Here is a 72,089-nt window from a genome sequence, read left to right as displayed (position 1 = left end):
CCGACTGCACCACTTCGAGCAAATCTTGTTGGTTAGATTTTTGTATGGCTGCCTGACAACGTTCAGCTTCTTTTATCTTGTCCTCGAGTGCCTTTATCTCTTGTTTCCAGGAGTTGATGTTCTTCTCATAATCATCAAAGGCCTTCTGATTTTCTGAATGTTTAAGCTTGAGGGCCTCACCTTGTTTCGTTGCGTCCACAGCAGAGTTCCATGAAGAGTCATGAGAGGCCATTGTCTCAGATAGCTCTTTTTCGACATTTTGCTTTCGAAGAATGTTGGCCTGGAGTTGCTCGAGTAGAGAGCCTAACAGAACAATTACCTCTGAAACTTCTGTGGAAACTTGAAGCAAATCTACCTTCTTTAGAAGTTGATTTAAGTTGTGACTCTTAATAGATTCCCGGTTGAGGACGTCTACAAGATTGACCGCAAAGAATCTCTCTTTTATTTGTCGGAGGAGGCTAGGAATATCTTCTTTATCACTAGATTCTACAGTTGCAGCTGGAGAGACATTAAGTTCCGAAGGCGAAGAAGTATTCGCATCCATGATAGCCTTTAAGAAACTAAGAGGATCAGTTTGCTTAAGTTGTTCCAGCTCCGAAGGAGTAGGCTTCACGGGGGCAAGCGTCGGAGTTATCTCAGGAATGGTTTTCGTATCAAGAGTCGAAGTCCCTTGAGGATCTTGTTTTTCTGGTTGAGAAATTTCTTCCATAGCATCTTGCTCCGACGCAGTATCTTCACTGTCATGTGTTTGGGGGTTCACATTGTCGCTGCCTGAGAATGGATGATCTTCTTCCAAATTTTTGTCTTGATGAGTAGGTGGGGATTCGTCAGTGGAGTGACTTTCTTCGACTGGTTCATTAGGCAATATGGTAGCAATTGGCCTAACGTCTTCAAAGACTGGCGAGAGAACATGAGTTTGATTTTGAGAGGTACATATGTTAAACAGAGCAAAGTTAGTCATAAAGATAAGCCTTTGAGGGGTTTAGTTGACGAAAGTTAAAGTTTGACAATTACCGTAAAGTTTGTCAACATTAATGGTAAAGCCATGGTCCTTGAAACCTGAAGTGGCAGTGCCAGCGTCTTCCTGCAATAACAAGGTAAATGTCAGTTTAATTATTTGGTTAAGATCACAAGATAATATGTGGGGTGGAACCCAAATACCTTGGTTGGGATATTGTCTGGACTTGAATTATGACTTTCCACAACGAAAGCATTACTAGCAGTTTTCAAAGGAGACTCTTCAGAGGACGCCTTATCACCAGGAGAAACAGTTTTAGAGGGACTTATCCTTTTCCCTTTTCTTGAAGGGGTAACAGCTTTTTGTCTCTTCTTGTGTCCTTGTCTAGTTTGGGGAGGGGATTTATCTTCGCCATCTGAGGCAGCTGTCGAGGAAGCTTTCCGCTTCGAACCTGTTGGGGGTTTCGAGCTCTGGCAAATAGACGATAAGTAAGATGGATACTACTCACAGATTGTACAAAATCAAGAATATGAGATGAGTATGTACCGTGGGCTTCTTGCCAGTAACGATGGAATCACTTTCACTTGGTTTGTTGCTCTTAGATGTCCCAGAATCTTTTTGGGCAGAAGCTTCCTTGATCTTCCTCCTTCGTGCAACAGCTGTAGTTGAAACTGAAATCAGTATATCAGCAAAGAAAAGAAAAGTCAGTCGAAAAGATTGTCTTAATCCAAACCTTCAGGTATTGGGGTCAGGACACGAACATGTTTAAGATCTATATGAAGATGTCCTTTGAAAGTATCCAAGGTATGCTTAGTCGGAACCACTCGTTCAGCGCGTTTTTTGGTACTCTCTCGAAGAATTTTGAGAGCATTCCCACACACGAACCAGTCTGGGAAAGGAGGACTTAGAGCCACACCAAAATCAGCACTTGGTAGTGGAGGGAATTTTGGAGGATTAAGTTTGAAAGCCACTTCATAACGTAGTTCTGGTCGAACATACGAGGGCAACTTCAACTTATCCAGTTTGGCGGAAAACTTTTCGCGCAAAATGACTGCAGCCTCACGAACGGTCCGACTAAGATCATCAGGCCTGTAGATAGTTTCAAAGAATTTTTGAAAAGCTTGGATTTCTTTAATATGAGTTGAAGTACCTTTTTGAAAATTCTCCTGCACATCAGTAAAAGCTGCAGTTAGTTCTTGAGCAAGGCTATCAGCATCAAAGATTTGGGAGCTATAATAATCCGTCCACCATTGATGAAAGTCTGGTGTAGAATAAAAAGCAGGTTCGAAAGAGACAGGAGGAAGATTGGTGGTGCCAACGTATTTGTTGATTTTTGTTTTACATTCTTCTTCAGTCAAGTACAAGGTATGGAAACACATATGGTTTCTTTTCTCATATAAACACTTGGGTTTTATTTGAACCAACCCAAACTGTCTCGAGACCAAATTTGGTTGGTAGCACATGAGAATACATTGACCTTTTGATGGTCGAAGGCTTCCCAAATTTCCATAGACTCAGTTTGTTGATCCTGAGATGTTGATGGGAATTTTCGAGTAAACCATTCAGGACCTATTGTTCTGTGTACAAAGGGGGCCATAGAAGGATCGAACTGGTTACGCCGGGCAAACATCATTGAATACGCCAAGAAGTGTTCACGAAGCTTTCCAATTTCTTCTTTTGGAGTTAGGTAAGCTAACCTGGTCCCTTCTATAGTTCGATTCTTGATTTTGCTATCCTCTTCATTGACGTTTCCTCGAAAGGGAAGATGAGTTTCGAATGTAGCATTAAGCCACAGTTGTAATAGCCAGAAAGGGCCAGCATAAAGTAAACTACCGGATTTGAAATTCTTGGTGAGGGTTGCAGCTTCGCTGAGGTTTTCATAAAGAGACCCTAAAAGCAGTTGGATGAGGTTGAGCTTTTTTCCAGCATGCAACTGATTAGCCATGCAAAGGTATCTCTTTGCAACTTGAATAGATCTTGAGCAGAAGGCACATCGTGAAAGCCAGAGCGCTAGGAAAGCAATATGTTCTTCATCGGATACTGCCGTTTCGGTGGTAATATGATGCTTCTGGATGAATGCAGTATAAGTGACTTGTGAGTCATTAAAACCAATAGTATCATTATCCATTTCGTTAGGATCGAAGGTTTCGCCAGTTGGTCGAAGTCCTGTAATCGCAGCCACATCAAAAAGAGTAGGGGTAACCATTCCACAGGGGAGATGGAAAGTGTTATGAGAAGCATCCCAAAAGTGAACCGCTGCTACTAACATGGGTTGATTGTATTCTAAACCTGTCTTTGACAGTTGAATCAAATCGTATATTCCTAACGATTTCCAGAAGGATTCTTTCTGTTTCTCTACTTTTTCTAACCAGGCATAGTACAAATCAGGATCTTTGGCTAAAGGAATTGACCTAAACACTTTTACAGAGTTGGTCATATAGTTTAACCTAATTTTCGCTAAAGCTAAAGGAGTTACAGTTGGAGTTTCTTCCATGTTAGCAGATTTTCCTGAGGGAGAACAGTCATCTTCATCTATCCTAATTTTGCTAACTAATGGTCTAGTATTGTAATAAGCAGGGAAGAATTTATTCAGAGATGGGATATTTTCACCTGGTAATGGACCCATAAAAGCGAGAGATTTTCCAGAAAGTTCAAAGGGAATGATTACCTGGGAAGCGTAAATAGCGCGTATTTCTTCGGTGTTAGGGTTTTGAACGTGCTCTTGTTCCCCAGACCGTGTTGTTGATTGGAGCTTCAGAGCAGGTTGAAGAACATTTGAAGATGAAGCCATAGAGAAATTTCTGATTAAGAGAGCGAGATTTTGAAGAGATTGAAGATGTTTGGTTTTTTGAAGAAGATGAAGAAATAGGAATGAAAGGTTGTGTAGAAGTGCAAGACCAAGTATTTAAAGGTTTAACGAAAACCCTTTTTAAATCTTTTGGGTAAAATCCAAAGAACACGTGGCGGCTGGTGATTTAATCCAACGGCGGTCGAATAAAGTTAGCTTCACTCCTAGTATGTAGGAGTAATGATCAAGAAGTAAGGTTAAAACGTGGGAATGTAAGTTATGAGAAGACATCTTTGAAAATGACAAGACGTTTCGGAAACAGGGTCATCAATGATTATGACGTTAGTCAGCAGTCTTGGAACTCTCAAAGATCAATAAAGAACGAAATCTTATAATGACAAGAAACGCCTATTTCTGTTGACTCTCGAAACAGGCATTTATTGGGGGCAATTTGTTAGCTGAAGATTTCGTTTTGTAGTATTTGTCCTTCGAAGAAGTAGAAAATCGAAGGAAAGATGGTTACTGATGGCCATCCCTTAAAAATAAAAGAATGGCTACTGATGGTCATGCTTCGAGAGTAAAGATTTCTAAGTTCGCTATGAAGATAATGAATACTGAAAGCTATTGAAAAGTATGTGTCTTCGGGGACTTAGACAAATTTATAAATATATTCAAGTATTACTACTTAGCGTGTTTTTTTCGTAGTGTTTGTTTAATACACTGCCACGCGTCGAAGACAGACTCAGGCGGGAAGATTTGAAATTCGAAGACGGTTTCGTAACTGTCCAAGTAACAGATGGCATCGCTAGAAGTTCTTATGAGAAACGTGGCAGCAGATTAGTGTAGGACCGTTAAGGTCGAAACTAGTATAAATAGGAGTCTTAATGTTAGGATTGTGTGTGTTCATTTTGTACAAATCACTCACATATTTACTCAAGTATCAAGCGTTAAGAGAAAGAGTTCGCTGAGAAAATGTACGTATGACACCACCACTTTAATACATGTGTATTATCTTTTGTTTTTAAATATCTTCCAGAATTACTGCATTTCGCTTACTTCTTGCCATTTACATTTTTGTATCTTTACTTTAATGTCATTTACTTTCGAATTACTTTCATGTTATTTACTTTCAAAGTCTTTAACATTTCTGCAGTTTAAGATTCTTTACGTTTCAATAGTCCTTTTAATTTTCTATGTTATGTTACTTATCTTTTCGCTGAAGTCACATTTATATATAACAAAGTGATTGTCAAGACTATTTGTTCTTTAATCGAACAACGCTTATTGAAGAAGACAAATAATGAATATGGTTCGAATGAACGTTGATGACAATCTTCTTGACTATGTGTCCTAGGATCAATCTAGTCGATCCTGCGAGTAACCAAATCATATTTATTATAGTTTGGAAGACTAGCGGTTGTTTACCGGAAATCACCGTAAACAAATAGAAATACTTATTTTTTTCAAAATCAAATTACATTATAAATAATACAATAAAACAATTTCAAAAAATTTTATACATACATTGTGAGTACGGGTTTTGTTGTCATGCCTAATGTTCACTTCAAAGAAACTCTCTTGTAAGGAAGATGTTCCTTTAAGTTTTGAAGAAGTTCAATCAAACTTGCCCTCTAAGGATTTGAACGAATGAAAAGAGCATAAGTCATCGTCTGTTGGTGAAGGTTTGTCCGTTAAGGGGAGATTCTTGAAGAAAGATGAGAGGCTTGAGAAGAAGAAGGGTAAAAGTTAAGAGGAATCTTATGGTAGTGATACTCTTGCAATTAGGTGTTATCACTATAAGAAGGAGGTTCATACAAGGAAGGTGTTCCCTGATCCACATAACAATCATGGTGTGAAGGACAATGGTAAAGCAACCATTGTGCAAGATGATTTTGAATCATTTGATGTTTTTGTAGTTTCTGGAAACAATTTTTGCTAGGAATGGATCATGATTCAAGTTGCACTTGGCACATGACTCCAAACAAAAATATAATTCTCACATTCTCATTTGGTATGTTTTCATATATATATATATATATATATATATATATATATATATATATATTGGTTGATAATGGTTTACTTCAGTTCTAGTTCTAAATTAAAAGCTGCTTCACCAATCCATTAATTTGGTTCAATATGGTTTTATAAAAACTATAATTGTTCGGTTAGGTTGTTTTGAATCGAGAATTTCTTTACCCACCTCCCTATCTTCTTGTTCACCTCTGGTGAAAAACCCAAAATACCCTCACTTCGGAAATGCATTTCCGAAACGTTTTTTTTTTTTAAATTTGTCTTATTTCGGAAATGCACTTTCGAAAACACGAAAAAAAGGTGTTTTGGGAGATGCATTTCCGAAAACACCCCTTTTTTGACTTTTCGGAGATGCATTTCCGAAAACACCTTTTTTTTTTGGAGGGGGTGACTTCGGAGATGCATATCCGAAATATTCCAAGACTAAATTGGTCTTGAAATGTTTCGGATACACACTTCCGAAAGAATTCAATAATTATTAAAAAATTAAAATCAAGGTGAATCAATACAATTAATAGGTATAAAATCAAGGTGAATCAATAAAATCAAGGTGAATCAAAATTTCCTAAACAATTTTAAAGTTAAAAATTATTTTACTAACTTATATAAATCAAAAACATTTTAATTCCATAAGTAAATTTTGAATTATATAGAATTAAATATAAAATTTATTCATTAAATAAAATTAAGACAAAATATTTTTTTAATTTTTTTAAACTAAATAAAAAATTATAACTCATTTTTAATTATGAATCAGAATAAAAATATATAAATATATAATAATTATTATTAATTTTGTAAGTGAAATATATAAATATATAATATATAATTAATATATAAATATATAAATATATAAATCTATAATAATTATTATAAATTAAAACACTCATTTTTTAATTTTTATAATTATTATATAAATATATAAATATATTTATAATTAATATATAATAATTATTATATAAATATATAAATATATAATAATTTTTATAAATATATAATAATTATTATAATTATTATATAAATATATTAATATATAAATTAAAACACTCATTTTTTTAATTTTTTTTGTAAATACATAATAATTATTATAAATATATAAATATATAAATAAAAAATTATAACTCATTTTGTAAAGTAAAATTATTTTAGTTTTTTTGATTAAAATTATTTTAAATTTTAAAATATAAATCAGAATAGAAATATATAATTATTATTATTCATAACTCATAAATTATATCAAAGTATATAATTATTATTATTCATTACTCATAAATTATATCAAATTTATGATATATGAATTAATTAATATCCTAAAATTAATTTTTGAAATTTTTTTGGAAATGCACTTCCGAAGTCTGGAAAAATTTAAAAAAAAATATATTTCGAAAATGCATTTCCGAAGCAGGGGTAAAGTGGAGTTTTTGCTGGGGGGTGACCCCATAGGGAGGTGGGTAAAAGAAATTTTCTCCTTATTATGATATAATTTGCTTCTATTCAATTTTGTTATGGAATTGAACCATAAATAATCTTAATTTTAGTCATAACTCGATACTCAATCTTAGAAGATGGTTTGACACAATGATTTGTTTCTAAGAATACGCAGTAATCAATGATGGACTTCCTTATATCGGGAGCTATCGGGAGCAAGTGAATCAGAGTTACAAAGTGCCTTGATTTGAAGATGTAAGGACTATGAAGCACCGACACCTCTAAAATCAGGTGTGTTTGTGACCGTGTCAATGACGACACCTGCACTGACAATTGCAATTATATTTTATTTTTATTTTTTTAAAATTATTAATGGTGTTGTCGTGTCAGTGTCGGGGTCGTTTTAGGGGTGTTTGTGCTTCATAGTGTAAAGATGACGGATAAAAGAACCCATGTTTTTGGCATGAATTGATGTACTTGGAAATTCTCACAATTGCTTTTAAATGAGTAGTGGTTTGGTTGACTCATGAATTGACTGAGATGTTTGATTGCATATGAGAGATTGTGACTCGTGTTAGTGAAGTAAATGAGTTATTCCACCAACTTTTTATAATTGGATTGTTGGTAGGGTTAGGTTTTTCATTTTTCAAGCATCCTGGATATGTTTTGGATGGTGTTGTGGCAATTGTTGCATTGATTATGGAAGTTTTTATGGAGAGGAGAGGTGGTGGTTTATTGGTTGTGGTTAGTTGATGGCGTGTGATTAGAGTTGTGGAGAGTGTGTTTGAGTTAAGTGATGAAGCTATTGAAGCTCAAATTGAAAGGATAATTTGTCAATTTGAGGTACTTAAAGATGAGAATATTAGGCTCTTGGAGATTATAAGTGAAAAAGATAAGATCATTGAAAAGCTTAAGGAAGAATTAGATAAATATGAGGTAGATAAGGAGATAGTTTAAGTTTGTTAAATTCTATATTAATAAACTATTTGTAAATTTCAGTCACAGAAGTTCCTATATTTGAATGATTAACTTAGACATTATTGTTAGGGTTCGAATTGTACTTATGATTCTGTGTGTAAATTTTTATTGATTATTATTGTTTTGTCTACATAAAAAAATTTATACATCAAATTATTTTTTAGAAATTAATATTTTATATATTTATTACTAAACTCTCAATTATAAAAAAGCTCAAGCTATGATTGATAAACACAAATTTGAGCATGTCATATGTTTTTTTTATGATATTCTAAGTAGGGGACAAAACGGGCCGAAGCCCGTAAAAAAAGCGGGGCGGACAAAGCTGTCAAGTTAAAATCGGACGGCGGGCGTGTCTATCTATTTATTTTATTTTTTTATTATTTTAATAGACTAATATACTTTTTTTATCTATCAACTAGATTTTTCTCTTATTTTTAGAATAATTTTTGTAAAGCATCATTTTAAGAAATTTTACTTTAAAAAATATTGCATATATACACAAATAAATGTATAAAATAAAACCATCAAAAATTAGAATTATTACAATTAACTAAGGGAGGGTTTAAGGAGGGACAGACAGAACGAATAGGCGATGCGGGCTTTGACAGACGGCGGACTTTGGCAGGCGGCGGATTTTTACGGGGCGAGCTTTGGAAAACAGTAGGTCTAAAATCGCAACCCAACCCCTAATTCTACGTGTATATTTACTTATGTAAATTAGTGTAAATAAAATAAAACTGATTAACTCCTTTGGACAAAAATGTAGGAAGAGATTGAAGACCTCTCATAAATTAAAAAAAAAATTAATTACATTTTTATTTTATATATTTATATTTATATGAGAATGAAAGGAATAAATAATAGCCCTTGAATTAGATTATACGGTTAAAATTAATCAAATAATAATTGATGCACTTCATGTCTAGACAATTTTTTCCAAAATTATTTCTAGAAATAATTTTAATTTTAGTGGTTCATTGTATACGGGATTCATTTAATTGAATTGCATAAGTGATTCGGGATTCATTCAAAATAGTGCCTAAAGTAAAATAATGGTTCAGTTTGTGAGCTATTATAATTGATTCAATTATTTTTTATTTGACGGTTTGGTTTGACGCTATTTTGAACTCCTCTAGCCAAAACTATATGTGAGTTCAATGGTTGACCTTCCTTCTTCATGACTTCAAACATTATTTTATTTTTTTTCATGCTTATCTGACAATGTGAATTTTCCTGCAATGTGAATTTTCAAGGTCAGTCTGTTTTTCTTCTTGTTTTAGTCTGCGGCTTCCTTTAAATTTTGAGTTGAACGACTCGATCTATAGCTGTTTGGATGATCCAGACTTGGTAAGTGGTCAGTTAAAGTGCACACTATTGTGGCAACTTTGGAAAACCAGGAAGCTTTTGTTGTACAAAAAAAAAGTCCGTGGACCCTAGGATTGTGGCGGAAGTGGCCATGGTTTCTGTTAGGGAGTTCAACAAAACAAATCCTTGCGTCAAAGCCAAGACTCCTTCCAATAATTTGCTTGAGACCCCTTTAGGCCATGAGGTTTGTATCATGCAAGTTGGTGTTGGTTGCTTCGAGGAGGGTTTCGTTTCCTTTGGTTGCTTGCTTAGGAATCAGGATGGGAGTGTTCTCTTAGCAGCCTGCAATAGAGAAGAAGTATCGGTTTGCCCTCTGACAGCCGAAACTTTGGCCATTCGATGGAGTTTACAAGTTACGAAGGAGCTGAAGGTGGAGAGGATCCTTGTCCAATCTGATGCACTGTCAGTTGTGGATTGTATTAATGCCGTTTCTATGCGGGCTAATATCGACCATGTGATTTTTGATTGTCAATCTCTCCTTTCGAGTTTCAAGTTTACCTCTGTTGTTTTTATTAGTAGGTCTTTTAATTGTGATGCTCATAACCTTGTTGGTTTGGGCAAACGTTTCGGTTCGAGAACCTGGCTTGAAATGCCCCCTTATTGTATTTCTGTTTCTGTTTGCCCTGTGGTAGCCTCTTAATGAAATAGTTTTTACTGTAAAAAATATATGTGACCCTTACGAAGACTAAAAATGCCTTTCGCGCACCAGGAGATTAGAATCCTGACGCACCTATTTAATAATAAAATGACTTCTTAAGAGAGGCACGACCATTCCCCCCCGAATTAATCCGGATAATAATCTCCAGATAAACCCAGGGGTGAGTTCGAAGATCAATCTCCGGATCTAGACTCAGTACAGTAAGTTATTATGCATAAGTTTCTTATTTGACAATATAAACATTGTATATAAAGTATCAGTATTAAGTCAAATTTTACATTTTTTTAATAAACATTAAATCATGGTACCATATATAATTTGTTATCAAATAAGCAAACATCATTGTTAATAAAATAACCAAATAACCAAACATCATTGTTCATAAATTACAAACCATAATACAACTTATTAAATTGTAATGATCAAAATGCAAAGAAAAATAACTACGGGTATATCTGACCTCCAAAGTTCCTCTTATGGCTCCTATACTACAAAGCATGTCATGCCTCAGCTATCATCGCATGTATAGTGGCTAGCAACATGGTCGGGATATAGAGGAAGAAATGTTAGGTATGAAGGGTTTCGTGGAAAAACATTGTATTGTTATATTTTTGTCGTGCCCTCGTAAGGGGTAGCTTAGGTAAAAGTAAGGAAGGCCAACAAGGGGCGAGGCACCCCAGCGAAGCCACTGACCGCCTGAATGGGGCCAGGAAGTCGATTGAAAGGGGCCGTGAGGTCGTTCGAGGCGGGTTCCCACTGTCCACTCGTCCAGTAAACGTTGGTGATGACGTGGACCCACAATAACTAATTAATGAATGGCCTGTCAAAGGGAAGAACCATTCTTCTCACAATACAAGGAGATTAAATCCTCCCATGACTATATTCCTTGGTCATAAGTTAGGGTAAAACACTAACAAAATCTCTAGCCCAAGCCAAAGAGGCCTCTATAAACACCTCTCCTGTAACACCCTTCTAAACCCCCACGGCAATTATAATAATTATTCAGAGTAAACATGAAAACAAGGGTGCCACAATTAAATACAAGCCAAATATTAAAAAATTCAGTTGTCATGCTTCACTTAAGAACAGTTCACCAAATATATAAATTCATGTTTAACACAGCAGAAATTTATTCAAACGAAAAAACATACCATCACCAATTCATAATCCAACAAAATTTAATCCAAAAACAATAAAATAGAGTATAATGATAAACTCTAAACTAGCATTCCCCAGTGTTATGAATCAGAGCATGACACCGACGCGAACTAATGGACTAGCCTATAAGCTATCCTCACCAAAATCAAGTCGCTACTCTTCAATCTGAAAATGACCTTCTCGCTATTATTTTCCACACAGCCGTAACCGGTTACAGGCAATAGCGTAACCGGTTACAGACAACCTGTAACAACAAAATCAGTATTTTGACAGCATTCCACCATTTCAATTCCATACAAATTCGAGCCAACACATACACAATCACAAAATAGCTCAAGAATACACATCATAACACAAATCAAACATGTTTTATGGGTCATCTAATCATCATACAACTTATCAATTATGCAATTGTATCAATTCAACCCCAAAACCCAAATTTCTCAAAACCTAACATATAATTCAATTGACCCAAACAACCTACTTATTTCAATACTATAATCTATAACCCAATAATAGATGGTAATTGGAAGAGTCCTCCCTTACCTTAGCCAAAAACTTGATTCTTCCCTCTTCCTCTTCTGCTCCTCTTTCACGTGTCTGCTTCTCTTCTCCTTTTTTTCTTCTTCTCTTCTATTTTCCAATTCTCTTGTTTTAGGAAAAATAAAACATAACTTAGTAAAAAGGCCTAACAAATTAGCACCCCTCTTTCACTAAGCACGACACATGGCCCAATAGCTTATATTCCACAATTTTCCAGTTAAATCCAATTAAAATACCAATAATTCGAATAATTAATTTAAATTCCAATTAAATTAATAAATAGGAAATATAGGGTGTTACATCTCCCCTAGAGGGAGAGCGAGAGACTCTCAATTCATACATGTTAAATACCACCTAATACTACTCAAAGAGCACTTCGCTCCTAGTAGCGCTAACATTGTCAATCTAACCCCCAGCTTGCAACTTAGCATCACCGACCATCAACATGGCCATTCACCTCATGTGAGCTGGTCCCTTAAACAGTCTCAAATGTCCATTAAATAGCCTCAAAAATCACTGCACAGGGCTACTCGTCGTCGTGAACTAGACCTCATCCCCAAACGTGTAATCTACTTACTAGTGTATGTGAGTCTCCATGCCCTTGCAGGGGGAACACAGAAACATCTGTAAGTTTTTGGATAATACAGAGGCGCCCACCGTTGGGCTCCGGTAAAACTAATATCAGCCACACCTTCTATTGTCACTTTCATTTTCACTAAAATGGCCAAGAAAGCTCATTCACCAAATTATTCCCATGAATTTGTTATGAATCTTGATAATATATTGATGATTAGTCACACAGAAGGAGAATTTGTGTGACGCTTGGGTGACATCGCAATGACTCCTGAATGGTGTGCTCTAAAAAAGACTACTTATTCATCATCCGTGACTCCAAGACGGGAGGTGAGTAAAAGGTAAAGCAACTTAGAGACTATCCTCTTGCCAACTTAGTAAATTCATTCTCACTAATTTTCCCATCATTCACAACTTAGTGAAAACCTATCTGATTTTGGTTACTGATTCATGGGTCTGTCTCGAATTTTTTGCCAAAAAATAAGAGCGACTAATGTTTTCTTATATCCACTTTATTAGATGCTAGTTTTTACATTAATTATGTGGTAATCCGGCTAGTATAACCTTCAATTTAGTAACCAATAAATGTTTGAGGGTTCCTTATGTTTTTAAGAGCACTGAGATGAGAGTAAGAATCCTTAGAGAATTGTATGACTCAATAAATTATTCACTCTAGGAAGATATCGGTGACTAATGATGAATGCGAAGATATAAATACAACATCAAATATAGTTTACAAATAAGTATTTGATAACATTCTTTAGTCAATTAATATTCTTTTCTTTAAATTATTCATTTTTAATTTTCATAGTAAATTTTTTCTATTTTATTTTCTTTTGCATTAAAAAATTGATAGTAGAATTTCCAACATATAATCTAAATGATCTATAATATAATTTTATATGTAAATAAAAAATTAAATATCAACTATTATAAAAAAAAGTATTTTTATTTTTAATATACTCGTGTGAAGCACGGCCGGCGATCTAATAGTTACAAACTGTGTGATCTGCCTTTTGAATGCAGATACAACAAAGCTGACATCTATTAGTCTAGAAAGGTTAAACAACATTAAACCCTATCTTACTCTAATATGAAGAAATAATATTCTCTCTTATCACGTTTTTAAACTTTAATTGTATAATTTCTTGTCATAACATGTAACTTTTATTCTTTATTTTTATTATTATTATTATTATTATTATTATTATTATTATTATTATTATTATTATTATTATTATTATTATATTGTAATTTTTGTTAATTGATTATATCGGTAAAAGTTTATATTTTCAATTTTTTATTTTGATTGTTCCTTTTGCAAGTGTCAATGCACCATAAAATAAGACTTTAGTTTACTTGCCATCATGTGCATTTATTGGGGGAATATTTATAGGCTATTAGTGACTTTTGTTGACACAAATTAAAGCATATGATTTCACTCAAATATTTACATTATTCTTGTATTACTTGAGCAAGTAGTTAATACACAATATCTTGTGTAATAAGTTCTTGTTTGTTCATGGGTGCATCACTACTATGTGATTCTTGACTTCTTCGAGTTTTACTTTCTTTCCATTGGTTATTTTGAAAATAAAATTCTCTTCCTGGAAATACCCTAATTCGAACAACAAACATTTTTACTTTGTTTAGATTCAGGAACATGTTAGGGTCATCAAAATGACACGATCAAAATTTATGATATGGTTTGGATTGGTTATGACCCAACCATGAATAAGGTATAATTTTGCGACATGAAAAGTGAAATAGGACAGCTGTGGAATTTGAACCCACGCCCTTTCAGACCAGAGACTAAATCTTGCACCTTAGACCACTCGTCCATACTGTTTTGTTGTTTGATTTCATCAACTTTAGCTACTTATATGGTACTCAACATTTAATATCTCACTTTGTACTGTATTTCTCTAATTAGCGCTAGTGTATTTTAAAATGCACCATAAAATCATAAATGAATCTAATTCATTTATATAATCTCTTTTTTATTTATCCTTGTGTGTTTGATATTTTATATTTTTGATATTATAAATAGAAAGAGGTGTCTAGCAACACATCATTGTTGCCTAATTAACGAGAACTTCATGCGACCTGACATAACCTTTTTTGTAATAATGATCATATGTATAGTTATTGTTTTGACATTATATATTTATATTTAATACAAAACATAATTTTTGTTGTCTGAGTATACTTAATAACAATAAATAAGCTCAATATTTTTATTGACTTTTTTTTTTGATCACCACAAACTCAATGTAATTCATTAATCAAAATGTGTTCAATACAATGAGGAATCGAAATTAACATACTACGTCGAGCCCAAGAATTGGCCGCCCTCGCAAGATAGTGAGCAACCGAATTCGCTTGACGTTTGACAAACTTCACCTCAAAGTTTGGAAAGGAAAGCAATAAACTACGAATGGACTCAATAATAAGATAAAACTCGGAATTACCCTTCCTATTGGAATGGATAGCTTGTGTCACTATTTGGGAATCACTCTCGAAAGTCACAAACTCCAAATGCGAGGAAATAGCTCCAAGAATAGCTTCTTTAAGAGCCAAAGCTTCGGCTTCAAAAACGGGAAAAATTTCGGGATCCCATGAAGTACCTGCGTAGATAAAGTTTCCAAGGTGGTTATGCACACACCACCTCCTGTTAGTAGTGTCGTTATTGTTATTAAAAGCCGCATCCACATTACATTTAAATATTTTTATTGACTTATTTCAGCATGATCATGTATTTTAAAGTCACACTCGATCAAGGAGCCTGTAGATATTACTCATTAATATATAGGACATGAAAATTCCATCTATGTTGCTCATGTCCGTCCACATGACTCATTGAATATGCAAGTACTGACTTTATAATCGTCTCGTTACAAACAATATTTGACAATTCTTAAATGATCAACTCCTTAATATCCTCTTGTTGGAACTTAGTGGTTTCCAGTAAACCTGAGACATACACCACTATCACTATAAGAAAAATTATGACACTTGCATAAAATTATATAGTATCGTGAACAAAATCTAATTTTGTCTAAAATTAATCAGATCTTAACAAACCCATAAATATCGACTTTGTTCGGGTTTAGGCACAGGTTAGGGTCATCTAATTCTAAATGAGCCGAATCAAAATTTATGACATAGTTTAGGTTGGTTATAACCCAACCTTACATAATGGTATAATTTTGCGACATGAAAAGGGAAGAAAAAAAACTCAGCTTTGTTCGGGTTTAGGCACAGGTTAGAGTCATCTAAATAACCCGATCAAAATTTATGACATGGTTTGGGTTGCATAACAAAATAATTTTGCGACAAAAAAAATTAATTAAAGAAACTGACAGCTGTGGGATTTGAACCCACGCCCTTTCGGACCAAAGCCTAAATCTGGCGCCTTAGACCACTCGGCCAAACTATCTTGTTGTTTAATTTCATCAACTTCATCTACTTATATGGTACTCACCATATGATATCTCACTTTATACTGTATTTCACTAATTAGCGCTAGTGTATTTTAAGAATGCACCATAAAATCATAAATGAATCTTATTCATTTATTTAATCTCTTTTTTATTTATCCTTGTGTGTTTCATCTTTTAGATTTTAAATAGAAAGAGGTGTCTAGCAACACATCATTGTTGCCTAATTAACAAGAACTTCATGTGACCTGACATAAACTTTTTGTAATAAAGATCACATGTATAGTTATTGTTTTTCCATTATATATTTATATTTAATACAAAACATAATTTTTGTTGCCTGAGTGTACTTAATAACAATAAATAAGCTCAATATTATTATTGACTTATTTCAGCATGATCGTGTATTTTAAAGTCATACTCGATTAAGGAGCCTGTAGATATTACTCATTAATATGTAGGACATGAAAATTCCATCTATGTTGCTCATGTCCATCCACATGACTCATTAAATATGCTAGCACTTTATAATCGTCTCGTTACAAACAATATTTGACAATTCTTAAATGATCAACTCCTTAATATCCTCTTATAGGAACTTAGTGGTTTCCAGCCAACCTGTGACATCAGTGGCGGAGCCAGAAAAATTATGAAGCCTGGGCAAGTTTTCACTAGCTCCGCCACTGGCTTCATAATTTTCGACCAAAATAGTATTTGACATAATAAATTTTTGTCGATTCGTAGTAGATAAAAGATCTTCAAATAAATAAAACAAATGAGCAAAGGGGACTTTACCCGTGGAACCTCTTTGCCACTTTCTTTTATCCTGCTCAGCTCTTGTTGGCCTGACTTCAATTCATTCAAGTGCGGTGCTAAATTGAGTTTCATTAAAGAAAATAAACTGAGTTAAATGTTTGAGAGTTTCAAACTTTGATTTCATTAGAATTATTTAAGTGAATCGACTAAAATTAGGAAAAACGTATGGCTTAAAATAGAAGTATGAAAAAAGGCTCCCCTAAATATCTACATGCAGTGCATCAAAGATATTTTGAAGTTTTGATAAAAACATGAAAAATGAGGTAGCTTTCTTTATTTAGCATATTGACAGATATCATAAAGAATTTTGATATTTTGATAAGTAATAAAAAAAATTGATAGCTATACACTAGCATGTCATGAGAAATATCTACAATCAAACCCTTTTTTTTGGTACTAATTTCAAATCCCATCTACCAACCCACTTGTAGTTCTAGAAGGAAATGCTAGCTGCATTTCTGGTGATCAAGCTTAGGGATAAACTCTGAATCTTAAGGTAATTAGTTTAATTGTTGTGTTTCTTTTTCTTCAAACTCTTGCACTTGGTCAAAATTGGAGGTGAATGTTTCTTCTTTCCCTAAGTTTAGGAATAAACAAAATTCTTTATCTCTCAACAATATAAGAACATTAATACACTTTGAGTTAACCGTATCCATTAGCTCACATCGTATTACTTGTAAAATTTAAAACCATCATAAGAACTAATTGTTACATCAAAAAACAAAAAGAATAGACAAGAAAATGAAAGATACACTGTATCCACAAATTGAGACAGAAAAAGTGAAAAAATTTGGTTGAAACTTTTCATCAAACACCTTGTGTGCAAGATGAAAAACTCTTCAATCTGAAATCATTTGGTAGGAAGAACTAAGCATCAATCTTTAACAATAGCACAACTACCATTCAACAACCAGAATCAAACAGAAGAGAAGAAGAGAAATAAAAAATGTCCAATACTTGACTCACCGGATTCGGCGGAAATGCAATTACCACCTTGAAGTGTGACGGCGGAGCCTGGGCAGCTGCCCTACCTCGCCGGGCGCTGGCTCCGCCACTGTGTGACATACACCCTTATCACTATAAGAAAAATTATGATACTTGCATAAAATTATATAGTATCGTGAACAAAATCTAATTTTGTCTAAAATTAACCAGATCTTAACAAACCCATAAATATCGACTTTGTTCGGATTTAGGCATAGGTTAGGGTCATCTAATTCTAAATAAGCCCATCAAAATTTATGACATAGTTTAGGTTGGTTATAACCCACCCTTGCATAATGGTATAATTTTGCGACATGAAAAATGAAGAAAAAAAAAACTAAACTTTGTTCGGGTTTAGGCACAGGTTAGGGTCATCTAAATAACATGATCCAAATTTATGACATGGTTTGGGTTTCATAACAAAATAATTTTGCGACAAAAAATTGAATGAAAAAAACATGATCCAAATTTATGACATGGTTTGGGTTTCATAACAAAATAATTTTGCGACAAAAAAAATGAATGAAAAAAATTGACAGATGTGGGATTTAAACCCACGCCCTTTCGGACCAGAGCCTAAATCTAGCGCATTAGACCACTCGGCCAAACTGTCTTGTTGTTTAATTTCATCAACTTCAGCTACTTATATGGTACTCACCATATGATATCTCACTTTATACTGTATTTCACTAATTAACGCTAGTGTATTTTAAGAATGCACCATAAAATCATAAATGAATCTTATTCATTTATTTAATCTCTTTTTTATTTATCCTTGTGTGTTTCATCTTTTAGATTTTAAATAGAAAGAGGTGTCTAGCAACACATCATTGTTGCCTAATTAACGAGAACTTCATGTGACCTGACATAAACTTTTTGTAATAAAGATCATATGTATATTTATTGTTTTTCCATTATATATTTATATTTAATACAAAACATAATTTTTGTTGTCTGAGTATACTTAATAACAATAAATAAGCTCAATATTTTTATTGACTTATTTCAGCATGATCATGTATTTTAAAGTCACACTCGATCAAGGAGCCTGTAGATATTACTCATTAATATATAGGACATGAAAATTCTATCTATGTTGCTCATGTCCATCCACATGACTCATTGAATATGCAAGTACTGACTTTATAATCGTCTCGTTACAAACACTATTTGACAATTCTTAAATGATCAACTCCTTAATATCCTCTTGTAGGAACTTAGTAGTTTCCAGTAAACTTGTGACATACACCATTATCACTATAAGAAAAATTATGACACTTGCATAAAATTATATAGTATCGTGAACAAAATCTAATTTTGTCTAAAATTAACCAGATCTTAACAAACCCATAGATATCGACTTTGTTCGGGTTTAGGCACAGGTTAGGGTCATCTAATTCTAAATGAGCCGAATCAAAATTTATGACATGGTTTAGGTTTGTTATAACCCAACCTTGCATAATGGTATAATTTTGCGACATGAAAAATGAAGAAAAAACACTCAACTTTGTTCGGGTTTAGGCACAGGTTAGGAAAAAATTGCCAGATGTGGGATTTGAACCCACACCCTCTCGGACCATAGCCTAAATCTAGCGCCTTAGACCGCTCGGCCAAACTGTCTTGTTGTTTAATTTCATCAACTTTAGCTACTTATATGGTACTCACCATATGATATCTCACTTTATACTATATTTCTCTAATTAACGCTAGAGTATTTTAAGAATGCACCATAAAATCATAAATGAATCTTATTCATTTATTTAATCTTTTTTTAATTTATCCTAGTGTGTTTCATCTTTTAAATTTTAAATAGAGAGAGGTGTCTAGCAACACATCATTGTTGCCTAATTAACGAGAACTTCATGTGACCCGACATAACCTTTTTGTAATAAAGATCATATTTATAGTTATTGTTTTGCCATTATATATTTATATTTAATACAAAACATAATTTTTTTTGCCTGAGTATACTTAATAACACTAAATAAGCTCAATATTTTTATTGACTTATTTCAGCATGATCGTGTATTTTAATGTCACACTCGATAAAGGAGCATGTAGCTATTACTCATTAATATGTAGGACATCAAAATTCCATCTATGTTGGTCATGTCCATCCACATGACTCATTGAATATGCAAGTACTGACTTTATAATCGTCTCGTTACAAACAATATTTGACAATTCTTAAATGATCAGCTCCTTAATATCCTTTTGTAGGAACTTAGTGGTTTCCAGTCAACCTGTGACATGTATCACTATAAGAAAAATTATGACACTTGCATAAAATTATATAGTATCGTGAACAAAATCTAATTTTGTCTAAAATTAACCAGATCTTAATAAAACCATAAATATAGAATTTGTTCGGATTTAGGCACAGGTTACGGTCATCTAATTCTAAATGAGCCGATCAAAATTTATGACATGGTTTAGGTTGGTTATAACCCAACCTTGCATAATGGTATAATTTTGCGACATGAAAAAGGAAGAAAAAAAACTCAGCTTTGTTCGGGTTTAGGCACAGGTTAGGGTCATCTAAATAACCCGATCAAAATTTATGACATGGTTTGGGTTGCATAACAAAATAATTTTGCGACAAAAAAAAATGAATTAAAGAAATTGACAGCTGTGGGATTTGAACCCACGCCCTTTCGGACCAGAGCCTAAATCTGGCGCCTTAGACCACTCGGCCAAACTGTCTTGTTGTTTAGTTTCATCAACTTCAGCTACTTATATGGTACTCACCATATGATATCTCACTTTATACTGTATTTCACTAATTAGCGCTAGTGTATTTTAAGAATGCACCATAAAATCATAAATGAATCTTATTCATTTATTTAATCTCTTTTTTATTTATCCTTGTGTGTTTCATCTTTTAGATTTTAAATAGAAAGAGGTGTCTAGCAACACATCATTGTTGCCTAATTAACGAGAACTTCATGTGACCTGACATAAACTTTTTGTAATAAAGATCATATGTATATTTATTGTTTTTCCATTATATATTTATATTTAATACAAAACATAATTTTTTTTGCCTGAGTATACTTAATAACAATAAATAAGCTCAATATTTTTATTGACTTATTTCAGCATGATCATGTATTTTAAAGTCACACTCGATCAAGGAGCCTGTAGATATTACTCATTAATATATAGGACATGAAAATTCTATCTATGTTTCTCATGTCCATCCACATGACTCATTGAATATGCAAGTACTGACTTTATAATCGTCTCGTTACAAACACTATTTGACAATTCTTAAATGATCAACTCCTTAATATCCTCTTGTAGGAACTTAGTGGTTTCCAGTAAACTTGTGACATACACCACTATCACTATAAGATAAATTATGACACTTGCATAAAATTATATAGTATCGTGAACAAAATCTAATTTTGTCTAAAATTAACCAGATCTTAACAAACCCATAAATATCGACTTTGTTCGGGTTTAGGCACAGGTTAGGGTCATCTAATTCTAAATGAGCCGAATTAAAATTTATGACATGGTTTAGGTTTGTTATAACCCAACCTTGCATAATGGTATAATTTTGCGACATGAAAAATGAAGAAAAAACACTCAACTTTGTTCGGGTTTAGGCACAGGTTAGGAAAAAATTGCCAGATGTGGGATTTGAACCCACACCCTCTCGGACCATAGCCTAAATCTAGCACCTTAGACCGCTCGGCCAAACTGTCTTGTTGTTTAATTTCATCAACTTTAGCTACTTATATGGTACTCACCATATGATATCTCACTTTATACTGTATTTCTCTAATTAACGCTAGAGTATTTTAAGAATGCACCATAAAATCATAAATGAATCTTATTCATTTATTTAATCTTTTTTTAATTTATCCTAGTGTGTTTCATCTTTTAAATTTTAAATAGAGAGAGGTGTCTAGCAACACATCATTGTTGCCTAATTAACGAGAACTTCATGTGACCCGACATAACCTTTTTGTAATAAAGATCATATTTATAGTTATTGTTTTGCCATTATATATTTATATTTAATACAAAACATAATTTTTTTTGCCTGAGTATACTTAATAACACTAAATAAGCTCAATATTTTTATTGACTTATTTCAGCATGATCATGTATTTTAAAGTCACACTCGATCAAGGAGCCTGTAGATATTACTCATTAATATATAGGACATGAAAATTCTATCTATGTTGCTCATGTCCATCCACATGACTCATTGAATATGCAAGTACTGACTTTATAATCGTCTCGTTACAAACACTATTTGACAATTCTTAAATGATCAACTCCTTAATATCCTCTTGTAGGAACTTAGTGGTTTCCAGTAAACTTGTGACATACACCACTATCACTATAAGAAAAATTATGACACTTGCATAAAATTATATAGTATCGTGAACAAAATCTAATTTTGTCTAAAATTAACCAGATCTTAACAAACCCATAAATATCGACTTTGTTCGGGTTTAGGCACAGGTTAGGGTCATCTAATTCTAAATGAGCCGAATCAAAATTTATGACATGGTTTAGGTTTGTTATAACCCAACCTTGCATAATGGTATAATTTTGCGACATGAAAAATGAAGAAAAAACACTCAACTTTGTTCGGGTTTAGGCACAGGTTAGGAAATAATTGCCAGATGTGGGATTTGAACCCACACCCTCTCGGACCATAGCCTAAATCTAGCGCCTTAGACCGCTCGGCCAAACTGTCTTGTTGTTTAATTTCATCAACTTTAGCTACTTATATGGTACTCACCATATGATATCTCACTTTATACTGTATTTCTCTAATTAACGCTAGAGTATTTTAAGAATGCACCATAAAATCATAAATGAATCTTATTCATTTATTTAATCTTTTTTTAATTTATCCTAGTGTGTTTCATCTTTTAAATTTTAAATAGAGAGGGGTGTCTAGCAACACATCATTGTTGCCTAATTAACGAGAACTTCATGTGACCCGACATAACCTTTTTGTAATAAAGATCATATTTATAGTTATTGTTTTGCCATTATATATTTATATTTAATACAAAACATAATTTTTTTGCCTGAGTATACTTAATAACACTAAATAAGCTCAATATTTTTATTGACTTATTTCAGCATGATCGTGTATTTTAATGTCACACTCGATAAAGGAGCATGTAGCTATTACTCATTAATATGTAGGACATCAAAATTCCATCTATGTTGGTCATGTCCATCCACATGACTCATTGAATATGCAAGTACTGACTTTATAATCGTCTCGTTACAAACAATATTTGACAATTCTTAAATGATCAGCTCCTTAATATCCTTTTGTAGGAACTTAGTGGTTTCCAGTCAACCTGTGACATACACCCTTATCACTATAAGAAAAATTATGACACTTGCATAAAATTATATAGTATCGTGAACAAAATCTAATTTTGTCTAAAATTAACCAGATCTTAATAAAACCATAAATATAGAATTTGTTCGGATTTAGGCACAGGTTACGGTCATCTAATTCTAAATGAGCCGATCAAAATTTATGACATGGTTTAGGTTGGTTATAACCCAACCTTGCATAATGGTATAATTTTGCGACATGAAAAAGGAAGAAAAAAAACTCAGCTTTGTTCGGGTTTAGGCACAGGTTAGGGTCATCTAAATAACCCGATTAAAATTTATGACATGGTTTGGGTTGCATAACAAAATAATTTTGCGACAAAAAAAAAATGAATTAAAGAAATTGACAGCTGTGGGATTTGAACCCACGCCCTTTCGGACCAGAGCCTAAATCTGGCGCCTTAGACCACTCGGCCAAACTGTCTTGTTGTTTAATTTCATCAACTTCAGCTACTTATATGGTACTCACCATATGATATCTCACTTTATACTGTATTTCACTAATTAGCGCTAGTGTATTTTAAGAATGCACCATAAAATCATAAATGAATCTTATTCATTTATTTAATCTCTTTTTTATTTATCCTTGTGTGTTTCATCTTTTAGATTTTAAATAGAAAGAGGTGTCTAGCAACACATCATTGTTGCCTAATTAACGAGAACTTCATGTGACCTGACATAAACTTTTTGTAATAAAGATCATATGTATATTTATTGTTTTTCCATTATATATTTATATTTAATACAAAACATAATTTTTGTTGCCTGAGTATACTTAATAACAATAAATAAGCTCAAAATTTTTATTGACTTATTTCAGCATGATCATGTATTTTAAAGTCACTCTCGATCAAGGAGCCTGTAGATATTACTCATTAATATATAGGACATGAAAATTCTATCTATGTTGCTCATGTCCATCCACATGACTCATTGAATATGCAAGTACTGACTTTATAATCGTCTCGTTACAAACACTATTTGACAATTCTTAAATGATCAACTCCTTAATATCCTCTTGTAGGAACTTAGTGGTTTCCAGTAAACTTGTGACATACACGACTATCACTATAAGAAAAATTATGACACTTGCATAAAATTATATAGTATCGTGAACAAAATCTAATTTTGTCTAAAATTAACTAGATCTTAACAAACCCATAAATATCGACTTTGTTCGGGTTTAGGCACAGGTTAGGGTCATCTAATTCTAAATGAGCCGAATCAAAATTTATGACATGGTTTAGGTTTGTTATAACCCAACCTTGCATAATGGTATAATTTTGCGACATGAAAAATGAAGAAAAAACACTCAACTTTGTTCGGGTTTAGGCACAGGTTAGGAAACAATTGCCAGATGTGGGATTTGAACCCACACCCTCTCGGACCATAGCCTAAATCTAGCGCCTTAGACCGCTCGGCCAAACTGTCTTGTTGTTTAATTTCATCAACTTTAGCTACTTATATGGTACTCACCATATGATATCTCACTTTATACTGTATTTCTCTAATTAACGCTAGAGTATTTTAAGAACGCACCATAAAATCATAAATGAATCTTATTCATTTATTTAATCTTTTTTTAATTTATCCTAGTGTGTTTCATCTTTTAAATTTTAAATAGAGAGAGGTGTCTAGCAACACATCATTGTTGCCTAATTAACGAGAACTTCATGTGACCCGACATAACCTTTTTGTAATAAAGATCATATTTATAGTTATTGTTTTGCCATTATATATTTATATTTAATACAAAACATAATTTTTTTTGCCTGAGTATACTTAATAACACTAAATAAGCTCAATATTTTTATTGACTTATTTCAGCATGATCGTGTATTTTAATGTCACACTCGATAAAGGAGCATGTAGCTATTACTCATTAATATGTAGGACATCAAAATTCCATCTATGTTGGTCATGTCCATCCACATGACTCATTGAATATGCAAGTACTGACTTTATAATCGTCTCGTTACAAACAATATTTGACAATTCTTAAATGATCAGCTCCTTAATATCCTTTTGTAGGAACTTAGTGGTTTCCAGTCAACCTGTGACATGTATCACTATAAGAAAAATTATGACACTTGCATAAAATTATATAGTATCGTGAACAAAATCTAATTTTGTCTAAAATTATCCAGATCTTAATAAAACCATAAATATAGAATTTGTTCGGATTTAGGCACAGGTTACGGTCATCTAATTCTAAATGAGCCGATCAAAATTTATGACATGGTTTAGGTTGGTTATAACCCAACCTTGCATAATGGTATAATTTTGCGACATGAAAAAGGAAGAAAAAAAACTCAGCTTTGTTCGGGTTTAGGCACAGGTTAGGGTCATCTAAATAACCCGATCAAAATTTATGACATGGTTTGGGTTGCATAACAAAATAATTTTGCGACAAAAAAAAATGAATTAAAGAAATTGACAGCTGTGGGATTTGAACCCACGCCCTTTCGGACCAGAGCCTAAATCTGGCGCCTTAGACCACTCGGCCAAACTGTCTTGTTGTTTAATTTCATCAACTTCAGCTACTTATATGGTACTCACCATATGATATCTCACTTTATACTGTATTTCACTAATTAGCGCTAGTGTATTTTAAGAATGCACCATAAAATCATAAATGAATCTTATTTATTTATTTAATCTCTTTTTTATTTATCCTTGTGTGTTTCATCTTTTAGATTTTAAATAGAAAGAGGTGTCTAGCAACACATCATTGTTGCCTAATTAACGAGAACTTCATGTGACCTGACATAAACTTTTTGTAATAAAGATCATATGTATATTTATTGTTTTTCCATTATATATTTATATTTAATACAAAACATAATTTTTGTTGCCTGAGTATACTTAATAACAATAAATAAGCTCAATATTTTTATTGACTTATTTCAGCATGATCATGTATTTTAAAGTCACACTCGATCAAGGAGCCTGTAGATATTACTCATTAATATATAGGACATGAAAATTCTATCTATGTTGCTCATGTCCATCCACATGACTCATTGAATATGCAAGTACTGACTTTATAATCGTCTCGTTACAAACACTATTTGACAATTCTTAAATGATCAACTCCTTAATATCCTCTTGTAGGAACTTAGTGGTTTCCAGTAAACTTGTGACATACACCACTATCACTATAAGAAAAATTATGACACTTGCATAAAATTATATAGTATCGTGAACAAAATCTAATTTTGTCTAAAATTAACCAGATCTTAACAAACCCATAAATATCGACTTTGTTCGGGTTTAGGCACAGGTTAGGGTCATCTAATTCTAAATGAGCCGAATCAAAATTTATGACATGGTTTAGGTTTGTTATAACCCAACCTTGCATAATGGTATAATTTTGCGACATGAAAAATGAAGAAAAAACACTCAACTTTGTTCGGGTTTAGGCACAGGTTAGGAAAAAATTGCCAGATGTGGGATTTGAACCCACACCCTCTCGGACCATAGCCTAAATCTAGCGCCTTAGACCGCTCGGCCAAACTGTCTTGTTGTTTAATTTCATCAACTTTAGCTACTTATATGGTACTCACCATATGATATCTCACTTTATATTGTATTTCTCTAATTAACGCTAGAGTATTTTAAGAATGCACCATAAAATCATAAATGAATCTTATTCATTTATTTAATCTTTTTTTAATTTATCCTAGTGTGTTTCATCTTTTAAATTTTAAATAGAGAGAGGTGTCTAGCAACACATCATTGTTGCCTAATTAACGAGAACTTCATGTGACCCGACATAACCTTTTTGTAATAAAGATCATATTTATAGTTATTGTTTTGCCATTATATATTTATATTTAATACAAAACATAATTTTTTTTTGCCTGAGTATACTTAATAACACTAAATAAGCTCAATATTTTTATTGACTTATTTCAGCATGATCGTGTATTTTAATGTCACACTCGATAAAGGAGCATGTAGCTATTACTCATTAATATGTAGGACATCAAAATTCCATCTATGTTGGTCATGTCCATCCACATGACTCATTGAATATGCAAGTACTGACTTTATAATCGTCTCGTTACAAACAATATTTGACAATTCTTAAATGATCAGCTCCTTAATATCCTTTTGTAGGAACTTAGTGGTTTCCAGTCAACCTGTGACATACACCCTTATCACTATAAGAAAAATTATGACACTTGCATAAAATTATATAGTATCGTGAACAAAATTTAATTTTGTCTAAAATTAACCAGATCTTAATAAAACCATAAATATAGAATCTGTTCGGATTTAGGCACAGGTTACGGTCATCTAATTCTAAATGAGCCGATCAAAATTTATGACATGGTTTAGGTTGGTTATAACCCAACCTTGCATAATGGTATAATTTTGCGACATGAAAAAGGAAGAAAAAAAACTCAGCTTTGTTCGGGTTTAGGCACAGGTTAGGGTCATCTAAATAACCCGATCAAAATTTATGACATGGTTTGGGTTGCATAACAAAATAATTTTGCGACAAAAAAAATGAATTAAAGAAATTGACAGCTGTGGGATTTGAACCCACGCCCTTTCGGACCAGAGCCTAAATCTGGCGCCTTAGACCACTCGGCCAAACTGTCTTGTTGTTTAATTTCATCAACTTCAGCTACTTATATGGTACTCACCATATGATATCTCACTTTATACTGTATTTCACTAATTAGCGCTAGTGTATTTTAAGAATGCACCATAAAATCATAAATGAATCTTATTCATTTATTTAATCTCTTTTTTATTTATCCTTGTGTGTTTCATCTTTTAGATTTTAAATAGAAAGAGGTGTCTAGCAACACATCATTGTTGCCTAATTAACGAGAACTTCATGTGACCTGACATAAACTTTTTGTAATAAAGATCATATGTATATTTATTGTTTTTCCATTATATATTTATATTTAATACAAAACATAATTTTTGTTGCCTGAGTATACTTAATAACAATAAATAAGCTCAATATTTTTATTGACTTATTTCAGCATGATCATGTATTTTAAAGTCACACTCGATCAAGGAGCCTGTAGATATTACTCATTAATATATAGGACATGAAAATTCTATCTATGTTGCTCATGTCCATCCACATGACTCATTGAATATGCAAGTACTGACTTTATAATCGTCTCGTTACAAACACTATTTGACAATTCTTAAATGATCAACTCCTTAATATCCTCTTGTAGGAACTTAGTGGTTTCCAGTAAACTTGTGACATACACCACTATCACTATAAGAAAAATTATGACACTTGCATAAAATTATATAGTATCGTGAACAAAATCTAATTTTGTCTAAAATTAACCAGATCTTAACAAACCCATAAATATCGACTTTGTTCGGGTTTAGGCACAGGTTAGGGTCATCTAATTCTAAATGAGCCGAATCAAAATTTATGACATGGTTTAGGTTGGTTATAACCCAACCTTGCATAATGGTATAATTTTGCGACATGAAAAATGAAGAAAAAACACTCAACTTTGTTCGGGTTTAGGCACAGGTTAGGAAAAAATTGCCAGATGTGGGATTTGAACCCACACCCTCTCGGACCATAGCCTAAATCTAGCGCCTTAGACCGCTCGGCCAAACTGTCTTGTTGTTTAATTTCATCAACTTTAGCTACTTATATGGTACTCACCATATGATATCTCACTTTATACTGTATTTCTCTAATTAACGCTAGAGTATTTTAAGAATGCACCATAAAATCATAAATGAATCTTATTCATTTATTTAATCTTTTTTTAATTTATCCTAGTGTGTTTCATCTTTTAAATTTTAAATAGAAAGAGGTGTCTAGCAACACATCATTGTTGCCTAATTAACGAGAACTTCATGTGACCCGACATAACCTTTTTGTAATAAAGATCATATTTATAGTTATTGTTTTGCCATTATATATTTATATTTAATACAAAACATAATTTTTGTTGCCTGAGTATACTTAATAACACTAAATAAGCTCAATATTTTTATTGACTTATTTCAGCATGATCGTGTATTTTAATGTCACACTCGATAAAGGAGCATGTAGCTATTACTCATTAATATGTAGGACATCAAAATTCCATCTATGTTGGTCATGTCCATCCACATGACTCATTGAATATGCAAGTACTGACTTTATAATCGTCTCGTTACAAACAATATTTGACAATTCTTAAATGATCAGCTCCTTAATATCCTTTTGTAGGAACTTAGTGGTTTCCAGTCAACCTGTGACATACACCCTTATCACTATAAGAAAAATTATGACACTTGCATAAAATTATATAGTATCGTGAACAAAATCTAATTTTGTCTAAAATTAACCAGATCTTAATAAAACCATAAATATAGAATTTGTTCGGATTTAGGCACAGGTTACGGTCATCTAATTCTAAATGAGCCGATCAAAATTTATGACATGGTTTAGGTATGTTATAACCCAAAACTTGCATAATGGTATAATTTTGCGACATGAAAAAGGAAGAAAAAAAACTCAGCTTTGTTCGGGTTTAGGCACAGGTTAGGGTCATCTAAATAACCCGATCAAAATTTATGACATGGTTTGGGTTGCATAACAAAATAATTTTGCGACAAAAAAAAATGAATTAAAGAAATTGACAGTTGTGGGATTTGAACCCACACCCTTTCGGACCAGAGCCTAAATCTGGCGCCTTAGACCACTCGGCCAAATTGTTTTGTTGTTTAATTTCATCAACTTCAGTAGAGGTGGACAGCGGTCGGATTGGACTGGATTTGGGCCCAAAAATCCAATCCGGCCCAAACCACGGGTGCTGAATTAAAATCCAATTTCGACCACTTATGTATTCGGTTTTGTCGGTTTTTCGGTTTCCGGGTTTGACGGATTTCGGATCGGTTCAGTCGGCAATCCATTGAAAAATCACATCTGAGATTAAAATCTAAAAAAGTATCTACTTGTTTTAAAAGAGAAGAAATAATTGTTCTTTTTCTTGAAAAAGACAAAACAATATCTTCTTCCTAAGCTTTTTGTGTTGTTGATGTTTATTAAGATCCCAACTCTTTTTTTACAAAATTGAAGAGCGTTGTTGTTGGAAAATTGCAAAGGGATTTGGAAAAGATCTGAAAATCTTTAGAGAAGAAGAAGAATGTCTACCAAGAAATAGAGAAGAAAAATTATAAGGGAATTCTTTAAAGATCTGGAAAAGGAAAAGAAGTGTTGGTATCATCAAACTTTATAACAGAGAAAAAACTTTATAAAATAGAGAAGAAGAAGAAAGGGTGGGGAAGATGAAATGAAGTAACCGATGCAAAGACAAAGGGAGAAACGTGAATATGACGGCTAGGGTTTCTAAATTGATAGTATATTAGTATTTTGGTAAGATGGGTAGGTTTATTGGGCCATAAAAACTCAGTTCAGCCCACTATGATAATATAGTATATAATAATGCGGTCGGGTTCAGTTTTTTCTGGGTTGGTTTAGTTCAACCGAACCGAACCGGTTCAAACCATTAAAAACCGGTTTACTTCATTCTTTTGAACCGACACCCAACTTAAATCCGACCGCACGTCAGCGGATTATATGGGTCGGACGGATAATGGCGGTTTTGAGAAAACCTGTCCACCCCTAAACTTCAGCTACTTATATGGTACTCACCATATGATATCTCACTTTATACTGTATTTCACTAATTAGCGCTAGTGTATTTTAAGAATGCACCATAAAATCCTAAATGAATCTTATTCATTTATTTAATCTCTTTTTTATTTATCCTTGTGTGTTTCATCTTTTAGATTTTAAATAGAAAGAGGTGTCTAGCAACACATCATTGTTGCCTAATTAACGAGAACTTCATGTGACCTGACATAACCTTTTTGTAATAAAGATCATATTTATAGTTATTGTTTTGCCATTATATATTTATATTTAATACAAAACATAATTTTTGTTGCCTGAGTATACTTAATAACAATAAATAAGCTCAATATTTTTATTGACTTATTTCAGCATGATCATGTATTTTAAAGTCACACTCGATCAATGAGCCTGTAGATATTACTCATTAATATATAGGACATGAAAATTCTATCTATGTTGCTCATGTCCATCCACATGACTCATTGAATATGCAAGTACTGACTTTCTAATCGTCTCGTTACAAACACTATTTGACAATTCTTAAATGATCAACTCCTTAATATCCTCTTGTAGGAACTTAGTGGTTTCCAGTAAACTTGTGACATACACCACTATCACTATAAGAAACATTATGACACTTGCATAAAATTATATAGTATCGTGAACAAAATCTAATTTTGTCTAAAATTAACCAGATCTTAACAAACCCATAAATATCGACTTTGTTCGGGTTTAGGCACAGGTTAGGGTCATCTAATTCTAAATGAGCCGAATCAAAATTTATGACATGGTTTAGGTTGGTTATAACCCAACCTTGCATAATGGTATAATTTTGCAACATGAAAAATGAAGAAAAAACACTCAACTTTGTTCGGGTTTAGGCACAGGTTAGGAAAAAATTGCCATTGTTGTTCTAAGATTAATAGATGATAAGATGTGATAGTTTTCTCGACTAAAATTTTGTGACTTTATAAGAAAAGTTAAAGTCTTGGAATTAAGAATAATAATAATGTCTTTCTTTTCTTATATATTTTTTTCTTTCACTATAATTTTCTAAACTAAAAAAAAAAAAGATATTCACCGACATTATTCAAATGCATTATTGTACCAATCACAAAATATATTATTCCATATAAATATTTTTTTGTCTCGTTCTTAAACAACATTTTAATCCCCGCACATTGCATGAGTCACATTCTAGTTTAAAGAAAAGAATATTAATTAACTAAAGAATGTTATTAAATACTTCTCTGTAAATTATATTTTATATTCTATCTATATCTTCACATTCATCAATAGTCGCCGATATTTTCAACCGTTTCATCAAAGTAACCCTTGATATGTCAATAAATAGTTATCCATGTTTGAGTGATTGTCTTTGACTTTTATCGATAGTCATTGCAAATGAAACAACCAGAAGAAATTGACATGGTTAAAATTTGAAAGGGATCCTTTTATCATAAGTGTCGCACCCCAATTTTTGACCCGCATATTTCATTCATTTTTTGTCATGTCGCGCTCACATTTTACGTGCATTCATCGTTCAATCGTCGCATTTTCACATATCTTGGATAATTTGACTTTTCATTAAAGTCAACAAAAAATAGCCTTCATTTTGCATTTTTTCATGTTTTGTTTCATAATTTAGTTTAATTTTAGTTTATTTTATTTTTCATTAGAATTAGTATTATTTTTATCTCTTTAATTGAGATTTATTTTAATTTTAGTGAGTAAAAAAAATATATCAAACAAAAAATAGAAGCTTAAATTCTTTTTGTATATAGTTTAGGCCCAATCTACAAAAGCCCCATTTCATTTTTTATTTTATTAACTTTAGTATAAGTCAAACAAAAAATAGTACAAAAAATTTTGTCTTCACTACTTACTCTATCCCACGCTTCCTGCTTTTACCAACTTTTGTATCTTGCAGCCTGCATAATCGTCCAAACCTTACACTAAAATGTTCATACAACCTGCAACAACAAAAAGCAACAAAATCAGTATCCACAAATGTTCAAAATTTGATTCCAATTTTCCCCCCAATTTCCATCTATCTTTTGCTATATATCAGAGAGCTTCACAACACAAAGGAAAAAAAGAACCCAACGGAAAAAAAACCTAAGAGAATCCCTCTCACAAACTCTTCTGAACCTACACCCACGTTACATCCTTAACTACTCAAACCCAGAAATTTCTATCACCTTAACCTTCAACTTCAAACCTACTTCAAAACTCGAAACCCATCCTCACCATCTTCACTAAACCCTCAAATACACGCACAAACTTTCAGCTCCATATCTCAACCTTTAACATCCAACCATTCATACACCATAAACTTCCCTCACTGCAAACTCCCAACAACCTACCCACAACAACTCAACAACGCTTAAACCCACCAAACTCGGTAAGCCACAACTCCCTCAGACTCAAAACACATCAACAGCAATGCCCTCAACATCAACTCAACACAACAAATACAACAAATCACGCACCGAAATCAGACTCAGAAACTCAGAAGAAAGAGATTCGAGCAGAGTAAATAGTACTTACTTTTATTTGTTTTTTTCGTTTTATGCTTGCAACACCATGTAATCTTCATGTAATTTCCTCTGAAATCTTAATGAAATTGGGATCACGAAGGGATTGGGGCTTTTATGTTTGTTCGAATTGCTGGTAGTGAGAGATCGATAGGCTCGGGTGAGGTTTGTTTTTATGCTTGAATCTTGAGTATTTCTGCTTGATATGCGTGTTTTTCTGTTAGTATTTTACGGCTTCCATGGCTTCTTGTTCGTTTCGGTGAGGGAGAGTTAGCGTGAAAGAGAGGAGTGAGAGGCAGGGAACGAGTTTAGAGAAAGATGAGAGAGCATCGTTGCTATGTCCATCGCGAGAGAGAAGCGTTTAGATGCTTCTGTTGGGTTGTGTGTTTTAGGGTTTCCATGGGTCAAACTGGACCCGGTTCGGTCCTTTCCCGACCCAACTCCATTTCATTACCATTATTACTTTTCTACCACCATTTTACTGCACGTAGTAGTTAATGGGCCATATTGCTCTAGCCCATCTATGCTTTTTTTAGTTTTTTTTGCATAAATAGTTTTCTTTATAAAAAAGATAATAACAATGAGTGTTTTTAGTTTTATTTTATATATACCAAAATCACAAAAATGTTTTGTTTATTTATTTATTTTTATTTACTAGATTTATTAAAAGGCTAAAAATATCTTCTTTAAATGTATGTTAGAATTTTATTCAATATATTCCAAAAGGATACAAAAGCAGCTTCTTAATCAAATCGAGTTTTGAGTTTTAATTGGAGAAGAAGGGTTTGTACGTACTTGTACAAGTTGTTCTTTAAACGTTTAGGCGATGACCGTTAAGCCATTGTTTGGATGTTTAGACTCCACTAAACCCTCCATAAAACTCGATTTAATTCATCCTCTTTTACAAAAATGCTTTCCTTTAACAATTGAATCGATTTTGAGTCTTAATGGATGAATCAAGGAGGGTTCGTACGTACTTGTACGAGTTGTCCTAAAAAAGTATTTGGGTGATGGCCGTTAAACTTTTATTCGAATACTTGGATTCCATTAAACGCTCCATAAAATTCGATTTAATTCACCCTCTTTTACAAAAACGTTTTCTTTTAACATTCAAATTATTTTAGTCAATAACGGATAATGAAGAAGGGTTTGTACGTACTTGTACAAGTTGTTCTTAAAGTGTTTAGGCGATGGCCGTTAAGCCATTGTTTGAGCGCGTTGACTCCGTTAAAAAGACTTCATAAAACTTGTTTTAGCAAACACTCTTTCAAGTATTTTAAGCGATGGCCGTTAAGCTTTTATTTAAATACTTGGATCCAATTAAATATCTTTAAACTCTTCAAATCAATCTTTTTCATCACCTACGAGGGGGTTGTACGTACTTGTGCAATTTTCTCTTACAAGCATTTAGGCGATGGCCGTTAAGCCTTTGTTTAAATGTTTGATTTCTCTTAACAAACAATTCCAAATTTATTCACACCTTTTAATTTTAAAACCTTTTTTATAACACGAGACACTTAGTCAAAATTCAAATGCAATTATACTTCCACATGTGAAGATCGAATGTTTTCCACTCGAATGCGATGATGGCCAAAATCTTGTTTTCACCTCGATTTAGTCATCCATTCTTGTAGTGACGCAAACAATCTCTTATCCATGTGCGCATAGTATTGTTTGAATGCGATCAAGTACCTCTCGCTAAAATCAACCAACAAATTTTCGCGGTTTTACCCCAAACTACGATTGCTCTGACTTTCCCATTGCACTAGGGAATACGTAGGCACAAGATACAAATGTCTTGGCGAGCACAATAATAAAAAATCTTATTTTGTTTCTTCCTTCTTTCCAACCTAATAAATAACGCAAATAGATAATAAGCTAACAATTGATCACAAGATTAACTAAATGGGTCCCATCGAGTACAATGGAAGTGAGAGGTGCTAACCCCTTCCCCTTGCTTAACCGACTCCCGAACCTAAATTTGGTTGCGATGACCATCTTATCCATTTCTTTTTATTTGTGGGTTTTATCGATATTTTCCCTTTCCTTTTGGAATAACTAAAGTTCGGTGGCGACTCTGTTGTACTTCGAATGCGTGGAAACGCGTCGAGTCACATTCTTACCGCTACAGAAAGTGGCGACTCTGCTGGGGACTACCTAAGAGAGTCAACCCTAGTTTAGTTTTTATTGTGATATTGTTAGCATTATTTATTTGTCTATTTATTGCTGTTATACCCCAAAATTTGCCCGCATCTTTTTTCAAAGAGAAGGCAACAGACTTCTGTCTAAAAATTGGGAGTTTTATATAATCTTGGATTTTGTTTCATAAATATCCTGATTTTATGAATACTCAGTTTTTTTTTTAGAATATTTTTTATACGGTATTTTGGTTCGCTGTTGAATTTATTCTTGCACAGACACCAAATACTGTTTATCACTTCACACGCTGTTTATTTGAGATTTATTTTCAGATAAATAATACTGACGCAATTGGTACAAAATTAAATTTTGCAGGTGCAGAGACCGGGGATTCAAACTATACTGGTAACAATTAAATTATTATTGGTTTTGTTTCCCACTAATTTTTGTACTATATTATTGTTTTCAAATCTCTTTCTTTCTTTTCAAATCTCTTTCTTTCAAATCAAATCCTAACTTTATTCTATACATCTTTCTTTTCAAACCCTACCATGTATTTTTTCAAAACCTACTATCATTCAAACTTTCCTTTTTGTACGGTACCACTTCATTCCCCAACGTCTCCATCCCTCTTTTCACTCTATAGATACCCCTCATTTTTTCCATAAAATCTCGCATCAAATTTCACTCATCTCCCAAATTTCTATCATACTATCTCATAATTATTTTCTCTTCTTCCCCGGCAAAAAATGGCAAAGTGGGTGGATACATTTCTTCTTGTGGTCATCACTATTTTTGTGGTGATCATGTCCTTTTTCTGTCTGCATAGTCCTGAAAAATGCAGACCTGGGATGTTTACACTCCCGTACATCTATATACTGTTGTTTATAGCATGCATTTTTAATCGTCATACTTAAAGTTTGTCGTATCTTTCGCTTTCAAATAATGTACCGTTCATTATATTTTTCGTATTGTTCGCTATATTTTTATGTAATATTTGTACTGTCAGTATTAAATATTGTACTATCTGTTGTACCGTCGTTTAATTATCGAGATAATATTATGTGTGTTTATTGCTAGTTAAATATTTATTTTTGTGCATTAAATCCTTTTCAAATTTATTATCGGTATTTTCGTTCGCGTACAGTATATTTTATTTATTTATTATGTTTATGTTTTTCTAACAACTCATGTAAATAATTTTTCACCATTAACACAATAAAAACAAAAAAAAAATTTAACCGTTAAGTTTTCCCTTTAACTGCTATGATAATACCCGGACAGCCAGTTAACAGTCAAACCCGCTGACAGCACGATTCTCCGTGTTTGTACCATCAGTCAAATCAATCTTTTGAATTTCAAATTTCCAAGATTTTTGTTCTAGAAGTCTTCTGATAATCACATGATCAGCAGAGACTCAACACTGCACAAAAATCAGGTACGCCTAACTGTCTCCTACACAAACAGTCCCTAACTAGGGTTTTTGCTTTTTTTTTTTCAGGAGAACAAGTTTTTGAGACCTCAAAATGGATTTCATGGATCTCCATATGTCTCAAAGTACCACCAGACAAATTTTCAAACTTCGATTCGCTCCGACGCACAGTCAACAGCTCAAACAGTCAACAGACGACCAGTTTGACCGAAAAGTCAACAGACAGTCAAAAATGCAATTTTTTGTCAACATCCACATTTTGTCAAAAGATTCATCATTTGATAAATGGTTGATCATAATTCATCAAGAAAAGTTCAGAAATCGACAAAACTCTAAGTTTCAAAATTAGGGTTTTCTCCTAAAAAGTCAACTGAACGTTGACCGGCCATAACTCTCTCCTCGTTCATCCGAAAAATTCCAACCAAAGCTCATTTTGAAGGAAATTCAATTATCTTTCAAATGAAATTGGTCCCATGGTCATTGGATTTACCATTTGGAAAATATGATCCAAGACATTACAGGTCATTTTCAAAGTCAACAAAAAGCAGTTTTTTGTCAAAGCCCATAACATCAAGATAACTTCTCCAAATGCAAAAAAGCTTCCAAAGTAGCTTGTAGAGGACATCTTTAGGTTTCTAAAAAGTACAAGAACTCCTTCATATGATCAAAATTGAGGGAGTTATGCCTTGTTGAAGTTGTCCATTTTTTTGGGAAAATGCATGAAACCAACATTGATCAAATTTGTTTTTTTTTCAAAAGGGCCCAAGCATTTGTGATCCAAACATGTTCCTAAGTATGTTTAAGGCCATCCACGACCAACCTTAGGCCCATGACATTTTTATTTCTTTTTTTGATTTAATTTTACTTCATTTAAAGTTAAATTAAAAAAGAAATGATCCAAGACAATTATCCAAGGTTTTGTCTCTAGCATGAGTCACCAAGATTGATTCAAATTATGGGGCAGAGATGTACAGAAGACCTATGGCAAGAGGGGTGAAGAAAATTGAAGCCATGGCCATGATTTTCAAAGTTTTTATTCATAAAAAATTCAAAGATTCAAAAGCACTCAAGTATGGAAGAAAGGCATGGTTGCTTAAGTTCTCAGCATTCAATATTGCCTATAAGTAGCTTGAGTCCGTCAGCATCAAACACACACGAATTCAGAGCCAATATTATACTTGTATCACACTTGAAATTTTCAAAGAAATTTAAATTTCGAAATCTGAGTTTAAGCTAATTTCAAGTACAAATAAACATCCAAACACGTTCCTCAAGTAATTCTGAAACTATCCCAATCCTTTCCAATAATCAAAACGCCCTGAATCATCCATTAAAGCCTACGGTTTGTTCAAACAAAAACTTACAAAAATACGATTGCACATGCATATTTAACACGATGTAATCATATATTTAAGTTTGTTTTGATGTTCTGATCGTTTTTGGAAACTTAATTGGTGTTTGGACACCTGTACGAGCAATTACCATTTTAGGGTTCTTGAGCTCAAAATTAAGGATTTACGATTTAGGCAAAACTGCAGGTTCTAAGTGGTACTATTAAACTCGTATGAACCAGAAGAATCGAACCATGGCCTCGCGCCAAATTTCTTTTGTGTCTAACCCCTATTCGTGTTGCACAGGTGTAAAAGATTGAAGCTTTTTACAGCTCCCTGTAAATGAGCGGTGTAAAAAGCTTTTCTGAGGAAGAAGATGAGACGTGGCTCCCTCCCATTGGCCAGAGGGCGCGCGCGTTTTATTTTTTTTTAAAATCTCTGATCCGGTGCTTTGCAGGTTATGTTTGTGCCATACGCCTTCGCTCCAGTCACCATCAGATTCATCTGGTCACTCAATCCAACGCACATGACATGCCAGTCCATACCATGGACTCCCCCTTCAACCACACATGACCATTGATTTTATATTTTCCATTTTATTTAATTTTCTTTGCAAAATTATTTAAAAATAGTTTAAAAAATAAAAAAAAATATAGAAAAAATATTTTTAGGTTGATAAAATATTGTATTATTTTTTGACACAAAAATTTTTCTTCATAATTAAAATATTATGTTTAATTAATTAGATAATACTTATATATTTATCTTTTAATTATTTCTAACCTATCAAAAAATCAGAAAAAAATATTTTCTTTTATTAAATTAAGTTTACATATCATGAACTAATTTTGTACATAATTAAAATATTTTTATCTTTAAGTTTAATTTATGTGTATAATTATTTGTATAATTATATGTTAATTAACTTAAGAATCTCCAAAACAATTTCAAAAATCACAAAAAAAATAATTTTATTTTAAAATTAATTAACAAACAATTTGAACATATTTTAGACTTAAATTTTTTTAGGTTTAAATTTTATTTCTAATTCTTAACCTTTTAATTAAATTAAATATGCCTTAATTATAATTAAATTAACCAATCCAAAAAATCCAAAAATATTTTCCCTTTATCTTATTGCAATTTAAATTCATAGATAAGTGTATAGGTTGTCAAATTCATGTAAATAGCGTAGTTTACATTTCTCGCACAATCGATGTAATAGCGTAGATTTACTTTCCGCATTTTACATTCCCGCACTTTAAATTTCAGTACATATAAAACTGCGTGTATGTCAAGAATAATAACTGAAGCACTAGATCACTAATCTCAAGACAAAACATATCTGAAAACAAAACACAATCACACTTGCACCTCTTAGGGTAATCCCTCTGTTACTCTTTTCAAAACCAATCATATTATTTCAAATGCAAAAGTTCAAAGTTTTCTTCTGTATCCAGTCAAAGAAAACTTTCTAAAGAAATGGGAAAAAACCTTATAAACTTAGGGTATACCTCCTAATTGCTTGCTCAATCAAAAACAACAAAAGTTCTCACATATCACTATTTTTCCAAAACAAACTTTCAAAAGACTACACTTTGTATAGATCCAAACAAGGATCATTACGAAGTTAAAAATCTTTTTCAAACCATCAAAACATCTTTCGCAAGATAAATACTTTGTATACATCCGCACAAGGATCATTACAAAGTTAACTCTTTACAAAATATTTAAAACCACATACAAGCATTTCAAGCATAACAAACAATTCAAACAAGTGAGCTAAGCAATTAAGAGCCCATGGATAACCATGGATACAAAGGGTGCTAACACCTTCCCTTTGTATAACCTACCCCCGAACCCAAAATCTCTTTAAGGTCTTTTTCTGTTTCTTTTATAAACCTTTCCTTAATTGGATAAAATAAAAGTCGGTGGCGACTCTCTGATTTTCACAACTCAAAAATAAAAGAAGAGTCAGTTCGCATCCCACAAAAAAACCGAGGCGACAATTGCCTTTATTATTTGATTTCTTATTTTATTGTTGGAATATCTTGATTTTTGGCACTTTGTGGACAAAGCTCTACACCCGAGCTCAAGAAACACATAAGATAAGATGGTAGTTTAGTATTAAACTTGCTTGACGTAGTGTCAAGTGGGAGATACTAATACCCCGCCTAGAGTAGGTCCTTTGAGAAGATGTCTTTGGTTAAGCAAGTTATTTACTTGAGCGATGATGTTTTCAATTTGGATCGTTAACTGTAGGGACCTTTAGAAAAACCCTAAACCATGACTTTTTAGGAAATGGTGGTTTCGCACCCAACTTGCGTAACGTAACTATTATTGTGGGTAAGTGCGAAAACCACACTCAGAATAGGCTTCATTTGAAAATGTGGTTGGATGGGAAGTTATTTTCTAGATGATCAAGTTTTCAAAAGGAGCTCGTAACTCTGAGAACCGTGTCTAGAACCTTGTAAAAAAAACCTTAGAACTATCCTGTTGTGTGCCACTTTGTGCTGTAATCAGAATCTTTCTTGTTCCATATGATTTGAAATCCATTACATAACATGGCATTCATTTTTGCACAAAAATAACTAAAATTTCATGCATCCATATTCATACATACAAGCTGACAACTCATATCGTCTGCCTTCATCTTCAAACAGTCTTTTGTTCATTGTCAAGCTGGTTCCTCAACACTTGGGGCTGAAGTTATGTTTCAGTAAACTATGGAAGAGCTTCAACAAGAAGAAGATCAATCAACTGGGTCAAGAATGACAAGTTACTAGTGTTTCAGACAGATTCGATCCTCCTCGTCACTGATTAGTCAATAGGCCTTGTTTCCTTCTGTTTGCAATTTCCTTATTCTGTATTGTGTACTGCATTGAACTTTGTTTGTTTTTTAATGTTAATTTTAATGAAATGAGCATTACATATTTGAGTCAATTCATTTACATCCATTGTGTTTATCTTTATGCTTCATATTTCAAACAATATATATCTCTTGTTCACTTTCTTCTATCAAACTTGTGTTTTATGCAAAGATTGGAGAGAGGATGATGACAACGAAATACCCAAGTTGTTGAATTGTATGCTTTCAAATAAAACTTTGCTGATGATGTACAGACATTGTTTCAATTCCTAAACACTGGAGAAATAAGGAGTTAATCCCTAGTCAACCCCTTTTGAGCCTAGAAGTTGGTGTTTCTTTTTGTACGAAAAAACCCTAATCTTAACCTGGGGCAGGATAGTTCTCAGTTAATTTGTTTATGCATTCAATTTCAAGAAAATCATTAAGTACACTTTTCAATAAGGGTTTCAATCAAAAGTGACCAAGATGGTTATCATTAATCATTATCAAGGCAGTCACTATCTTTCCATTATCAAAAAAAATTCAAAACAAAAAAGCCCGCTAAGTCAAAACCTACGAAGGAGACTTAGGAAAAATTGGGGCATCCCGCTGACTGTGATCTCAAATGGAACAGTTCTGGCAAAAATTTAGGGATATCAGAAAAAAGAAAAGTCAATAAATTCCTTGAACAACCATAAAATGTTGTGACTATCAAAAGGAAGAAGTAACTGCCGTCTTGAAGATTCCCTTGACTTACGAGTCATCATCGCTTGAATAGGTGCAATTCCAAAGTCTCTTGGAACCTGAATGCATGAATTAACTGAATGTAGGACTGGAGTTCATCACGAAGAATGGGGTGGGTACAAATATACTTTGAGCCTATGTCCTTTGTTTCTGAAACCGTGAACCAAGCCACGTTACAACCTTCAAAAGACCTAATTAAAGCAAGGTTTATTTTGAAAGCATACTACAACAAGGTTGCGTTAACCTGACTCCTAAAGATTTTTGCAAATTATTTGTTTTACCATACCTTTGCTTTATCCATCACTTTGAATGTCTAGACAATTGTGTTTGGACCTTTGATTCATTTGCTTTACATCAATAATATCATTCGTACAATGATTTTTATTTCAAAATATGCTTTGATCATTGCATTAAAATTACCATTTTTGAATGAACATTTTATATGCAAGTACTCAACTTTCAAGGAAGTCCAAACACTGGAGAAACTTGATCGGTGATCCTATCAGGGACACGCTACTTCAAGATCCTGTTGTTTAAATACTGGGGCAACTTCCCAACATTTATTTCAAGAATTGAAGCCACGATCAGAAAACAACCAGTCAATCAGGGGCATTCTTCTTCAGCAAACCCCAAGCAGTTTATCAGTCCTTCTCAATAGGATCATCAGTGTGACAAAACTAGAGTTGACAATGTTCTTGTGTTGAGGAATCAGAGTTCCAATCTAACCTTACAAAAAGAGCCTACTTCGGTTATCATAACCAATTGCATTGCATCCATCATTCATATGTCATTGAAAGTATCATATATCATACATATTCATGCAAACTATCTCATGTCTTGTTGTTTTTAACATCTTACCTTATGGTCTAAATCCAACTTACTTGGCATTTGTAAAACTTCTCTTCATTCATGTTTTACCTTGAGTGTCCCTGATATTTTCTTTTCGAAGTCCAATCCTGTTTTATCTTGTTTGTCTTTGGTGTCGTCTCATTCATGTTTTACCTTGAATGTCTCTGACGTTTTCTTAAAGTTCAATCATGTTTTATCTTGATTCTCTTTGATGTTATCCAGTCATGTTTTACCTTGATTGATCTTTGATGTTGTCTTCATTCATGTTTTATCTTGAATGCCTCTGATATTTTCTTTTTTAAAGTCCAATCATGTTTTACCTCGATTGCCTTTGTTGCTTCAATCATGTTTTATCTTGATGTTCTTCAATTATGTTTTATCTTGATATTTTTTCGATCATGTTTTATCTCGATTGCCTTTGTTGGTTCGATCATGTTTTATCTTGATTCTCCTTCAACACTTGAGTCAGTCATGCTTTATCTTGGTTGTCTTCATTCATGTTTTATCTTGATGTTCTTCAGTCATGTTTTATCTTGGTTGTCTTCATTCATGTTTTATCTTGATGTTCATCAGTCATGTTTTATCTTGGTTGTCTTCATTCATGTTTTATCTTGATTGCCTTCGCTAGTTTGGTCATGTTTTATCTTGATTCCCATCTAATATTTGAGTCAGTCATGTTTTATCTTGGTTGTCTTCGATCATGTTTTATCTTGATTCCCACCTAATACTTGAGTCAGTCATGTTTTATCTTGGTTGTCTTCGATCATGTTTTATCTTGATTCCCACCTAATACTTGAGTCAGTCATGTTTTATCTTGGTTGTCTTCAGTCATGTTTTATCTTGATGTTCTTCAGTCATGTTTTATCTTGATGCTCTTCAATCATGTTTTATCTTGATGTTCTTCAGTCATGTTTTATCTTGATATTCTTCGATGTTGTCTCATACATGCTTTATCTTGAATGTCTCTAATATTTCCTTCTCAAAAGCCCGATCATGTTTTATCTTGATTGTCTTTGGTGTTGTCCAATCATGCTTTACCTTGATTGTCCTTCGGTGTTCTTCGATCATGTTTTACCTTGATTGTCCTTCGGTGTTCTTCGATCATGTTTTACCTTGATTGTCCTTTGGTGTTCTTCGATCATGTTTTATCTTGATTGTCCTTTAGTGTTCTCCAATCATGTTTTACCTTGATTGTCTTTAATATTCTCCAATCATGTTTTACCCTGATCTTAGGACAAAATTTGTGTACTTTGTATTTAAGTCTCTTCACATCTTCGATAGAAGAAACTTAAATAGGGGCATCTGTCGCACCCCAATTTTTGACCAGCATATTTCATTCATTTTTTGTCATGTCGCGCTCACATTTTACGTGCATTCATCGTTCAATCGTCGCATTTTCACATATCTTGGATAATTTGACTTTTCATTAAAGTCAATAAAAAATAGCCTTCATTTTGCATTTTTTCATGTTTTGTTTCATAATTTAGTTTAATTTTAGTTTATTTTATTTTTCATTAGAATTAGTATTATTTTTATCTCTTTAATTGAGATTTATTTTAATTTTAGTGAGTAAAAAAAATATATCAAACAAAAAATAGAAGCTTAAATTCTTTTTGTATATAGTTTAGGCCCAATCTACAAAAGCCTCATTTCATTTTTTATTTTATTAACTTTAGTATAAGTCAAACAAAAAATAGTACAAAAAATTTTGTCTTCACTTCTTGCTCTATCCCACGCTTCCTGCTTTTACAAACTTTTGTATCTTGCAGCCTGCATAATCGTCCAAACCTTGGACTAAAATGTTCATACAACCTGCAACAACAAAAAGCAACAAAATCAGTATCCACAAATGTTCAAAATTTGATTCCAATTTTCCCCCCAATTTCCATCTATCTTTTGCTATATATCAGAGAGCTTCACAGAACAAAGGAAAAAAAGAACCCAACGGAAAAAAAAACCTAAGAGAATCCCTCTCACAAACTCTTCTGAACCTACACCCACGTTACATCCTTAACTACTCAAACCCAGAAATTTCTATCACCTTAACCTTCAACTTCAAACCTACTTCAAAACTCGAAACCCATCCTCACCATCTTCACTAAACCCTCAAATACACGCACAAACTTTCAGCTCCATATCTCAACCTTTAACATCCAACCATTCATACACCATAAACTTCCCTCACTGCAAACTCCCAACAACCTACCCACAACAACTCAGCAACGCTCAAACCCACCAAACTCGGTAAGCCACAACTCCCTCAGACTCAAAACACATCAACAACAACGCCCTCAACATCAACTCAACACAACAAATACAACAAATCACGCACCGAAATCAGACTCAGAAACTCAGAAGAAAGAGATTCGAGCAGAGTAAATAGTACTTACTTTTATTTGTTTTTTTCGTTTTATGCTTGCAACACCATGTAATCTTCATGTAATTTCCTCTGAAATCTTAATGAAATTGGGGTCACGAAGGGATTGGGGCTTTTATGTTTGTTCGAATTGCTGGTAGTGAGAGATCGATAGGCTCGGGTGAGGTTTGTTTTTATGCTTGAATCTTGAGTATTTCTGCTTGATATGCGTGTTTTTCTGTTAGTATTTTACGGCTTCCATGGCTTCTTGTTCGTTTCGGTGAGGGAGAGTTAGCGTGAAAGAGAGGAGTGAGAGGCAGGGAACGACTTTAGAGAAAGATGAGAGAGCATCGTTGCTGTGTCCATCGCGAGAGAGAAGCGTTTAGATGCTTCTGCTGGGTTGTGTGTTTTAGGGTTTCCATGGGTCAAACTGGACCCGGTTCGGTCCTTTCCCGGCCCAACTCCATTTCATTACCATTATTACTTTTCTACCACCATTTTACTGCACGTAGTAGTTAATGGGCCATATTGCTCTAGCCCATCTATGCTTTTTTTAGTTTTTATTTGCATAAATAGTTTTCTTTATAAAAATGATAATAACAATGAGTTTTTTTAGTTTTATTTTATATATACCAAAATCACAAAAATGTTTTGTTTATTTATTTATTTTTATTTACTAGATTTATTAAAAGGCTAAAAATATCTTCTTTAAATGTATGTTAGAATTTTATTCAATATATTCCAAAAGGATACAAAAGCAGCTTCTTAATCAAATCGAGTTTTGAGTTTTAATTGGAGAAGAAGGGTTTGTACGTACTTGTACAAGTTGTTCTTTAAACGTTTAGGCGATGACCGTTAAGTCATTGTTTGGATGTTTAGACTCCACTAAACCCTCCATAAAACTCGATTTAATTCATCCTCTTTTACAAAAACGCTTTCCTTTAACAATCGAATCGATTTTGAGTCTTAATGGATGAATCAAGGAGGGTTCGTACGTACTTGTACGAGTTGTCCTAAAAAAGTATTTGGGTGATGGCCGTTAAGCTTTTATTCGAATACTTGGATTCCATTAAACGCTCCATAAAATTTGATTTAATTCACCCTCTTTTACAAAAACGTTTTCTTTTAACATTCAAATTATTTTAGTCAATAACGGATAATGAAGAAGGGTTTGTACGTGCTTGTACAAGTTGTTCTTCAAGTGTTTAGGCGATGGCCGTTAAGCCATTGTTTGAGCGCGTTGACTCCGTTAAAAAGACTTCATAAAACTTGTTTTAGCAAACACTCTTTCAAGTATTTTAAGCGATGGCCGTTAAGCTTTTGTTTAAATACTTGGATCCAATTAAATATCTTTCAACTCTTCAAATCAATCTTTTTCATCACCTACGAGGGGGTTGTACGTACTTGTGCAATTTTCTCTTACAAGCATTTAGGCGATGGCCGTTAAGCCTTTGTTTAAATGTTTGATTTCTCTTAACAAATAATTCCAAATTTATTCACACCTTTTAATTTTAAAACCTTTTTTATAACACGAGACACTTAGTCAAAATTCAAATGCAATTATACTTCCACATGTGAAGATCGAATGTTTTCCACTCGAATGCGATGATGGCCAAAATCTTGTTTTAACCTCGATTTAGTCATCCATTCTTGTAGTGACGCAAACAATCTCTTATCCATGTGCACATAGTATTGTTTGAATGCGATCAAGTACCTCTCGCTAAAATCAACCAACAAATTTTCGCGGTTTTACCCCGAACTACGATTGCTCTGACTTTCCCATTGCACTAGGGAATACGTAGGCACAAGATACAAATGTCTTGGCGAGCACAATAATAAAAAATCTTATTTTGTTTCTTCCTTCTTTCCAACCTAATAAATAACGCAAATAGATAATAAGCTAACAATTGATCACAAGATTAACTAAATGGGTCCCATCGAGTACGATGGAAGTGAGGGGTGTTAACACCTTCCCCTTGCTTAACCGACTCCCGAACCTAAATTTGGTTGCGATTACCATCTTATCCATTTCTTTCTATTTGTGGGTTTTATCGATATTTTCCCTTTCCTTTTGGAATAAATAAAGTTCGGTGGCGACTCTGTTGTACTTCGAATGCGTGGAAACGCGTCGAGTCACATTTTTACCGCTACAATAAGGAGTCAATATAATATGATCTATAAGATGAAAAAGAAAAAAGGCATATAATGATATCGCAAAAATTTGAGAAATCATTATACTTGTTCTATAATACTAACATATTTTTGTTGAGATTGTAATTCCTTGTGTCGAAGCAGGTTGCTCGACAGAAAGAAGGTTGTGTCCAAATAGTCTAGACTAAAGTAGTTGTCGTAATGTCGAAGGAGTTGCCTCGATAGGTATTTCGATTTTGGCATAATTTTGTAGTGCTAGTAAAATTAGGTCATTTGGGCTTTTGAAGTTTTGAGCTTTGGCTTAGGGAGAAAGCAACTGAAAACTTTAAATAGAGGGAGTAACCCTTATTTTTTATAACTTTGAATTCTTGTAGTTTGCAAAGAATAATTCCAATTTGGAAGCAGAGAAAAACTCTGTAGAAAACATTCTTCTTCATCCTCTTATATTTGCTCAAATCCTAATTCACATTTCTTTCTTCTTTCATTGTCATTGTGTAGCAATAAGGAATTACTCAAAGTTTTGGGTTTAATTCTAACATCTGGTATCTAGAGCAATGACTGAGCGATTCGTGGGAAGAAAATCACGATGGTAATGAATCATCTGAATGGGCATTTTTTGACAAGTCTCCCAATTCTGAAGAGTCAAAATTATAAGAATTGGTGTAAGCAGATGAAGGTGGAGTTTTGTTATCAAGATCTTTGGGATCTAGTGAAAGAAGGAGTAAAACCTCTTGCAGAAAACGCAACGAATGAAGAAAAGGTTGCACATAAAGAATTGAAGAAGAAGAATTATAAAGCAATCTTTATAATTCATCAATGTGTTGATCCATATAATTTTAAGAAGTTGAGTGGCGTTGAATCAATAAAAGAAGCCTGGGAAATTCTGGAAAAGTCTTTTGGAGGCGTAGAAAAGGTGAAAGAGGCGAGGTTACAAACTCACAAAAGAACATATGAATTGCTTTAGATGGAAGAAACTGAAAGCATAACTGATTCCTTCACTAGGGTTACGAAACTGGTGAATTAAATCAAGATATGTGGAGAAGTGTTGACATCAAGTAACCAAAATGTGCGTACAAAAATATTTTCTTTTGAACATAATACCCACAACACTTAATCGATATAAAACATTGAAAGTAGATGAAACAAGTAACCACAAATAATGAATTGGTTTATTGAATTACAATCGATTTACACGAGTTACATAAATGAATAATTTCAATATAACAAAGAAATCTAATATCATAGTCTTGAGTTTAATCAACAAAAAGAACAATTCGAAATATCAATCTAACAAAACCTACACTTATGAACGAAATCACTATTAATGCAATAAACCCCAACCATGTGTGATTCTAACAAAGAGATTGTTTTGGACTGGCCCAATGGCTGGATATGGTCCAATCCGCTTCTGAGTCCAAGACGGCCTAAAAGACTTGGCCCAATTGGTAGGGACAACGAAGGGCGTATTTCCCTTCTGCCCCCCAGAAGGGCACGCGTGGTGTAACACCCCATTTCTACCCGGTAATTATAACGACAATCAGAGTATAAAAATTCCAAACATCATATGGGATATCACATTTTCGACTTAAATCACAACGACATACACGCTTTCAAGATAGATACATAACACCTTTAAAACGAACAATCTCATAACAATTAGTTTAGTCTTTAAAAATTATTAATCAATGTTAAATTATCACGCAGCGGATTCACAATTTTAAAACTCCGAAAATAATATCTTGGCATCTTGCCTCCTCACAAATAACTTCAAAAATTCACAAGTTTAAATGAAAACAACATCAAAATTCAGCAAATGAAATAATTCAAAAAGCATGCGTTTGTCCCCCCGAGTGCTACGTATCAGAGCGACAACCGAATCGAACTCACGACAACTAAGTCTTCACTCACAGCTGTCACCTGCACGTTACCATTATAAAGGCAACAACTAATAAGAAAAGGGTGAGATATCTAAAAATATAAATAAAGTTATGATAAATAATACATTAGAGTTAGAAATCATAAAAGTTACCACATCGCGGTATAATATTTACAATTCGACTCACATCATTAATTCCACCAAAACGGTTCCATTCACAATACAAGTCACACAAGCTCATAGTCATGCAAAATGGAGTGAGACTCTAACATATGCAAATGCATGTGGTACCCAGGGCTTCAGCCCCCATCGCCAATTGTAAATTATTAGAGAGAATCAAAATAGGCATAAGCCTTCGTCACTATTTTGCCAATCCAGGCCGTCACAAAATGCAATATCATGCGACTCAATGGATGCAACATCACAAATATAATCACAAAATTCATCGCGAGGCATACACCCATATCACCAGTAATTACCAATAATCAGTGGAAATACATCATCCCTTTATTTCATGCGCTTCACAATATTCGCAAAATTTGTCGCATCACAACATCGCAATACATCACAAAGAAAATAGCGGTTAACGGAACATCCCCGAAACGGTCCTACCTAAAGTATTTTAACTGCTATTATTCTTTTCTGTTACTGATATAACTTAGAATATTTTCTGCTACTTGTTATAACTCTGTTATGCAATTATATACCTACAATGCCATGCACCAAAAACCTGCTACTGATATACTAAGAATTCCACTACTGGTATCATTATTTCTATTCCATTATTTAATTCCTGTACTGGTATACAATCCTCAACTCTGCAACCTATTATTATTCATGATAACCTTTTTATGGACATCTTTTCTTAAATCCAAACTCCTTCAATTATGTTAAACATTCTGCTAAATATTTTCGTGTTGTTGTTGCTATTGATTTAGTTAGCTAATTTAACTAGGATAATCCAAAAATTATACTAAACATGTCCCTACAGAGCACTTAAGAGGATTATTATTGGTGGAAGTTTTTATGGCCCCCGCCCCTTAACACTAAGTCTCTCGTCCCACCCATAACGTTATAGGGCACCCACCCTGGCCAACAGGGGCGCCCGCCCTAACCCCCTCATGCACCCGTCCCTTATTTATTTTGGTGGGCCCCCATTCCACTATATAGGGCGCCCGCCCCTAAACAATGTATCCCCCGCCACACAAAATTTTCTCAAATTCCTTTGTTCTTCCATTATCCAATTCCTTCGTTTTTAATTCAATTTATTTTTCTAGAATCACTTCATATTTCCCAGCAAATCAACAATGCAGAAATCATCATCACTCACACATTCATCGTCCCAGTTAATCAAAGCACAACAATTTCAGAATCATGGATTCAACACAGTCATGCACATTCATCATAGAAACACAGTTCGTCATATAATTATTTTCAAAAACATACCAACACAGAGATAAAATTGATAACCCAAACCCCATATACGATTTATCATATCCCCGTTTATAGAGCTATAACCCCCACCCTTTACTGGATCGAAGGTTGCTCTAAATTTGTTTCTGATTGAAACCTCCCAATTGCTCTACGTGACTTTTCTGCTCCTCTCCCACAAACCCTCTTCTGTTATGCCTCTATCTTCTATTTTTACTCCTCTGCTAAAACCTAATGGTGTACTGTGCTACTTCCAATCTATCTCACAATTTAAATGGACCTAATATTTTTATCCCATACAGTTACCTCACCAATTATGCTAACCCACCTAAAATGAAATACATCTCTTTCCCCATGTTAAATTTAACTAATTCATTTAATTATCAGTATATCTCCTAAACACTAATAATTATATTATTAATATTTTTAATACTAAAAATGTTAAATAATACTATTAGTGCTCAACCGGCTTCTCAAAATGCGACAATCCACGATAAATACTCAAAATTAACTAAATTAAATAATTAGTCGCATTACGAGTGTTACACGCGGTCGGTTGACCCCAAGGCCAACTAAACCACTGTTGCCCTCAATAGCATCTCTGCCCTCACCAACAGCTAGTTTCACCCTGCCCGGGCAACCCTCCAAGACGATGAACACGAGCTTCTCGTCCGTGCTTTCACGCATAAATTCATGGCACTCACCTATTTTGGGCATGGATCCTGGATGCCCAGCCCAAATCTTCATTTTCTTCCTCGGTCGTCGCCGCCTCAGCCTCCAGGGAAGTTACCCTATCCTCGAGCTTTTTCTTGTCGACCAACAGGTTGGAATTGGCTTCCTTCAGGCCCAATACCTCCTCGACCTGCTTAGTCCATTCGGATTTCTCGCCCTTCAGCACCTCCTTCTCAGAATTCAGCTTCTCCAACCTTTTCTCGAGAGCCAAATTAGCTGCCCAGATCTTTCTCAGTTCCATATCCTAGGAGGTCCCCTCCTCAGCGTAAACCACTGCCATACCTAGGACCCTCATCAGGGCAGCGGAGTCTTGAGCCATAAGTTTTCTCTTGCTCGAACAGTCGAGCTCCTCGAGGTACAAAGACTCTGCCCTATAGACTCTTAAGGAAGAGCCTTTGAAGAAATCCCTCTGATGGAAGTACAGAGGCAAATCATACTTATCCTTATCCTTCTCCCCAGTCAGGTCAATAGCCTCCTCCAGGCCACCATGCTTCCTGGTCGAAGTCACTGGGTGCCCAACAAAAGGAGAAGATGAAGAGTTCCCCAACCCGGTCTGAGACGGAAAGGCCATGTCATCCAGACAACTCTTGACGATCTTCTGTACCTTTTTTGCCCAGTCCAGACAACAAAAGTTACTAGCTTTTCATAGCTAGCCCGATCCTCCGTGCACAACCGGTCCAATCTAACAAGATACTGCTTGGTAGAGCGATCAAAATGATCCCGACTCCAAGCAAAATGAAACTTCTAGACCTGGTGCCTCCTCCGCCTGCCGTCCTCGCCGAGGAGGGGATTTCCATTATCATCTTTCATTACCTCTAAGCTAAACAAGGAAGCCACAACCACCTCCGACACCGGCTGAATTACATAGTACCTATTCTTGAACGTTCAGATGGACTATGGGAATGCCTTGAACAACTTCCTCGTTTGTTTCAAGGAAACCCATCCGAACACTGGCGCTGGAGATGGAAGATAGCAAACAGAGATGGACTGTGGCCCCAATCTTAAGATAGTCACAAACAATCTCGAACGCCCGGATAAAGGCTATCGAGTTAGGATGAAGTTGCAAGGGTGCTAAGTCCAGATTGGCAAAGACAGCCACCTGAAGGTCCGTGAAGGGCAAACGAAGCTCCATCTCCTTAAAAAAACTCATACATCAGAAATCGATTAGTATCGAAGCTTGAACAAATATGATCGTCCTTCCAAGAAATGGATTAACTAGTCTTCCTCGGTGTCCGACAAATCAAACGAATTCGACAAGTCCATCTCCTCCCCCACAGTAATGAACGCTCTATTAGAGAAAGAGGCAAAGAACGAAGCTACCTTCTGAGGCTCTGGAGCTATCCACTCTTCCTCGGAGGTCCTATCTTGCTCGATCATGATCTCGTCCTTAACATTGTTAGCCATTTCAACTTGAAAAGCAGACGAAAAAAGTGAATTCGACGATCCAATCAAATCCATCCTTCCACCGCTAATCAAGTGAAAGGCAAGGAAAGGCGCGAAGATGATGTCCCCGACCAAATCCCTTATTCAAACAGTAACCTAGAACGCGAGGATATTCTCCCCGACTGACTTAGGTGCCTTCCTAACAAGGAAACCCTTAAACCCTCACGAGGAAAATCTCCCCGACGACTGGATTATGGACTTCACATAAAGATTCATCGGAAACTTCATGCGATGCATCGGAAACCCCATGTGATTCATCAAAAACTTCATGCAAGCCCAAGAAACCCATGAATCCACCAGAAAAACGCATAAATCTCGTAAACAACTGGCTCGTTCAAACGGCCAAAAGGGAGAAAAATCCCTAACTCGCCTAGTCTCTCTCGTCAACACCGGTGTCCAACATAACCCAGCCACCATCAAACACCCACAGTCACCAAAACACCACCTATACTAACGAAATCCGTCCTAACCACATGCATTTCATGCGAAGATCAAACCCTACACTAGCAGAAACTAAGAGAAAGATCAAGAACTTACGTGGTCGGAAATTGAAATTGTGGTCGGTTGATCCTTGAAAAGCAATAGACGGCGACGACGGCGGTAAAAAGGCAAAGAAGATACAAAAGAAAACGAGAGCGAAAAGTGCAAATGATTCCCAACTATCTCTATTTATAGGCAGATTCCCAGAGCACGTGTGCATGCATGCGCAACCTAGGGGAGTGTAGGGGCCATCATTAAACCCTATCCCCTAGCCTAGCCATCATTGCGCATTAAGGATAATGCACGGCTCGAGACGGGTGTGGAACGTCACCTCCACAGACTTCACTCACCTATTCGTCTCCCCGCGTGTCGAACACAATGCGACATTTGCTCTCCTCGAGGACATCCTTAGAAGAACTACTAAACATCCCCATTTCAAACGATGAGCACCAACGACATATCTTCCTCCTCGTCGCGCGGGCTAACCTTTAGTCATCACTCCCCTGCCCAAAAGCAACGACTTGGTGGGCTCCTGGTCTGGACTGGCCCAATGGCTGGACATGACCTAATCTTCTTCTAAGTCCAGGAAGACCTAAAAAACTTGGCCCAATCGGTAGGGACAACAAAGGACGTCTTTCCTCTTCTGCCCCCGAAAGGGCACGCGTGGCCGGTTAACTCCAAGGCCAACTAAACCACCGCTGCCCTCAACTACATCTCTGTCCGCACCAATGGCTAGTTTCACCCTGCCCAGGCAGCCCTCCATGACGACGAGCACGAGCTTCCCGTCCCTACTTTCACGCTGAAATTCCTAGCAGTCACCTATTGTAGCCTATTTTGGGCCTTGATCCTGGATGCCCAACCCAAAATAGGGACCAATGGCCATGCGTTAGGGGCATTATAAATACTCTCTCACTTTAGAGGGTCAGAAACACTCTCACGTATCTCTGCACTCTTATTGACTTTAGCATCAAAGTGCCTTGCAGGTACACCTTCTCCTCCTTGATTCTAGCATTGAAGTCAAAGTTTCTGGCCTACTTCAGGTTCTGATCAACCGGTAAGATCAGAGATAAGCCTAAACATGTAACTATACATAAAATTTAAAAGATAGAGAAAAAGAAGATTGCACTAGGATTAATACTAGTTCAACGCTTTCGTACTTGTTTGCTTCTAATCTATTCTCCAATGCCTTCCCATTAAAAATTTGTTGTTCTTCCACTATGATTTTGACAAAATATATAATAGTTGTTTTGTACAATCACGATTCGAATAATGGTGAAAATAAAAATCTTTGATCTGAATCCTCGTTGACTTGTACATAATATCTAACATAGATCTCTTGTGAAATCTCCAACTTTATATGTAGGCTTCCACACAACTCTACCAAAGTAATTATGAAGAAAAGAACCTTCATCTTTTCTGATGGATTTGTCAATCCCAACCACAACCACACACACAATTGTAAACCCCTAAAATCCTCAAGAGATCTTCAAAGAAAACGCAAATCACAATAATGATCCTCGTCATACATCTCACACCATAAGAAGAGAGCTAGATCAAAACGACAATGGATGAAGCAAGAGGTTGAAGATGAGGAGATTTCGTTTGCAAAACTCAAAACAAGATTCAAAACTCTTTTGAAAATTTAGAGAACAAATGTGTTGTGATTTCTAAATCAAAAGTGGATGTGTATGTTTTTCAACATTGTAAGATGGATTTGAGAAAAAAGTTTATATATGTGTTGGAGATCTAACAAAAAAATGAGAGAAAAATGCTATTTGATTCGAGTTATAAGCAAAAAGTGTAATACAAGTCAAGAGATTAAATGAATTGAATAAAGATCCAAGAACCAAGAAAAATTGTCCCCCTTGATTATAGTTAAGCTTTTTTGTGATTCGGGTCATGTGATTTGAGTCAAGGAAACCTTTGATTCGAATCATATCCACAAAACCAAAACCCAAAAATTGCCCTATGTGTTTGATTCGAGTTAAACACTCTCTAATTCGAATCATGAATTATTTGATTCGAATCACACATACAAAAGCAAATCCTGCTTTTCAGAAATGTGTTTGATTCGAGTTAGGATATTTGTGATTCAAATCATGAGTTCACATAAGAAATTTTTGACTTTGTTGTTTATATGATTCGAATCATGTAAGTTTGTGATTTGAATCAAACTTTCAAAACTTAAATTTTACAAAATATGAAATGTTTTTCAAAATCCAAACTTGACATGACTTGAACCATTCTCAAAATGTGGTCCTTAATTTAAAACTTCAACAATTTGCTAGAAGCATATTACTCGAACCTTAATCAAACAATTTGATTTATGCATGTATAAAAAACTCAACCATAAGACACATAATTATGTGAGGAGACTCAATAGTGATATATACCAAATCAAAAGTTAAATTACAAACAACAAACCATAAGATTAAAAATATCTACTAAAAAATGAAACCAAAAAAATTTATAAGTAAAAATAAATAAAGAGGAATATCATTTTAGTTTAGTGGGTTATTTGAGCCCAATTCATTACTCACCAAAATCTTTTCTCTTCCTCCGGCGTTAGGGTTTTCTTCTTCCCTGCAACTTCCTGCACCCTCTCCATCACCCTATCGATTCTCGCGGTGGTTGCTACGTTTCACATTCACAACATGGCAACTACAAGTATTCTCAAACCAATCTCTATTTTCGTTTTCCATTTTTCCGATTATTTTTCTTCACTCATGATTCCGTTGTTGATTCATCTCTTGCAGCTACTACTAGGTCATTTCTCCAGGCAGTTGCGACGGAAGAGGTTGCGACTCCTCTTAGAGTCGTTCAGATGGAAGGACTGGTATCAATTCTGCCATTTCTATGATTTAATTGCACAACCCTTTTATACTGTTTGTGAAATTGCTTAAAATGTTGGCTTTATTTGGGGGTTTTAAAAGGTTTTGTAATGGAAATGATGGGTCTGTGTTTGTTTTTGCATATGGGTACTCTATACTGTGTGTGTTGTTTTGTAACTTCATGTGTTTATGGAATCTCATTGTTTTTTGTAATTGATATAGGATTTTGTGAATTTCAATAGTCAAGTAGCATTTTACGTCTCCGGTGCTGTTAATTGCGGATAGCCCGAAATAGCTGATTGTTCAAATTCCGCATTTGCTATTTCACAATATTTTGTGCTAAGTATGCAACAGCAACCATGCCTTATCCCAGTAACCGGGGTCGGCTACATGGATCAGCTTTCGCCATAATGTTCTATCTAGGACTATGTTTCGATCCAAATCGTTAATTTTGAGATCTTCCTATTGCTCTAGTTGTTTGACTTCTCTCCATCTGATTTACTATCCTTACCACCGAAGCTACATGTATTCTCTCTACATGCCTGTACTAAGTAAAGTATATAATAGCGAACTGTTCACATTCTGCTACTATTCTACAACTCTAAATATTTTGTAGGTGTTTATGTACCTCTTTATTGGTAAATATAGGACCATGTCATGTATGTCTGTAAAGTATCTGAGGAGTCCCACTAAATTGTTAAGGAAATTTTCAATTAGTTTTTTGTATGGTGAAGATAATAGTTAATACTCGAACCATTCTGATCGTGGTGCTGTTATCTTTTGGTTAACAGGTTATCCTGAAGATAATTAAGCATTGTAAGGACCACTCACCTTCTTTAGTCACTGGACAACTTCTTGGGTTGGATGTTGGCAGTGTTCTTGAAGTTACTAATTGCTTCCCTTTTCCGGTATGATATCAATTTTTTGGCTGTTTCTTTCTTTTGTTTCTTTATTTTTCACATTATCTAACCTCGATTCCTCATGTTGTCATCATATATATTTCTAAAATTTGTAGATGAGGGAGGAGGATGAGGAAATTGAAGCCGATGGTGCAAATTACCAGCTTGAAATGATGAGATGCTTGAGGGAGGTTAATGTGGACAACAATACTGTTGGATGGTATGTATGATTAATTTACCACTCTACACATGCATGAGTGTTTCTAACTTCAGTAGTTTGATAAGCACAGTTGGATTTGGTTTACATTTCAGTGTGTTACTTGTAATCATTTATCTAACATGAGAGATAATTCTCTGAATCTAGGTATCAGTCTACATTGCTTGGCTCCTATCAAACTGTGGAGCTGATTGAAACCTTTATGAATTACCAGGTTTTGGCTAATTCTTTTCTTCATATTTTCTCTTAAGCCGGGGTTTAAAGTTATATGTTATTGTGGAAACTAAACGCCCCTCTAGTTTACTATTTAATGTGAATGTGCTGAATTTATTCCTTTTCAATCTCCTCCAAGCTATTCAATGTTGATCAGATGAGCCATTAGTAAGAGCTTATAACAGTAAGCTACATAATATTCTGAGAAATATAATTTTAGAATGCCCGACAGGCCAAAAAAATGTGGTATGCAATGTTTTAAAACTCGAGAGTGCATGCAAGACCAGGAAAAGATTGAAAGGTCGTAACTCGAGGATTGTAGCACAGATCATAAGGTCCTACTAACAGTGGAAAAATATATTTATATCATCATCTTTTTGTGCTACAAGTTACAACTATGCCTCTCCAACTCTCTACCTTCACTGTTGCAGCCATGGTGCATATTAGTACCAGCTATCGCCGAAGAGTATTGGCAGCAAGGAGAACTGGAGTAAAAAAGAAAATGATTAGTTTCTTTTCATAACCTAGGTTAACAAATCTGACCCGGACCCGATATGTTTTTAAAAAAGTTTCCCCCTCGAAAACCCGAACCAACACATCAAATTTCATATTGATCCATAGCACCAACTCGAAAGATTCTGACGATCTGGCTCAATATGATTCAACGTGACATACGGTGGAAGAGGTTTGAGACGTAGGATTGCATTATCCTACTATCCAACCTGCGATTCTGCATATCTTGGTGGTAGCACCATAAAAGATTATAACAGTTTATTGGGTAATTATCATGATGTAGAGGAAGTGTCATTCGTATTCAAGACAATCAAATGAAAGTTTCCTCTATTAGTTAACTGAGAATTAAGCACGTGCTTATTGCATTGTTCCGTGACGTATGCATGTGCTAGTGAGAATGTAGGAAGTTGACTAGAATAGATAGTTTTGTGAACCAAAAGTACACTTGTGCATAATAACCAAATTATGAGAATTTCATGCTGCTTACGTTGTCTATGTTTTCTGTTTCTTTAAAACTTATCATAAAGTATTGATGATGGTGGTTTTTCATATTGGATGCAGTTGCTGTAATAACTTTTCAAGAATTCTATAATCAGGTAAATGACTTTTTCTTAAACATTAATGTTTTTCAGGAGAATATTAGACGCTGTGTTTGCATAATCTATGACCCATCAAGGGCTGATCAAGGTGTCCTAGCTTTGAAGGCCTTGAAGCTCTCAGACTCATTCATGGAACTGTATCGCAGCAATAATTTCACCGGGGAAAAGTATGAATTTTCCTCTAGATATAATGTTTTCTTTAAGTTGAACTATTTGCTTTACTAATCCTCTGACTTATGAAATAGATTGAGGGAGAAAAACTTATCATGGGTGGATATCTTTGAGGAAATACCTGTAAGCTTTCTCGAATTTTTCTGTTGTAGCCTTTAAGGTATTTGACAATATTATCTTATTAATGTGACAAAAAAATGAAATAATCTGAAACACAATCATCATGGTGGATTGCATTACTAAGAATCTCGGTCACTTTGTTAATGCATCAGTTAAGAATGAACTATACATGCAACTTGCTACAACATCAACAAGCCCATAACATGGCTACTTGCTATTCAACACTGAATTGCTTATCATTTTTCATTTTTGTTTATAAATCAGATTAAAGTTTCAAATTCTGCCCTTATCAGCGCTTTCATGACTGAGCTGGAACCTGATACTCCAGTCACCCAGGTGTGCTTTGAAATTTTTTTGCCAGAGATTCTTTTGGCTATTCTAAATTAAGTTTGTGTTTTCATATATTTTTGTGTCATTGCAGTGTGACTATGATCGCCTGCAACTGTCAACCAGTTCACTAATGGAGAGAAATATGGAATTTTTGATTGAATGCATGGATGACTTGTCACTAGAACAACAAAAGGTTTTTTTTTATGTTTTCATTTAGTTGTGTTTTTTTTTTCTTTCTAATTTTCGAATACATTTTAACAAAGTTTCCTCCATTTCAGTTCCAATTCCATTATCGTAGCTTGTCTCGTCAGCAGGCTCAGCAGCAAGCATGGCTTCAGAAGAGAAGGTATGATTCTGTCTGGAATTGAACTATTTATCAGTTTTGCTAGAAATTTGCACTCAACGTTTAGAATCAAGATTTGCATGGAAATTCAGTGTTTTGTACCGATAAACAATTATAATGCATTTTTCTTTGGTGTGGCTTTTTATTAGCAAATGCGAACATTGACTGTTGCATTAGTATCTAATCCTTGTCCTTAATTACACTTCATTTCATTATGGTTCGGTTTTTGTTATTATAGGGCGGAGAACATGTCACGCAGAGCTGCTGGAGAGGAGCCTCTGCCCGAGGAAGATCCTGCAAACCCCATTTTCAAGCCACTCCCTGAACCATCACGGCTGGAGAGCTTCCTCATAACAAACCAAATTTCCAACTATTGCAACCAAATCAACGGGTACGTGTTAAGATTTTGTTGGTAACCTAATTCTTTTTTCCCACTGTGAGAAGCAAAGGACACTCTTACTTGCCTATTAGAACTTAGTGTTTTAAAAACCAAACTGAGCTTCAATCTCGTATGAATCAGCGATTGAACCAACCAAATAACCGAACTGGTTGAACTGTCCCGTTTGGTTTTTAAAACATTAATTACTAGTTTCTGGACCCTTATAATTGGCAAATCTTTTCTCTAGTCAAAAGCGCTTAATCATGGTTACATTTTTCTCTTGATATTCTACAGGGTTGCAGGGCAAAGCTTTAACAGACTCTATTTGATGAAGGCTTTGCACGAGGAATAAAATTGCCATTTTTGTTTGTCACTCTGATGCATGCTTTGATGATGCATCTTAACTTCTTTCCTATATAGAATGAGAATTTTATGTTGAATTTGGTAGTATACCAGAGAATTGTTGTTTTAAGGCCAAGTAATTTTTGTTTTGTTCAATTTGTTATTAAAAACTCTTCAATTGTAAGCAGTGTAATGTTATATTTAGAGAGATAAGATACGTGTAGTGCTGCTTTTTGCTTGATATTTGTTTTATCTGCAATTTCTAGTATTTTGGTTTCATTGTGAAATGAAAAGCATCCACTTTTTCTGTAAATGGTTGTCATATATTAATATGTACTGTATTTTTCTGGTAGCCTTATGAGGATGAATCTTCATCAAAAGTTTTAAGAATTGCAAATTCTGCCATGTTAGAAGCATCATGAGTGTTTATAACTTCCACTGTGAAAATGTTAATATAATAAAATGGAAGGCAGATCTCCGATCTATTTTCTTATCTTGAAACTTAAGATTGTTTTCCTATAAAATCAAAAATCAAAGTGTTAAATATATTAATAATACTCTGGATGACAAGCTTGCATTGATAATACTAAGATTTGTCACAAGAGTTAAGGATATGTTGCATAGAACTAATGACAATAGGGATACTAATGATAATGATATTCTACAACCAAACTTAAAGTTGTTGATCAAAAGGGCATTAACAAAAATCACATTTGGAAACAATGACACAACTTCTAGAGCACAACTATTCTTAAGTAGGTAACTTATTAAGAATTAGTCTTCAAATAAACTTCTAGAGCAAAACTATTTATAAGTAGGTAACTTAGTCTTCAAATAATGATGGACTTAGATGTTGGAGTATCTTTGCACCATACCATTTTGGTCCAAGGAAACATATAAATTTCTTTAAGATTGAGAGATTAAGTCATCCACACTACAAATCTAAACAAGTTTGGCAGGAAATTTAACCTTAGGAATTGTTAAGAGTCACACATCGGACAATATATGGCCTGATCATGTCTTTATAAGTGAGGATAGTTCTTACCCTACAAGCCGGTTTTGTAGGGTTGAGTTAGGCCCAACCACACTTCTTAACATGGTATCAAAACCTCGTTTAAGATCCAGTGGGCCACCTACTATTCAGGTTTCTGCTATCGGGCCACCCACAATTTATTTCCACGCTCCAGATATCTAGTCCTGGGCGTGAGAGGGTGTGTTAAGAGTTCCACATCGGATAATATATGGCCTGAACATGTCTTTATAAGTGAGAGCAGTCCCCACCCTACAAGTCGGTTTTGTAGGGTTGAGTTAGGTCCAGGTTGCAGAAATTAAAAATAATATGCTAAACATAAGTAGAAAGTGTCATCGATCATTGAGTATGAAATCTCCCACCTTAGCATTTAAAACCAGACCAGAGTAAGTAAAAAGAACACTCTTTTAACTAGTTATAAAAATAAAAAAAAACAATAGAACTTTCACCACCACAAACCATTTATAGTTATCATTCACATATGGGTTTTTTCTTTTAATTCCTCTCTGATAGAGTATGATCAGCTCTGCTTGATCATAGCAATTGTTTTATTCATTGAAGTGTAAAAAACAGTTACAAGTCTTTTTACTCACACACAGTGTTCTATAGACTTATGCTATCCACTTATATTCTATCTATCTCTATAGTGAACACAGAATAGCAAGATACAATATTGTAGGCCCAACAACACAGTTGCTAAGGCCCAATTACAAAAGCCCAATAACTGAAATACAAAATGCCCAGTATGTAATCTATACACTAATACTCCCCCTCAAGATCAAGGAGGTGCCAATGCTACAATCTTGAGCTTGCTTCTTAGATCCTTGAATGCTGCAGTTGGTAATGGTTTTGTCAGAATATCAGCCAGTTGAGCAGTGGAGGGAACATGCTGAATTTTGAGTTTGTTGGCAGCTACCTTCTCCCTAACAAAGTGTATATCCAGCTCAATATGTTTAGTCCTAGCATGGAGGACAGGATTGTGACTTAACATAACAGCACTCAAATTATCGCATAGAAGAGTTGGAGTGAGGCATTTGATGCGCAGCTCTGCAAGTAAGGACTGCAGCCAAAGTATTTCAGAAGTGGTGTGTGCTAGTGCCCGATATTCTGCTTCTGCAGATGACCTGGCCACAAGACTCTGTTTCTTTGAACTCCATGTTATTAGATTAGGTCCAACAAAGATACATGAGCCAGATGTGGACCTCCTGTCATCAGGATCATTGGCCCAATCAGAGTCACTGTAGGCTCTGATTGAGAGATTTTGTTGAAGACTGGCTGGTGCTAACATGAGGCCAAGAGTGGCAGTGCCACTAAGGTACCTGAGTATCCTTTTTACCATGCTCCAATGAGTATTCAAAGGTCTGGCCATGAACTGACAGGCTTTGTTAACACAATATGCTATATCTGGCCTTGTAAGAGTGATGTATTGTAGAGCTCCTACAATGGACCTGTACATCAAAGGATCTTCCATGTGATCAGTGCCAAATTTGCTGAGTTTGCACTGACTGAGCATTGGTGTAGGCACACCATTTGCTTCTTGCATATTGATTTTACTAAGGAGATCTCTGATATATTTGGTTTGAGTGAGCAGAATAGACCCAGTAGATTGATATGTTACCTCAAGACCCAAGAAAAATTCTGGCCTGCCAAGGTGTTTGAGAGCAAATTGTTGATGAAGTTGAGAAATGACTTTGAGGATAAGAGTAGATGAAGAGCCTGTAAGAAGAATATCATCTACATAGACTAGTGCATATAAAGTGATTCCTTGATGATTATAGATAAATAGGGAATGATCACACTTGCTAGTCACAAAGCCAAACTTGAATAGAGTTTTGTGGAGCTTTTCATACCAGGATCGTGGAGCCTGTTTCAGGCCATAGAGAGATCTATTCAGCTTACAAACTAGATCCTTATTCTCATTTACAAAACCTGGTGGTTGAATCATGTATACCTCTTCATCAAGAGAACCATTTAAGAAGGCATTGTTGATATCAATTTGCTCTATATTCCACTTGTATGTTAGAGCTAGAGTGATCAGAACTTTTATGGTGGCAGGTTTGATAACTGGTGCAAATGTGTCATGGTAATCAAAGCCATATTGTTGGTTGAAGCCTTTGGCAACTAACCTGGATTTGTACTTGTTAAGAGTGCCATCAGGATTTTCTTTGACTCTAAACACCCATTTGCATCCTATTGCCTTTCTATGAGCTGGTAGGGGAGTTAGGGTCCAAGTATTTTTGGAAAGTAAGGCACTATATTCTTGCTTCATGGCATCAAGCCATTGAGGATGAGCCAAGGCCTGTTTCACAGTAGTGGGCTCAATGTGAGCTAGTAGAGCCTTAGGTTTTAAGTTACCTGTTTTACCTCTGGTTACCATAGCATGTTTATTGGTAACAAGGGTGGTTTGTGAAGTACTTTCAGGTTCATGTAGTACTTCTGTGGGTAATGAGGAGGTAGTACCACTAGGTATTGAGGAAATGTCCTGTGATGTAGGTAATGTAGGGCTGGCACTGTGTCCAGGTTGAGTGTTCACAGAATTCTGACTTTGTTCATTAGGTGTGTGTAAAGGAGAGTGTGTAGAGTTTTCAGGTAATGACTGGTGGTTATTAGGAGTGTGCACAGGCTGGATGTTAGGAATTTGACCAGGGCTAGCTTGTGCAGCATGAGCAGACTGAGTATCCTGTGTGGCAGGGGGGCCCAGATTATCCGTAGGGCTCACTTTATAGAGAAACAGTCTATAGAGGGAATCAGGGCTAGTTGTACCAGTGTCAGTTGACTGAGGAGCATTGTTTATGAGAGAATTGAAGGGGAAGCTATTTTCATCAAAGACCACATCTTTGGAAATGTATATTTTTCCTTCATTGGTAAGACACTTATGACCCTTGTGTTGGGGTGAGATCCCTAGGTAGACACATTCAGAACTCCTAAGTTGGAGTTTATTTTTGTTAAATGGTCTTAGATGAGGGTAGCAGGATGAACCAAAGGTTTTTAGTAGGCTGTAGTCTGGTAGTATTTTGAACAGAGCATGAAAGGGTGAAGTGTAGGTTGGAAAGTTAGAAGTTGGTACTCTGTTTAAAAGGTAAACAGCATGTGTGAAGGCATGATCCCAGTACTCTATAGGCATCTTAGCATGAGCTAAAAGAGTCAAGCCCATTTCTACTATGCTTCTGTGTTTTCTCTCTACTGTACCATTCTGATGGGATGTGTGTGGGCATGTTAATCTGTGAATAATGCCTAATTCATTAAGGTACTTGGTAAAAGGTCTGAACTCACCTCCAAAGTCAGACTGAATGGCTTTAATTTTAGTGTTAAACTGAGTTTGAACATAGGCAAGAAACTGCTTAAAGAGGATGAAAGCATCAGATTTTTGTTTTAAAAAGTAAATCCAGGTGTATTTTGTGTAAGTGTCTACAAGAGCCATATAGTAATTGTAGCCTTGACTTGAACTATTGGGTGAAGGACCCCATAAGTCTATGTGTACAAGTTCAAAAGAAGCTGAGTAGACAGTTTTTGACAGAGGAGCATATAATCTATGAGATTTACCTATGCTACAAGAACTACAGAATTCAGTAAAAGCTTTATTAGAGATGGAAATGTTACAAAGTTTCAGAATGGAATTGAGAGATACAGAATTAATGTGCCCTAGTCTATTGTGCCAGAGAGAATAGTGATTGTTACAAGTGCTAGAAAATGCAGAGACCTGATCTTTTGAAGAGATACCAACATGGCTCGTAGCAGGAGCATCCACAGTTTTGGAGGAGAAACAATATAAGCCACTGGTATCAAGGAAACCTCCTAAAAGAATCTCCTTAGATACCTGAGATTTGACAAAACAGGTATTAGCATGAAATTCAAAGAAGACATTGTTGTCTTTGGCAAATTTAGAAACTGATAAGAGATTTCTAGTAATTTTTGGCACATGTAACAAGTGTTTTAGAGCTAGAGATTTATGAGGGTTTAATGTGGATTGGATTTTAGCTAGTCCTACAGATTTTATGTTAAGACTCTGACCATTACCAACTAGCACCTTATTAGAACCCTGATAATCATGTGAATGTTGCAAGTAATTAGGAAATGGAGTTAAATGGTGGGATGCACCTGAATCAGCAAACCATGCTTGAGACTCTAGGTTGGATGGCACTTCAAGATCTTCTTGGTGAGCCAAAAAAGCTGAAGCTTGAACTGTGTTCGATTGTTGCTCTTTCTTCTCTCCTTTGTTGTTTTCAGAATTTGAGTTGGAGGATTGGCTCTTTGGAGGTGCTGGTTCAAAGCTCTCATCATATCGGTGCCATCAATCAATAGCAGCATGACCATACTTGCCGCAAAGCTGGCAGGTTGGTCTATTGCCAGTGGAATAATGAGATCTGGCTCTGCCACGACCTCTTCCTCTTGTAAATCCTCTGCCTCTGTGAAGCTGAGAACCACCTCTGGTGGCTTTGAGACTGAAGGTATCTTCAGTGTGCGCAATGTTTGCAGTTGCAGTAGTCATTGCGAGCTCTTGCCTATACTTATCCAATTGTGCTTCTTGCACATAAAGCAGGGCCTCAATTTCATATAAGGATGGTGGCTCAAGTTTTCCATATACCATCATGATGAAGGGATTATATTCCTCGGGGAGTGAATGTGATACTGAATAAAACACGTTTCCTAATGACACTAAATCTAAGAAAACAAACACATTGGTTTTGTGAACTAAGGAGTTCCTACCCTCTAGTTTAACCATTTATGCTTCAGTGATGTCACTTAGGGTTAGGGTTAAAGACCTAATGTCCAAACCTACTTCAAGAGTGGGAGTCAAAAACTTATGCCAAGCCACCATGACAATTTTTATGTTGTTAATATCATTGGCCCATATGAAGAAGTATATTTCTTTTTCACACAAAAATAGCTTTGAAATGTAATAATGAAAAATAAATTACATCTATGGAAGTGTACAATCAGAGTATGTAAATCCAGGGAATAATACACTCATTATAGAGAATTACATATTTATACTCAATGAACTAGAATTCACATAAACTAAATTATACAGAAGAGTTAAAATAAGATACATAACAAGAAGTAAAAGAGAATAAAAAAGACAACAACCTTAATAGCAAAGAAGACTTTATGTACCCAACATAGTTCTAAATTGCAGTCTGCAACTCCAACACAACCGTTTTTGAAGTCTAGGCCCGTTTTTGCCGCAATATAAAGGTTTGCAGCATAACCACGACCGCAATTTAAAACCATTGAAGTTAACTAAACATAGACGCATATGAATCGCGTTAAAACACTTCCATCCTTTGAGGAACCGGAGTTTTAATGACCTGCAATATTTGCACAACTTCGGCCATAGTAGGCCGGCTAGACGGTATTTGAGACGTACACACCATTGCCAGCTTCAAAACAGGCAAAACCTCATCCTCAGGATACTCATTCATCAAACTTGGATCCACACACTCCAAAACATTACCATGTTCAAGCAAAACCCTCACATGATCATTCAATATCAACACATTATCTTCGCCATACTCCACCGGCCTCCTACCTGTCACTAACTCGAGAATCATCACGCCGAAACCATATACGTCGCATTTCTCATTGACCCTTAAGCTCTGACAGGCTAACTCGGGTGCGACGTAGCCTAATGCACTTTGAAACCTGTTGCTCATCACGTGCTTGTCGAGCTTTGTTAAAAGCCTGGCTAACCCGAAATCTGATATCTTCGCGTTGAAGTTTTCGTCGAGTAAGATGTTGCTCGGTTTTATGTTGTAGTGAATGATTGGTGGTCGGAATGAATGGTGCAAATGTGAGAGTCCCTTTGCTGTTCCGAGTAAAATCTTGAATCTGTTAGGCCAAGAAAGTGAAGGACTTGAAGGAAGCTTTTCGTGTAACTTGGATTGCAAGTTACCGTTCGGTGCGAATTCGGATACTAAAAGCTGAAGTTGAGGAGTCCAGTAGTATCCTTTCAATGCTATCAAATTCGGGTGTCGGGCTTTGCCTAGAATTCGAACTTCACGGTCGAAGTCTTCTGGAAATTGGATTATGTTTGACGTGACGAGCCTCTTGATTGCAACGTTTCTTCCTTGCTGCGATCCTAACGGAATTTTATAAACCGTTCCGAAAACTCCTTCGCCAATCTCAGATGCCTTGCTGAGCAAGTTTTCCGGATTACTGATCCAATCTTGTGAGGATTGTGAATCAAAAAGAATGAGTTTACCTGTGGCCGGTGCTCCCGACTTTGAAGAACTCGAACACATGCTTTCCAAACTATTCTCCACAAACGCTAGCTTTCTCCTTACCGAAGCGTTAAGTAGACTAATAGCAATCACTCCTAATACAATCACAAAAGAAGCTGCAATTGCTATAATCGCCGAAACACTAAGAAACCTGTGGTGATGAATCGAACCGCTTGACTCAGACGATTCGTTTCTCGGTGTTCGAGGATTCATTTGGTTGTCAAAGCCATGTGGATCAAGAACTAGAGGCTTTGATACATTCATTATGCATGGACCTTTCAACAAGGGCGAGCAAAGACCGTAGTTTCCTTCCAAAGAACTTTTGTCTAAGTTTTGAAATATGCTACCGACTGGAAGCCTTCCGGTGAGGCTGTTGTGTGATACATTCACAGCAAGAAGATTTTGAAGCTTTCCGAGCTCCATCGGCAGCTCTCCGTTAAGTTCATTGAATTCCAAGTTGAGGATTTTGAGCTTGTTTAGATTTGACATCGACTTCGGGATTGGACCTGTCAAATTGTTGAATGATAAACTCCTGCATAAAAATAGATAGAAATTAATGTCTGATTGGAATGGCTTATTGAAAGAGCTTATGGAAACTGCTTATGACATGTACATAAGCTGTTTTTGGCTTATTTCTATAAGCTGTTCATGATAGCTTATGAAGACTATTTGACTTAGTGCGTGTTTAGATTTCTACGTAAAACATCGAAAAATCTCAGAATCAGTTCTACAACTCTAGAATCAATTTGGCCACCTCAAAAAGTGGAACCAAACTTGCTCTAAAAATCATCTTTTGTTATAGAAATAGCTTATACATAAGCACTTAAACAAAAAGCGCTTATGCTTAAAAAAAGTACAAAATGATACTACAAGAGTTCGAGAAAAAGGATGCACTTACAACAAGTAAAGAGATGAACAATTCCCAATATCTTCTGGAATAGGCCCCTTCAAAGAATTTCCATCAAGTTGAAGAACATCCAAGTTTCCCGAATCACATATATCCTCCGGAATCAAACCAAACAACGCGCAATTACGCAGATCCAAAACTTCTAGATTCTGAAGTAAACCAAATTCAGGTGGAATCGCAGAATCAAGATCATTCCAAGAAAAATTCAAGTATCTCAGCTTCGAAAGCAGACCGATTTCTGCAGGAACATTCCCTTTTAATTGATTAACCGAAAGATCCAACATTGTAAGAGTTTCTAACAACCTGTTCGATCCAGCCGGAACCGAGCCGATTAGTCCATTACGCGAAAAATCGATTTCCTCTAACCCTAATCCAAACAAGCCCTCAGGTATAGTACCATTGAAACCATTCCCTCTAAGAAAAATCTTGGACAACTTCATGCATGAAACCAATGACAAAGGAATGCTTCCATAGAATTGATTATTAGATAAGTCCAAATGCTCCAAACTAATCAAGTTACCAATCCATTGAGGAAATTCACCTAATAAGTGATTATCTGAAACCCTAAAATATCTCAAATAGCTTAATCTCCCAAGTGATTCAGGTAACTCACCACTCAACTGATTATTACCAAAATCAATTCTATCCAAATGAATACATAATCCAATATCCTTTGGTAATTCACCTGAAAAGTGATTATTTTGCAGCAACAACTCTTTCAAGTTATGCAAATTTGAAACACCATCAACCAAGTTTCCAGATAAATCATTGTTTGACAGATCCAAATTCCTAAGCCTAGTCAATGACCAAATTCTCGAAAAATCAACATTTCCACTAAAGTGATTATTCGAAAAATCTACATTATTCACCAAAGAACACTTAGATATTGTACTAGGAATCTGTCCTTCAAACAAGTTCATAGCGAAAGAAACGCGTCTAAGCAAAGAACAATTCTCGAAAAAACCATCAAACACCTGTCCTGCGAACGAATTATACGAGAGATCAAGGAACCTCATCGAGCTCATATCGATGAAAGAGTCTGGTAATTGACCCGAGATCGAGTTATGACTAAGGTTTAAGCTTTGAAGCGTGTTCGAGAGTGTTAGCGAAGGACTAATGGCTCCACTCAAATTGTTGTGAGAAAGCTGCAGCACTTGCAAGTGCTGCAATTTTTCAAGGCCTCTTCCTATTTTACCTGATAAGGCTAAACCAGATAGTGAGAGTTGGGAGACTCTTCCTTGTTGATTGCATTTTATGTATTGCCATGAACATGGATTGATGTCATCTTCATTCCATGATGAGAGGGAAGATGAAGGGTCGTTGAGATCGGATTTGAAGACCATTAGGCCGAGGATGTCGTCGTTTAGTTGAATGTTTATGTTATTGTTGTTGTTGTTTGAGGAGCAAGTTTTGAGATTGGAGAGTGATGAGATGAGAAGTGTTGTGAAGAGTGTTATGTGAATGTGATGAAGAAGAGTCTTCATTGTTTTGTGATGTTGTTTGAGGTTGGATTGTGTTAGTATGTTTGGTTTTTTGATATGAGTGTGGTTTTGGTGTTTTTTGTTTGTTGAGTTGAGGATGACTAGTATAGTATGACTTGTGAAAAATGTAATGGAGGGTAGATGTTATGTTACCTCATTGAAAGTGATGTTTACATGTTTGGTCACGAGATGGAGAGATGAATTAGGGTAAATTTCAAAATTTGGAATTAGTTTTTATATGATTCTTTGATTCTATATTATTTTTTCTTCCCTTTTCTTGAAATTTTAAGACAAGGCAAAATCGAATTTAGAGCTTTGTCTGGATTCAAGTTCAACTCAAGAATTGTCGGCAGTTTAATATAAAAATTGTTAATATCACCTATTTATAAAAAAAAAAATTAATTTTTAGATACATTGAATAATTAATATATCTAGACAATATATAAATCAGATACATTAATATTGATTATTTAATAATAAAAAACAAACGTTTTCTTATAAATATGACCATAGAGAGTAGTATATAATAAATTTTAAACTTAAAGGTTTTAGAGATGTAAACAATTAGGTTTAGAGATGTTCAAATTCAATTTGCTCCAAATATAAACAGCAAATAGTTAAAAAAAACTGAAAACTATAAAAAATCAAATGATTTTGAATGTTGTTTGAATTCTTTTTTATAAAACCCGTCTAGATCGGATCAAATTTTTGATTGATTTTTCAAAATCGATAAAAAGCAAACTAAACTGCATGCATATATTTTAATACTTATTTATTTTTATTAGTATGATATATTAAGTTAAGTTGTTACTCATTTATATTTAATTTAGTTGAATATTATTTATTATTTTAATTTATCTATTTTTTTAATAATTCATTTGTTTTTAACATAATGATGATTCTCATAAAGTAATTTTAATTTTTAATATATTATATATATATATATATATATATATATATATATATATATATATATATATATATATATATATATATATATATATATATATATATATATATATAATATTTCTTGAAACTTATTATTTTATAATATTTTTATAACTTTAATATAAATAAAAAAATTTATAATTTAAAATTCGAATATTAAAAACTAATCTAAATTAAATCGCATGAAATTATATTGAATATATTTTTTTAACTAATTTTCTAAAATCAAATCAAATCACAAATAATTTTTTCTTTAAATCAAATGCTTTTTCTTCGCAAAATCGCACAACAAACACTGTCTCTCAAGAATTCACCAATAGAACAAAAGAGAAAACAAGGAAAAAAGTATAAGATTCTTAGACAAAATTGGTGGATTAATTTACTATATTAGGGTAAGAAATGATAGGCTATCAAGAAAGCAAATTATAGGTGAACATGGTAATGGTAATGGTAATGGTAATGGTAGTGAAGTCCGTGATCATATAGTTGTGTGAACCACATTTACTACAACAAACAAACATGACATAGAAAAGGACAAATTTGCCACCATATTACAACTTACAAGGTTTTGTCTTGTCTTGGAAACTCTTGCTACTTGTGACTTTCAATTGTGTTTGTATGCATTTTTTTAATTAGTTTTTGTGTATATGTTATGTTATGTTAGTGTACTTTTACTATCATGATTGAAAATGAGAATGGTTATTTTATTCTTGTTACAATTATTTTTGAAATTGTATATGATTCATTGATTTTGATGCTTTTTTTCAATGAAGAGGATCTAACAGTGTTCTGGCATTGATGGTGTCTTCTTCAATGAAAAGAAAAATAATATACAAAAAAATGTTATTTTAATTTGTTATATTTAAATATTTTTTAAGTAGAATTGATTCGGACTATTTAATAATTTTGTGCTACTTTTTGTTCAGTCTCCTCACAACATGTGCAACGAATTTGCTTTCATATTCTAATTTGAATTTAAATGTATGATTGCAAGATCAATCATTCTTACATATGATCCCCCACATTTTATGAATCAATCTCTTCACTAATTGTTATAATCAAGAAATCTCTTAAATTCTGAATTCTTCAAAATTTAATCTTGTTTCTTCAATCTCCAACAACAACAAATCCAATCATCTATTAAAACTTTTTGTTAGAATCAAATTGGGTTGAATAATGTCGAGAATAATGCAAGTGTGAGTGTGGATAATAGTCCCACATTGGAAAAGTGTGTGGTGACTTGAGCATATATAAGTGGGAGAACCCACTCACCTATTACCTTAAGGTTTTAGGTGGAGAAGTGGTGTCTCTCCCACAAAGGTGTGTTGCTCAAGTGGAATGTCCCGGAAATTAACAATGCTCCCGAACTCGACCCTCCCCCGATTGCATAAAGCCTTGTATGGTTTGAAACAAGCTCCAAGAGCTTGGAACAAACGCATAGATGGCTTCCTTATTGACATT

The 72,089-nt window shown here is 34.5% G+C and overlaps 2 protein-coding genes and 6 non-coding genes across 8 annotated transcripts; 1 reads left to right on the top strand and 7 right to left on the bottom strand.

Moving 5' to 3' along the window:
• Nucleotides 1–15,845: 15,845 nt before the first annotated feature.
• On the bottom strand, nt 15,846–15,925 carry TRNAL-UAG (transfer RNA leucine (anticodon UAG)). The gene has a single exon. It is a non-coding gene; the product is annotated as a tRNA-Leu (tRNA).
• Nucleotides 15,926–20,349: 4,424 nt separating this feature from the next.
• Nucleotides 20,350–20,429, bottom strand: TRNAL-UAG (transfer RNA leucine (anticodon UAG)). The gene has a single exon. It is a non-coding gene; the product is annotated as a tRNA-Leu (tRNA).
• Nucleotides 20,430–23,452: 3,023 nt separating this feature from the next.
• On the bottom strand, nt 23,453–23,532 carry TRNAL-UAG (transfer RNA leucine (anticodon UAG)). Its single transcript has one exon. It is a non-coding gene; the product is annotated as a tRNA-Leu (tRNA).
• Nucleotides 23,533–25,542: 2,010 nt separating this feature from the next.
• On the bottom strand, nt 25,543–25,622 carry TRNAL-UAG (transfer RNA leucine (anticodon UAG)). Its single transcript has one exon. It is a non-coding gene; the product is annotated as a tRNA-Leu (tRNA).
• A 2,016-nt stretch (nt 25,623–27,638) lies between these two features.
• TRNAL-UAG (transfer RNA leucine (anticodon UAG)) lies at nt 27,639–27,718 on the bottom strand. The gene has a single exon. It is a non-coding gene; the product is annotated as a tRNA-Leu (tRNA).
• A 2,017-nt stretch (nt 27,719–29,735) lies between these two features.
• TRNAL-UAG (transfer RNA leucine (anticodon UAG)) lies at nt 29,736–29,815 on the bottom strand. The gene has a single exon. It is a non-coding gene; the product is annotated as a tRNA-Leu (tRNA).
• Nucleotides 29,816–55,590: 25,775 nt separating this feature from the next.
• On the top strand, nt 55,591–60,309 carry LOC131608980 (eukaryotic translation initiation factor 3 subunit H-like). Its single transcript, XM_058880590.1, has 12 exons — nt 55,591–55,751; nt 55,841–55,920; nt 56,707–56,823; nt 56,931–57,034; nt 57,179–57,245; nt 58,390–58,523; nt 58,602–58,650; nt 58,912–58,983; nt 59,069–59,170; nt 59,256–59,323; nt 59,559–59,711; nt 59,994–60,309. Exons 1-12 carry the CDS (start codon nt 55,739–55,741, stop codon nt 60,049–60,051), a joined length of 1,017 nt encoding a protein of 338 aa, XP_058736573.1. The 5' UTR covers nt 55,591–55,738; the 3' UTR covers nt 60,052–60,309.
• Nucleotides 60,310–65,925: 5,616 nt separating this feature from the next.
• Nucleotides 65,926–69,806, bottom strand: LOC131608978 (probably inactive leucine-rich repeat receptor-like protein kinase At3g28040). Its single transcript, XM_058880589.1, has 2 exons — nt 68,191–69,806; nt 65,926–67,824 (listed from the first exon to the last, which is right to left on the bottom strand). Exons 1-2 carry the CDS (start codon nt 69,681–69,683, stop codon nt 66,339–66,341), a joined length of 2,979 nt encoding a protein of 992 aa, XP_058736572.1. The 5' UTR covers nt 69,684–69,806; the 3' UTR covers nt 65,926–66,338.
• Between the last annotated feature and the right edge of the window lie 2,283 nt (nt 69,807–72,089).

The sequence above is a fragment of the Vicia villosa genome, linkage group LG6 (genome assembly GCF_029867415.1).
Source record: "Vicia villosa cultivar HV-30 ecotype Madison, WI linkage group LG6, Vvil1.0, whole genome shotgun sequence".
NCBI lineage: Eukaryota > Viridiplantae > Streptophyta > Magnoliopsida > Fabales > Fabaceae > Vicia > Vicia villosa.
The sequence above is the reverse complement of the archived record's forward strand: the minus strand, read 5'-3'. Positions and strand labels throughout refer to the sequence as shown.

What these genes read in the sequence shown, in the direction of transcription:
- LOC131608980 (XM_058880590.1), top strand. An exon ending in TCGTTCAGATGGAAGGACTG is followed by an intron (nt 55,921 to 56,706) that starts GTATCAATTCTG and finishes TTTGGTTAACAG; the next exon opens with GTTATCCTGAAGATAATTAA. An exon ending in AATAATTTCACCGGGGAAAA is followed by an intron (nt 58,524 to 58,601) that starts GTATGAATTTTC and finishes CTTATGAAATAG; the next exon opens with ATTGAGGGAGAAAAACTTAT.
- LOC131608978 (XM_058880589.1), bottom strand. Translation starts at nt 69,683, where the DNA reads ATGAAGACTCTTCTTCATCACATTCACATAACACTCTTCACAACACTT. An exon ending in TGTTCATCTCTTTACTTGTT is followed by an intron (nt 67,825 to 68,190) that starts GTAAGTGCATCC and finishes ATTTTTATGCAG; the next exon opens with GAGTTTATCATTCAACAATT.